The sequence below is a fragment of the Zea mays genome, chromosome 4 (assembly GCF_902167145.1).
Source record: "Zea mays cultivar B73 chromosome 4, Zm-B73-REFERENCE-NAM-5.0, whole genome shotgun sequence".
NCBI lineage: Eukaryota > Viridiplantae > Streptophyta > Magnoliopsida > Poales > Poaceae > Zea > Zea mays.
In genome coordinates, this window is record NC_050099.1 from 77,945,887 (window position 1) to 78,017,975 (window position 72,089).

Consider the following 72,089-nt stretch of genomic DNA (forward strand, 5'->3'; position numbering starts at 1 on the left):
CGTAGGGGAATCTTACTAAACTTCTTGCGCTCATGGCGCTTAGAAGTTACGGACGGCGTGTCGGAGCCGGAGGTGGATGGCGACGAAGAGTCGGTCTCGTAGTAGACCACCTTCCTCATCTTCTTCTTCTTGTCACCGCTCCAACCCGACTTGTTGTGTGAAGGGGATCCCTTCAACTTATTGGCGGACTCCTCGGATGGTGCCTTTCCATGGCTTGTAGCGGACTTCTCGCCGGTCCCGAACTCCCTCTTGGCGGATGCTCCCGACATCACTTCGAGCGGTTAGGCTCTAATGAAGCACCGGGCTCTGATACCAATTGAAAGTCGCCTAGAGGGGGTGAATAGGGCGAATCTGATGTTTATAAACTTAAGCACAACTAAAAGCCGGGTTAGCGTTAGAAATACAAACGAGTCCGAGAGAGAGGGCGTAAAACAAATCGCGGGCAAATAAAGAGCGAGACACGATGATTTGTTTTTACCGAGGTTCGGTTCTTGCAAACCTACTCCCCGTTGAGGTGGTCACAAAGACCGGGTCTCTTTCAACCCTTTCCCTCTCTCAAACGGTCACTTAGACCGAGTGAGCTTCTCTTCTCAACCAAACGGAACACAAAGTTCCCGCAAGGACCACCACACAATTGGTGTCTCTTGCCTTGGTTACAATTGAGTTTGATCACAAGAAGAATGAGAAAGAAAAGAAGCAATCCAAGCGCAAGAGCTCAAATGAACACAAATGTCGCTCTCTCTAGTCACTATTTGATTTGGAGTGATTCCGGACTTGGGAGAGGATTTGATCTCTTTGGTTGTGTCTAGGATTGAATGCTATAGCTCTTGTAATGTGTTGAAGGTGGAAAACATGGATGCCATTGAATGTGGGGTGGTTGGGGTATTTATAGCCCCAACCACTAAAATATGGTCGTTGGAAGACTGCTGTCGCATGGCGCACCGGACAGTCCGGTGCGCCAGCCACGTCAGCCAGCCGTTGGGGTTCGACCGTTGGAGCTCTGACTTGTGGGGCCTCTGGGCTGTCCGGTGCGCCAACTGCGCGTGCTCTGTCCTCTGCGCGCGCAGGCGCGCATTAAATGCGTTGTAGTCGACCGTTGCGCGCGAAGTAGTCGTTGCTCCGCTGGCACACCGAACAGTCCGGTGTGACATCGGACATTGTCCGGTGCTTCACCGGACAGTCCGGTGAATTATAGCGGAGCGGCCTCCCATTTTCCCGAAGGTGCCGAGTTCAGCATCGAGTGCCTTGGTGCACCGAACACTGTCCGTGGTGCAACGGACAGTCTGGTCCGCCAGACCAGGGTGCGTTTGGGTTGTCTTTTGCTCTCTTTGTTTGAACCCTTTCTTGGTCTTTTTATTGGCTTATTGTGAACCTTTGGCACCTGTAAAACTTATAGACTAGAGCAAACTAGTTAGTCCAAATATTTGTGTTGGGCAATTCAACCACCAAAATCAATCTAGGAAAAGGTGTAAGCCTATTTCCCTTTTAGGTTTGATCCTAAGTAAAGCTTTGAGAGCCCAAAAAGAACAAAAGATGAGAGCTGCCAAATAGCTCTTGGGAATCTTCGGGCAGAGGTCATTTCCCTAAGAAACGAAGCCCTTGAAAAGGATAAGATATTGCTTTCCTTAGTGGATAGGCTGAAGGCCAGTGAAGCTAGGCTCGATGCACAAACCGAAGCTCACAAGGTCGAAGTTGAAAACTTAAAGAAGCAACTCACATAAACAAGTGAGAAATTTGAAGTCGCAATGGTAAAACATGAAATAAGAAAAATTGAGAAATCTAGAGCGCAAAAGAAAGCCGAAGAGCTCCGGAATTCTAAAGAGAAATGCTACGAAATATCCTTAGGGTGCGTCAAGACTCTAAAGGACAGTTTTGCAAAAGTAGAAGTGTACTCTTCAGAGCAGAAATTCATCCGCGGTGACCCTTATGGTGTCATGCAATGGATCAGTGGAGAAGTCAAAGCCTTTGAGGGTATCTTAAGCGATCAAGGAGGCTTCTGCGCGTTTGCTGGCGCCCGAGGGATCGCTGCGATCATGGAGAAGGCCGATTGTGAGCACGTTCAGGCTGCAGCTAAGCCAGGATTTGTTTTCTCGGTGGAAGATATTAAGAACCCTTCGGCTGAGGCCTCTAGCTTGGGTGGTAAGTTCTACTCCGATGTGTGGATGAAGGGTGGTCGTGAGATGACTGATGAAGCTATTAGAAAAAACGAGAAAGAATCTCATGACGCCCGAGAAGAAGTTAAGCGAGCTGAAGAGGCTGCTGAGCGCGCAAGGCTTATAAGTACTTTTACTGAAATTTAGCTTCGGTGTTTGTTTTTAGCTTCGGATTAACAATTTGTTCTTTACTATAGCTGAACTTTCACCGCCGCCTGAGTCGTATAATCCCGAGGCCGATTCGGCCATGAAGGAAGCATTAGAAACGATAAGGATCGCCAACAAAGCTGTTGACGAAGCTGTTAACAGACTCCTAAATGAAGCTACCGAGAAGATATTGAAAGAAGACTGAATTCTTGTGTACTAAGAAATGTAATATTTGTATATGAGTCGAACATCGAACATTTGTATGTATATTAATGTAATATATTTCTTTGCGATGCATGAAATTTGTGTACATACCTTTTTTGAGCCTTCGGCGAAAAAACACCTTCCCTTCTTTTCATGTTTCGCGAAGAAAAATTGCTGCCTCTATTGATTGAATACTTCATACTTTGCCACAACTGTTGTATAATAGCATTGCTGATGAAGGTTTTGTTGCCGATGCGATATGATGTATGATGTAATGCTATGTGAAATGATGTGATGATATGACGTAGCATGATTCCTATGCCGAAGACACACACCCACACGAGAACACACCCAGACTCTGCATCCCCTTAGGAACGACTTTGGAGTCTCTTCACCTTTTACTTAGGTGGCATTTCAGCTCTGCGTCCCCTTAGGAACGACTTTGGAGCTAAGCTCTACATACCCTTAGGAACGACTTTTGAGCTTCTTCACCTCTAACTTAGGTGGCATTTAAGCTCTGCATCCCCTTAGGAACGACTTTGGAGCCTCTTCACCTTTTATTTTGGTGGTATCTTAGCTCTACATTCCCTTAGGAACGACTTTGGAGCTTCGGAACTTACTCTGCGCTCCCTTAGGAACGACATTGGAGCTTAGTAACTTACTCTGCGCTCCCTTAGGAACGACTTTGGAGCTTCGGAACTTACTCCGCTCCCTCAGGAATGACTTTGTAGCTTCGGAAGCATTATTAAGGGGATGCACTGCACAGTTGATGGTGTAACCACAGTATTATTGCATCAAATTAGAGATTAACTGTTCGTGAATTATTTTTCGTGCAAGAAAATAAAAAGTGAAAAAATTAAGATACACCAATTCAGGATAAATAGATGTGCTTCGACTTAGGCACAATGTTGTTGAGCATGGTGGTGCCCTTCTGGCTGTTGACTGTGGATCAAGGCAGGTGCTAGCGGTGGTGGTGGTGGCAATTGAGCCCAGGAGGCTTGGGAATGGCTTGCCGAAGCGACAGAGGCCGTAGGCTGTTGGTTGCCTACATACTTCGGGACGTAGGGAGAGTAGCACGAAGCGGTATGCAGGACCTTCTTCGGCTGATTCTGCCGTGCTTCAGCTTCGGCAATTTCTCTGCTTCTAGATCGTGACTTGGCATGTCCTTGTGGTATGACCCTTATCTTCTCCGCAGAATAAACAAAATAGGTTCCTGGGCTGATTTCCAAATATTCATCCGAAGCTTCTTCCCCCTCTGCCTCATGGAGCTGGTGACCTGAAAGAACTTTGTTGCACCCCTGATGACTGAGAGCTGTGTTGTTGCGCTTGGGTATGATTCCCCCTGTCGTCGCTTGCACTGGGATTATGGATCGATCTGACATGCCTAGGGTGGAATCTTCCTTCGAAGCCCCAAGCCATCTCAGAATATTTATAAGCTTCTTCCCTTCTTTGCCGAAAATCATTATCGGCTCGGATATATTCATCCATCTTCTGGAGGTGCTTCTCCAAGGTGGTAACTAGCATATCCTTTAGCTTCTACCATGATGTAATTGTCCCTAGCCGAAGAGAGGAATACCAAGTTTGAGCCACGCTTCTGACTGCCATGACGAAGGACTTCGCCATGACCGCAGTATTGCCCCCATATGAGGATATGGTTGCTTCATAACTCATCAGAAATTGCTTCGGGTCTGAGTGCCCATCATACATGGGGAGTTGAGGTGGCTTATATGACAGTGGCCATGGGGTGGCCTGCAATTCTGCTGCCAAGGGAGAAGCATCATCAAAAGCAAAATTGCCATGATGAAAGTCACCATACCATTCATCATCATTGATTGGGCTTTCTTGACTAAGCTCCCTATGTTGGGGCCTTCGGTCTTGGTCATCCTGAGTAAGATGACGCATTTCTTCAGCAGCTTCGTCAATCTTTTTCTGAAGGTCGGCGAGCCGAAGCATCTTTTCCCTTTTTCTTTGCACCTGTTGGTGGATAGCCTTCAAATCCCTGATCTCTTGGTCCAGCTCCTCCTCCCGAGGTGTTGGGCTAGTAGCTTTTCTCTTCTGGCTCCTAGCTTCTCACAGGGAGAGTGTCTCCTGATTTCTCCAGTGGTTGTAGGGAGCCCCTGGCACTGTTGTCTTCTTCGGTGGCATGACGACGGTCGATGCTTGCCGAAGGTGGTCGTTTGAATTCACCAGAGGTGCGCGCCAATGTTGGTCAATTGTTCTCAAACGCTATAAATCAAGAACAAGACAACATGATTGTTAATAGTTAAAGACCTTCGTCCTTCGAAGCATTATATCCTCTCGGATATAATGATCCTCAAACGAAGGTCATGAAGGACACACCTTCATCATTTTATCATATAAATGTAAATACAAATAGAAAAGTAAAGGAACATAGAAAAATGGAAATAACAATTATTATATATCAGTAGTTTATTTATTATTATTTTCATTAAACACGAGTAAGCATTAACAATATTCATATTATGCTGGTACCTTCGGCTTGCCAGAAGGTAGAAGAGCAGAGTGACGCGAAAGCGATTACAATCCAGCGTGAACAGTACGGTGCTACTGTTCATCTATTTATAGGCATGGGACACAGCTCGAATAAGATTACATCCATGCCCCTGACAATTACTCTTAATCATAATGCGAGTTATCAAGGACGAATTAGTCTTTTCCCCCTTAGGTCGGTTTCGTCCTTCATACTTGCTATCATACAAAGTCAAAGCTCCTTTAGCCATAGCTTCGGCGTTCATCCATGTCACCTTCAGGTTGTATCTTCATATTACACACGCCTTTATCATGAGAGAACTTTCATCCCAAAGCCGAAGCCTCCTGTAATAGTCTATGTCATACTAAAAATATATGGTTAGTCATGTTTTTAAGGACCTTCGGAAGAGAAGGCCCCCAACACCGCTTTTAGTGCTTCACGAACCTGTGCTCTCGTAGGAGCGCGTAGAATATTCTTACGTTGTTTGTTCTCATGTTTGGTGTACTATTATTTTTATGTACTTCTTGTCTATTTGTATGTATTGCTATAGGTAGCAGCGAGGTTACGAGTCACCCGAAGACCAATTTGGTGAAGTACCTGGGATCTCAAGTCTAAGGAGGCAAGTTGTACCTGTCACACCCGCTTTTGGAAGGCAAACCGAATGCGAACCATGTACGTGTCAGGATCAGAAACTCATGTACACAGCGATTAGGACATCATCACACATTGCTCAAAGTAAATAACGGAAAGGTACTTTTATTTTGGGTTAGTAAGATACTCCAATCCAAGGTGTGGCTAATAACTTATACTAAATAGCGGAAATAAACATCTTTTATGGATTTCTGATATTCTTTCCTTTTGGAAGGAGTACCTTTGGGTTAATAACTTGCGTTTAATGCTAAAACCTAGCTCTCTACTAGTAATAATTATTGGACCAACTAAAAGCAACTGCTCTGAGCTTCACCCTGTAGGACCCGTAAGGCGACCAGAGGGGGGTGAATGGGAGCCAATCGGATTTTGCTTCCAAACACTGAAAATGAACACTTCACTTCAATTGAGATGAAGCTAGTGTTCAAACCATGAACACATCAGCGAACGAGTGATCTCATGATTACAAAACATTCCTAATACTCACATGAGACCAGCAAAGTAAACAGATCACGAATCGGACACCAAAAGGTCCAAAACGGTCCAATACAGTATCGTCAACAAGTGTTGTTTTCAGCAGTACGAAATTCTGTTCTTGAATTCAAAAAATGAACCAAACGAACTCCAATTGAAATGAAATTTTACACACACCTGAGCAAATACCTTTCCAAGATCTCTCCAAATTTTGAGCTCCATCCGACTTGTGAATCACCCGCAGATTTAAAAATACAGCAGAAATTGGGGTTTTGTTGGGGTTTTCTAGAAACGAGTTCAAACTGATTTTTTATCAAATCGCGACCAAAATCTGCAACAAATAGGTGTATGCAGTGGTCCGAATAGTGCAACTCACCACCAATCAATCCCCAAACCAAATTCTTTCAAAGGAATCAAAGTTTTTCACCAACAACACAAGATCGGGAAAAGGAGAAACCAAGACTAAAACTTCAAAAATTTCAGCAAGGGTACAAACTGAGATTTGAAGCCAAAGAGCCCTGTGGGCCGGACCAGCGACCCTTCCTCTAATTAAACTTAAAAATCAAGAACACAGTCGAAGTACAAAATCATTGCAGAACCCTCGGCTCAACTGGTCTCTACCTAGAGAGAAAACTAGGAGCTCTAGAATGAGTGCTTAAAACAAATGGCAGCCAAGGGATGCTGAACCAACCAGCCCTCCCCTCTATTTATAGAGGATTATTCTCACTTCCTAAACTTCCCCTATTTATATAGAGCCTATCCACTCCACCAGGGGCGAAATGGACCAACTCCTAGGTTTTCGATCCGACGGCCACATCCTTCACACGGAGTTGCTTCGCCTTTACGCACCCTCCGCGATCACGTCGCGTGCCGCCATCGGTTCCCTCCGGAACCGCCACCGCCAAGTTTTGAGGCCCAAACTCAGCAAAACTAGGCATCCGTAGCGCTGGGTGGTTTTGAGGCCCAAACCACCAAACCTGTCATGAGCACCGCACCTCGTGCACGTCCTCCACGATCCGACGCGTGTCCCGCCAGTCCTCAACCACGCCGGCAACACGATCCACTCCACCATGTCCTCGCACAAGTGCGTGTCCCAGGTGTTAACCACCATGGTTGGTCACCTAGCTGCTCTGATTCGTCAGTCAAGACCCAGCACTCGCCCTTCACCGCTCCTGGTCCATCAGCACGAGCCCGCATGACCTTCACCTCAGCCATCGACCACCGTTCCTGTGCTCCACACCTACACACCACAAGTCAACCAACATGGTTGCACAAGCATAATCTCACACTCTGGTGAGTCCACTGACTACCCCAGAGTGCTACCCGTTTACAATCACTCATCATCAACTCGAGCCACAAGGGACAAGTCAACCTTGTGTTAGCAATCTCCCCCTTGATGAGTGCATTGTCAACACCACTATTTGAGCATATGTAAATAGAAAGGGGAAGAAGAAGAGAAACTCACTCAAATGACCATAAGCCAGACAAGTCATTTAGAGTAAGCAAAACTTGGTCCCCAAAGAAATGGGTAGCGGCTCAACACGACCAAGCAAGAAAAGGCTAGCCCTCAATAAGAGGCAAAAGTAGGGTTCAACACCACTAGCTAGAAGCCAAAATCTCATCGGAGCACAAAAGGCTTTATCAGAGCATAAAAAACCAATTTAGAGCATAAGATCAGCACAAAAGCTAAAATCAAAGCTAGTTCCTCCAGAAGGAGGCAAACGGCTCAACACAACTAGCAATAGCTTCAAATAACATATCTCGCCCTCTTGAATGAGAGGAAGCCCGAAGACAAAATACTCCCCCTAGATAGAGAAAACAGGAAATCTCAAAATCTCTCCCCCATGTTGCCAAGTGAACTCATCAAGCACTGTCAGGGGTAGAAAGAAAAACTCCCCCTTGACAAGAGAACCTCCCCTGAGAAAAAAAAGAAATGCAACAAAGAGTATGAAATAGAGAAAATGCATGAGCTTCAGGAGTATACCAGCCAGAGTGTAAAAAAAGCTCTAAGTGGTGATGTGCTAAGTGTGCAGCAATAAATGCACGTGCTAGCAGATGCTCAAACTAAGCATATGCACAAGATATGTGAAGTGTAAGTATTTTGATTCAATTTTAAACATTTCAAAGAGATGTTCACCACAAAGACAACACTAAGCATATAGTAAGTAGGAAATCAACTAAGTGTCAGTCACAAGTGAACAAGGTGAACTACCCCAAACAGTGAGCACTCATCATGCTAGAAACATATTTGAAATAGATACCATTTGAAATTTTCAAGATTTATCGGATTTTGCAGCGGATTCCAAATTTCATTGAATAGCATGTGAGTGCAAGAGGTTGTAAGCATTGTCTTTGTCTGACTTTTCAACTGGGTGTAGCCTATGCAGACAAGCAATCAGAAGCTAAAAACATCGGTTTCGATCATCCAATACACTGCTCAAGTTCATCCAAAAGTGCAAATGGAAGCAGTCTTGGTACAGTGATGTGGTGACAAATACAAACCCATCTCGATCTTTCTGATTATCACTTATCTTGATTTTGAATCTTTAGCATGATATGAATAAATCAAGACAAGTGAATGACTCAACGCATGAGACATAGCCACCTAGCATACTAGTAATAGAAAAAAGGATTTCAACACATCCTACACATGCTAGGTGCCAATCTTAATGGTGAAGAATTTTAGATTGAGCAAGTAATAGTCAAGTTCACAATTATGAAAACAACTTAGCTCAACAATATTGTATCAATATGAGCAAAAAGAGCCTAAGCATGCCATAGCATTATCATGTACACAAAGAACATACTACTAGGACTAGAATCACATTCTAGCAGTTATACAAGTGAAGCTCAATATGACATGCAGATATAATACATAAGAAAGTGAAAGCAGAAAATAAGAAGAAAAGGCCAAAAAGGGAACCCTCTAATCAAAAAGGGAAACAAACACCCAATTCCCCTCGCAAATGAACAAAAGTTTTTTGATCAAGGGGTTTGGTCAAAATGTCAGCAAACTGGCGAGTGGTATTAATATAATGCAATTCGATGTCTCCTTTCTCATAATGATCACGAAGAAAGTGAAAGCGAACATCAATGTGCTTAGTCCTCGAATGTAGCACAAGATTCTTGGCAACACTTATGGCACTCGTGCTATCACAAAACAGAGGCACATGATGAAAATCCAAGCCAAAATCCCGTAAGGTAGCCATCATCAAAAGTAACTGCGAACAACAACTAGCGGTAGCAACATACTCGGCCTCTGTAATAGACAGGGCAACACTAGACTGTTTTCGAGAAGACCATGAAACCAACAAAGTACCCAAAAACTGACAAGTCCCAGAAGTAGACTTGCGCTCCAAAAGGCAACCTGAAACGTAGGTACCTCATAATCCGTTTCACAACCTTTCTGTGAGATGTGCGTGGGGAAGCCTGGAAACGAGCGCACAAACACACTGCGAAGTGTATGTTCGGCCTCGTCGCAGTCAACTACAGGAGAGAGCCAATCATGCTTTTGTACTCCTTCTGGTCCACGGGTTCGCCATCCTCATAAGCGTCAAGTGTCATCGAGGTGGACATGGGTGTCGAAAGAAGCTTGCCCTCGCCCATGTCGAACTTCTTCAGGACCTCTTTTGTATACTTGCCTTGATGTACAAAGGTCTCGTCTTGAGTCTGCTTGATTTGCAACCCAAGAAAGAAATTCAGCTCGCCCATCATGCTCATCTCAAATTCCCTGCTCATAAGATCTGAAAATCTAGACACAAGAGCATTAGAAGAACCACCAAAGATGATATCATCCATGTAAATCTAGACTTAAAGGGTGTCATTATTATGCTTGAGGAGAAAAAGAGTTTTGTCCACAGAGCCCATTTTAAAACCCTTAGAAAGCAGAAAAGTTTCAAACGCTCATACCATGCTCTAGGGGCTTGTTTCAAACCATACAAAGCTTTTTGGAGTTTAAAAATGTGGTTTGGAAACTTGGAACTCTCAAAACCAGGGGCTGCCTAACATATACCTCTTTCTCTGTATACCCATTCAAAAAGGCACTTTTGACATCCATTTGAAAAAGCTTAAAACCCTTTGAAGCAGCAAAGGCTAAAAGGATCCTAATGGCCTCTAAACAGGCAACAGGGGCAAAGGTCACCTCATAATCAATTCCCTCTTTTTGGCAATACCCTTGGGCAACCAACCTTGCCTTGTTCCTCACTACCAAACCACCCTCACTCTGTTTATTTTTGAAAACCCATTTTGTACCGATGGGATGGCAGTTAGAAGGTGGTGGCACCAAAACCCAAACCTGATTTCTTTCAAAAATTTTCAAGCTCCTCATGCACAGAATTAACCCAGTTAGGATCAGATAAAGCATGTCCAACATCTCGGGGCTCAAAAGTAGTAACAAAAGTTGAGTGAGCAAAATGAGAAATGTGATGTGACCTAGAGCGAGTGACTCGCTCGTGAAGCTCCCCGATCATCTGCTGAGGTGGGTGACGGCGCTGAATATGCTATGGAGCCTCCCTTGAGGAAGTGGCCTCCTCCTCAACAACAGCTTCAACTCCTCCAGTCTCAGCAGGAGCTGGCTCGAGTGGACACCAAGTGGTGGAAGGAGTGGGGTCGGGTCCGTCAGCCATAGTAGTGGAACCAGGCTCGACTGGGGCGGCCGGTGGAGTTGGCTCGAGAGCAACCCAATCGGCGTCGTCGAGCTCCTCCTCCACAAAGAGGGTTTGTCCCATCTGATCTGGACCTGCAGGCTCAAGATAGGGGATGGACAAGGTGCAGTCTCATCGAATGTAACCTCACAAGTCTCCATAATGTGGCTAGTCTCTAGGTTAAGAACACGATAAGCATGAGAATGTAATGCATAACCCAGAAAAACCCCATCATAAGACTGGGACTCAAACTTGTCCAGATTACCCTGTTTTAGCACAAAGCATCTGCAGCCAAATACCCTGAAATGACTGACCTTGGGTGGTCGTCCAAATTGCAGCTCATAAGAAGTTTTGTTTAGAAAATCCCAAAGAAAGATGCGATTGGACACATGGCAAGCAGTGTTGATCGCTTCGTCCCAAAAACGCCTAGGAGTCCTATGCTCATCAAGCATCGTCCTGGCCATCTCAACAAGGGTCCAATTTTTGCGTTCAACAATACCATTTTGCTGGGGCACATACAGAGAGGAAAACTGATGCTAGAGTCCCAAAAAGCACAAAAGGTTGCAAATTGAGTATTTTTGAATTCTGTGTCATTGTCACTGCGTATAGCTCTCATGGCATTTTTAGGAAACTCATTTTGCAACCGAAGAATCAAATCTCGAGCATGAGTAAAAGCCTCATCCTTCGATGTCATAAATAACACCCAAGAGTAGCGAGAGAAGTCGTCGACAACCACAAGCACATACCACTTCCCTCCAAAAGAGCAAACCCTGGCTGGACCAATAGTGTCCATATGAAGCAATTCGCTAGGATGTGAGGTCATCACCTTGGTGACCAGGGAATGGGAAGTGGCAATCATTTTGCCATGACAACAAGGGTGATAGACAAGATCTTTCTCAAATTTTAATTTAGTCAATCCTTGGATGAGGTCAAGTGAGCTCAAACGACACAAAAGATCAAAGCTCAAGTGACCTAGCCTCCTGTGCCACTTCCAAAGAGAAGAGGAAGATCCTGCCAACAAACATCGAGAAGAGCCAGAAGAATGTGAAAAATCAGCACTGAAAACTCGACCAAAAGGGGAAATCTGGCAAATAAGATCCCCATGGGCATCCAAAGCTCAAGACAAGCCCTTTTTAAAGTGCACTTCATAGTCATCCTCAAGGAGTTGCGAAACTGAAAGCAGATTGAAATGCAGATTCGAGACCAAAGCAACATCCTTGAGAATAAAGCTCTCGTTCACCCGAATGGTGCCACGAGAAACAACCTTACCTCTCGACTTATCCCTGAATGTGATGTATTCCTTACCAATCACGGGGTCAAGGATGGAGAACCATTTTGAGCTTCCGGTCATGTGGCGCGAACAACCGGAATCCATGAGCCACATGTTCTCGAGGCCGCCATCCTGCATCAATAGTAAGACCCAGGGTGAGCAAATGGCACAACACTGGGGTAAGTAAACTGTGAAGAATACCAGTGCTACGACATTTGCCCCTGAAAAGTGTTAGGAAAAACACCAAACATCCCCGGTCCCGAAGGGAAGCGATCACCACAAGAAGGAAATTGTGGTCCGCTAGGGAAGTATGAACCAAAGCCTCTATCACATGGTCCTTGGCCATATGGCACACGACCAGCATCCCGTCGGGCACGGCCACCACGTGGTCTCACTACCTGAGGCCTAGCGACAAGAGGCAAAACACCTCTAGGCCTCTCAGGACGTCTCTGAATAGGCTGAGCATGAACACTATGAGAGGGGTGGTTCATGTCCTTTCTGCTCGACTCAGAAACCCGTCGCTCGTCTCTCTTCCTCCTAAAGCAAAATGAAGCTAGATGCCCATCCCTCTCACAATATTCACAATGGTACCTCACCTCTCTCTTAGGTGGATTTTGTTTGTGGGAGGGGGCTTTCTTTTTAGATGGCTAAGGGGCTCTAGGAAGGGGATTGCTAGAGATGTCGGGAAAGGTGTCAAGTGTGTTCCTAAGATGATTAGGTTTTGGAAGCCACACTTGTTTCTGAGGAGGAGCTCTCATAGGTTCATCAATCACACCATCTCTCACAGGGGTGACTGGATTAGCAGAGATGGTTTTGATAAGCTTTAGAGTGGGTGAAGGTTTCTCTGAAGGTGCCAAACCACTGCACTCGCCAACCTTCCTAAAGCGAGCGACACTCCCATCCTTAGTAGCAAAGCCTAACCCCGGTCCGCCAGTTCCCCTCTTGAACTGACTGACCATCATGCCCAACTGTGGCTCACTGCACGACACTCAACTCAAGATAGATCGAAGGTATGTGTTTTCTTCCTTGATTCTTGTCTTGTCGTGTCTGTAGGACTCAAGGGCAGATTGCAAACACTCACAAAGTGCACATTGCGCAGGTGCAGGGGCACTTACTGAGCTAGCCTTCTCAAGCAAAGCTATCCTAGCATCTCTCTCTGCTAGCTCAGACTACAAGCTAGGACAAATGGTACAAGCACCCAACATGATAGACCTAGATCTCAACTTGTCGCGTTCATCTAGGAAGGTGGAGTACTAGGTCTGCAAAGTGGTGATGTTCGACATGTGTAGAGCGCACTCATCACATTCAGTCTCGTCGGACACCTCAACTGAAGCTCTAGCAGACTCAAGTTCCCTAAGCGTGCTCTTGTACTTGGATCTAATCTCTCTCCTCTCACGAGCAGCCTGCCTAAGCAACTTATCCTGACTAGCCAAAGCAGCGTTCAGCTCTTCTATCTCAACGGCGAGATCATCGGTGGAAGGTAGTACCTTAGAAGTAGTGTCGTCGCCGATGTCTTTGTCGTCGCTGGTGCCGACCGTGTCCTCACCAAGTGCCATGGTGCAGAAGCCTCCTGCGGTGTCGGCGATGAAGAACAACCCATTCAGCTTGTCCTCGACCCACCTCTCAGTCTCCTCGTCGCTCGAGGAAGATACAACATCATCGGAGTCATGGTCGAGGTCGCTGAGGGAGGCGAGAAAGGCACACTCCTTGATCTTTGCCTTCTAAAGGTACTTCTTCTTGAGCGCCTCCTTGTTGAATCCTCCCTTGGACTTGGACTTGTACTTGCTGGAGGAGTACTTGCCCTTATGGCGACCAGAGTGATGGTCGCGCGGGCCAAACTCTGATTTGCCCTTCTTGGGGGCAGCTGGCAACGAAGTGGTCGGGATCGCCAAAGTTGTAGCATCTGTCCTTGGACCCGCCACGCCGCCGGCTCATATGGTTGTTGTGGAACCGCGTGAACCGGGTGACCACAAGTGCAAGCTCCTCATCCCCAAGGCTCTCGACCTGCTCCTCTGTAATAGACAATAAAGAAGATAGAGCAAACATAGCAGGTGAGGAGTTAGAAGTAGAACCACCTCTAGAGACCAGGGCCATGGTGGGTGCACTGGGTTCTCAATCTTGGCCCGAGTCTGGTGGTCAATCTCTATGGACTTGAGCTTGCTGAAGAGCTCGTCCACGGTGAGAGTCTCATAGTTGGGCGACTCGATGATCACCGAGACCTTCACCTCCCAAACCCTCCGATCTAGAGCATGTAGTAATTTCGGTGCTCTCTCACGATCACTATAGGGTAGCTGTGCCTTGTTGGCATGCATCTTGTTCATAATTGACTGGAACCTGGAGAACATGGAATCAATGGTCTCTCCAGCCAACTGTGTGAAGTTCTCGTACTTTCACCTGTACGTCTCAAACAGTCTAGTCTTCACATGATCATTGCCCTCATGGAATCTCTCGAGGGTAGACCAAATTTGATGAGCCGTAGTCAGATGTCCAACTAGCTCAAACTCACCAAGCGAGAGACACGAGAACAAAGCGTTTCAAGCTTTGTTGTTCGAATCATGGAACTCCATTTGAATTGGAGTGATCCGGTCACTTGTAGCATCAAAAATCGCATCAAGGCAAGTTTCCCAAACCCGGTAACTGATGCTTTCAAGATACACAGACATGCAAATCTTCCAGTATGGGTAATTGGTCCGATCGAAGAACGGAGGTTTGCCAACACCTCATTCCATGTTGCCTACGTGGATTTCAAACCGATTAGGGAAGGGAAATCCTTAACCGGCTCTGATACCAATTGTAGGACCGGTAAGGCGACCAGAGGGGGGTGAATGGGAGCCAATCGTATTTTGCTTCCAAACACTGAAAATGAACACTTCACTTCAATTGAGATGAAGCAAGTGTTCAAACCACGAACACATCAGCGAACGAGTAATATCACGATTACAAAACATTCCTAATACTCACAAGAGACCAGCAAAACAAACGGATCACAAATCGGACACCAAAAGGTCCTAAACTGTCCAATACAGTATCGTCAACAAGTGTTGTTTTCAGCAGTACGAAATTCTGTTCTTAAATTTAAAAACTGAACCAAACAAACTCCGATTGAGATGAAACTTTACACACACCTTAGCAAATACTTTTCCAAGACCTCCCCAAATTTTGAGCTCAATCCGACTTGTGAATCACCCGCGGATTTAAAAATACAACAGAAATTGGGGTTTTGTTGGGGTTTTCTAGAAACGAGTTCAAACTGAGTTTTTCTCAAATCGTGACCAAAATCTGCAACAAATAGGTGTATGCAGTGGTCCAAAGAGTGCAACTCACCACCAATCAATCCCCAAACCAAATCCTCTCAAACGAATGAAAGTTTTTCACCAACAACACAAGATCGGGAAAAGGAGAAACCAAGACTAAGACTTCAGAAATTTCAGCAAGGGTACAAACTGAGATTTGAAGCCAAAGAGCCCTATGGGCCGGACCGGCAACCCTTCCTCTGATTAAACTTGAAAATCAAGAACACATTTGAAGTACAAAATCACTACGGAACCCTCGGCTCAACTGGTGTCTATCTAGAGAGAAAACTAGGAGCTCTAGAATGAGTGCTCAAAACAAATGGCAGCCAAGGGATGCTGAACCAACCAGCCCTCCCCTCTATTTATAGAGGGTTATTCTCACTTCCTAAACTACCCCTATTTACATAGAGCTATCCACTCCACCGGGTGCGAAATGGACCAACTCCTAGGTTTTCGATCTGATGGCCACGTCCTTCACACGGAGTTGCTTCGCCTTTACGCACCCTCCGTAATCACGCCGCATGCCGCCACCGGTTCCCTCTAGAACCGCCACCGCCGAGTTTTGAGGACCAAACTCAGCAAAACCAGGCATCTGTAGCGCTGGGTGGTTTTGAGGCCCAAACCACCAAATTGTCGTGAGCACCGCACCTCGTGCACGTCCTCCACGATGAGACGAGTGTCCCGCAAGTCCTCGACCATGTCGGCAACACGGTCCACTCCACCACGTCCTCGCACAAGTGCGTGTCCCAGGTGTCAGCCACCGTGGTTGGTCACCTGGCTGCTCTGATTTGTCAGTCAAGACCCAGCACTCGCCCTTCACCGCTCCCAGTCCATCAGCACGAGCCCGCATGACCTTCACCTCAACCATCGACCACCATTCCTGTGCTCCACACCTACACACCACAAGTCGACCAACATGGTTGCACAAGCATAATCTCACACTTTGGTCAGTCCACTGACTACCCTAGAGTGCTACCCGTTGACAATCACTCATCATCAACCCGAGCCACAAGGGGCAAGTCAACCTTGTGTTCGCACACCCCACATATAGCTAGTCCACTTTAGCCAAACGGGACATTTGCTGAGTACGTTGATGTGTAGTCACCCTTGCTTAAAAACACCAAAACACCAGGTTGTCCACATTGCAACCCTTGCTCAGGAGAAGATGAGGTCGGGGCGGAGGATTTCCAGGAGTTTCAAGACTATGATGAGTTCTAGGCGTGTGTTAGCGGCAAACCCCCAGTCGGCTGCCTGTGAAGGCCGTGTATTGCTATGTTTTGTTTTCGCACTTTGATCTATGTTTAAGACTCTATGGATGTCTCAGACATCATGATGTAATCAAATTAATACCTTCTTTATGTTATTATTTGAGCATTGTGTGATGATGTCTAGTTATGTAATCGTTGTGTACGTGAATTTCTAATCCTGGCACGTACATGGTTCGCATTCGGTATGCCTTCTAAAATTGGGTGTGACAATAACTTTGTCGTGGCATTCATCGACGACATTCTGATTTATTCCAAGAATTATGGTGATCATGAGGAGCATCTTCGGTTGGAATTGCAGAAGTTGAGGGATAATCAACTCTATGCCAAGTTTAGTAAATGTGAGTTCTGGCTTGATGAAGTACCATTTCTTAGGCATATCTGTGGTGGAACCGCCTAGATTCCAGCTTAAGTGCCCATGTCACGCCTTAGAGGCAGCAACACACTTAAATCGGAATAACCCGTCAGTCCCTCAGATCTAGTCTGATAAAGCTACTTTTCAAGGATCGAATACCACTAGCTCACAAGAAGGTGAGGCACAGAGAGAATGCAATAAAACATGAATCCACAAATTAAGGTACTGGAGTTATTACATAAATCAGAGTTTTGAAATAAAAGGGAACAAGTTCATAATTAAAGTGCAGCGGATAATCGATATCGACGATAAGGAGGACTAGGGCAAGGCCCAATCCACTACTCCTCTGGGTCCTCTCCTACCGAAGCAGCATCCCACTCAACCGTCCAACCCGGTGGCAGGGTGGATGGCCATGTCACACCATCAACCATGTCATGTAGCGTACCTACAAAAATTATGCCACAAACAAGGCTGAGTATACTAATACTCAGCTAGACTTACCCGGTGTGAGGAGTCTACTCCTCTACAATAGACCATGCAACTGTTTGGATGAGGGGTTTGGTTTGCCAAAAGCACTAGCTGAGTCTAAAATCAATTTTAGCCTTTTCGATTCTACCATAATTAGTTTAGCTAGGTTTGCTCCTTTCTTAAGCATACATGGTAACAATCATTTAGTACAATCAACATGTTATCTCAAGTAAAACCTCATTTCACTTTATACTCAATGTAGTACAAGGGGGTCAAGCAGTCTCATTAGTTACGAGAAGCAGATGATTCGAATTGAGTTTTAAACCTTGCAAGGTAAACCTAAACACACGACATGCAGGGGCACTCCGTCCCCACACACGTCAACCATCCCCATCAATCCCCTGGCAATAGAACAGGGCTCACGGCCTTGGCGTACAATGCTCCAATTGTCCCTGACTGTCGCCGTGCAACGGCCAAACTTGTACCCACCATAGCTAGCATGGGATAACCCATCTCAGGTCTAGTGAGGGGTAAAGTCTGCGGGCAAGTTCAACCAGGTACTAGGTTTACCGGTTACCATATTTCCCGACATGTGTTTAGTACATTCAAACGCTTGACTCAGGTATCCACACATTAATCCTTAATTCCATTTTCGTCTCATAGACAAGGCATCCACCCTGGATCCAAGTCCATAGACCATCATAGATCCCGTTATTAATATGAATACAATCAATGCCTGACCTCGCGCGAGTGCTAGAAAAATCACTCGACTTCTACCGAGATCCTGATTAGCAAAGCAGCTACTCGACCTAGCGTACTAGTATCCATCTCAAAAAGGAATCCTGAGTTCATGCAACTAAGGGTTTCAAGCAACTCCTACACTTAAGTGCACATTACAAGCCTACAAACATTAAGTGTAGTAAAGTAGCATAAATAAACGGTTATGCATAAAACCGGGGCTTGCCTTCAAAAGCTGGGGCTGTGGGAGATTCTCGGTGGCAGGCTCGGGAGCTGGCTCCTAGACTTCCTCTTGGACAGCTCCTTGCTCAGGAATGAGCACGTACTCTTTGTCAGCAAGGTTGCAATCTAATGAATGCAATGAGTGAGATACATGTATGCCATGATATGCAATGTAGTAGTAATAAAAAATGATCAAGGTTATAAGGTAAGGCTAAATCTTAAATTTGGGAGTTCTACTGGTATACTTAGCCATTTTAGGGTCAAGTATGGTCAAGTTTAAGTGGTCAGATTATTTTAGTGTCCCATTGATTTTCTTTTAGTGTCTTAGTGAAAAGTTTATCATGATCCTTACTGAAATCATCATGGGTGAGATTTATTATTCTTACCAATTCTCTCTTTTCCCTTTTTCTATTATGCTTTTTAAAGTGGGTTTGAACTACAACATAGCTTTATAAATTTCCAAAAATTCTATAAAAATTACAGTAGTGTCTCACTGGTGTATAATTTTTCTATCTTCTTCTTTGCGCAAGAGCAATCATTCTAGAGTTTGGCTAATTTTTCTCAAAGGGAAGGGGGGTAGCATTTCATGGAATATATGGTCTTTTTCATGGAATAAGAAGTGAGGTGTATTACATCATGTTCTTACCTTAGTTTCATATTTTTCCCTGGTGGTTTACATCATAAGTAATTGGGTAAAAATTGGTTTGCCCACTGTTGAACATTTTTAGGCTTTCTTTGGATTTATTTGAAGCATAGGCCAATTTCAAATTTTAATTGTTCAACTCACTTACTGTGATGGTTTGGGGTGTTTACCATTTTTGTAGTGGTATACTAGGGGTGAGAGGCTTCTTGATTTTTTCTTGCCATTAATGTATTTCTCCTTATATTTTTAATCATGGCTTTTCTTTATTTCTTAATGCCAATTAAAATTATAACCTTGGGTTAGCACTAAACTATGGTTCCATATATTTTTCCTAGGTTTTGTTAAACTTAGGCATACTAGGAAAAATATGGTCATTCTCTGGTTTTCATTTTCTATTGCCTTTTTCATTTTTCTAAAGTTTGGGCAGAAATAACCTTTAATGGACATTCCTGGTTTATTTTTGTATACTGGGGTGCTTAGTATTTTTAAACAGTGTATATGTCGGGTAAGTATCTCTACAAATTTTCTCCAGCCTAGTATAGAAGTATTCATGTTTTTCTCTGTATTAATAAGGTTTGGGTAGTTTCCTAATTTAAATCCAAACTCTAAAATTTAGTACAGAAAACATGGGGTTCAATATTTTTGTCTGATAGTTCATAATGTTTGGAATCTAGCAAAATTAGTTTGACTAATTTTGGATGAGTATTTCTCAAGTTATGCATTTAACTGATTTACTGCTGATTTAAAGAATTGAAATTCGAAATGAAAAGGAAAATCTACTTTGCTCTAGGGTCCCTGGTATTTTCTTCTTGGATTCCTTACAAACAGGTCCTCAGTTTCCTATTGCACTGAGTCTCTGACAGTGCAGAAAACCCCCTGGGGGAACCCTAAATCTAACCCCGCGATCCTTCCCCCATTGGAACAGTACCCGCTGCGGAGAAAAGGGCGGCGGGGCTTACCGGCGGCGAGATAGCTCTAGCAAGGTGGTCAATGGCGTAGGGGAGGTCGCGGCGGTCACATCGATGTGCGGATCGTCGTCGGAGGTGACCAGAGTTGGAGGGTCCACGTACGCTGGCGGGGGAGTTCGTTGGTGGCGAGGACTCCGGCCTAACCAGGGCGACATAGCACAATCCAATGAGTCGGGGAGCTTCACGGGAGGTCAGGGAGGTCGTGGGTGCAAGGAATTGAAGAATGGTTCACCTGGTGGCCCGGTCTACGAGCGGTGGCGGGCGACCGAAGTCCGGCGATGGTGATCCCGCTGCTCCAGTGAGGCAGTGTCTCGATCCTTGCTTGGAGACGCTTCACGACTCCACGGGGAAATTGTCCAGAGGCTCGGGTGAGGCTAGGGGACTCTGGAAATGGCTGGCCACGATGGCCGGCGTTCGGGTGGCTCGGGCGGGCGGCGCAGAGCTCGCCGGAGCTAAGGACTCGGCCAGGACTGTGAGGGCAAGCATGGAGTGAAGCGTTGCGTGTCCAGGGATGGTTTTTAAAGGCGCGAGCGAGCATGGCCGAGGGCTGCTCTGACATGCGCTCGGGGCGTGCGCGGAGGAGCACCAGTGCGCGCTCTGCCGCCTGGGCATGGCATTGAGCATGAGGCAGTGCTGAGAGTGGTCACTTTCAGGCGCCCATTGGCTCCAAATCTTCGTGATTATGGCCATGATCCCTTTGAGAGATCTCTTCACCAGACCTTCCTTTGTCGTTTGTGTGTGGCGACCTATGGATTTTGTTGACTGGAGCCGAAGATATGGGGTGCTCTAGTAGGGTTTGTCTCACTGCGTGAATCCGAGATAAAATCCTTGACTTGACATGTCTAGGGCACGAATCTCGATGCCATCTTCACACACGTTGCAGAGGGGTTAATTTAGCACAACTTTGTCAATGGGAGCTTAGGGTTTTGAGTTAGAGATCAAGGTGAACCTGCTCGAGTTCTAGGTGAGGGCTGAAATTCAGAAATCTGAATTTTCATATTTCTATAGAGAGCACCCACTTGCATGGCCTTTTTGGGGATTTCGAACAATTATTTTGGTCAAACTTTTCTAGTAGTTTTTGTAGCTTACCAAGTATATTTCAAGTTTTATAATTGGTTCTGGCCATGATTTCACATTTTTCATTCTCCTTTTTCAAATTTTCCTTTTGCACTAAAATGGCTTAATTAGGGGTATTTTAGGGTTTGGGCATGTTCTCACTTTGAGGTGCATGATATGGTTAAGGTATGATCCTTAAGATAAAAAGACTCAGTTAAATCTTTGCTCCTAAATTTTTTGTGTCTTTTGCTCAATTGGATTCACATGTGATAATGATCTTGAGGTTAGCATTGAGAAGAACCCTAGGTAACACTGGGGTGTTACAGCCTTCCCCCTTAAAGGAATCTCGTCCCGAGATTCGAGTCGGAGTCCTCCGGGGTGAAGAGAAGGTCATCGTTTGCTTGTATGGTGTGGGTTTGTTTATTAAGGTTCTTTAGTAAACTGCTCTTTGAATGTCATCCTCTTTGCAACTTCAGAAGGAAGTCCTTCTTGATTTTGTTTTAAAGCTTACTCAGTTTATGTTAAGACCATCTTTCTTATATTTGGATTTGAAGGGCAGAGGGAGGGTTGGGGCATGGTTACGTACTGATTCCCTTAGGTAGACAATCGGGGTAGTTTGAACGCAGAAATTCCTCAGTCTCCCAGGTAGCTTCTTCCTCTGAATGGTTGCTCCATTGAATCTTATACATTTTGATCGTCTTCGCACGAGTTGATCTTCCCTTGCAATCCAGAACCTTGGAAGGGTACTCTAGATATGAGAGATCTGGCTCTATCTCCACTTCTGGTTCTGCTACGACCTCGGTTGGCAAACGAACACACTTCTTCAATTGGGATACATGCAACACATTGTGGATGGTAGACATTTTTGAAGGTAGCTTCAATTTGTATGCCACGGGTCCACATGCTTCCATGATTTCATAAGGTCCAATGTAGTGAGGGGCTAACTTGCCTTTGATCCCAAACCATTGCACTCCTTTTGTGGGTGATACCTTCAGATATACGAAATCTCCCACTTCAAACTAGAGGGGTTTTCTTCTCTTGTCATGGTAGCTCTTCTGCCTGGCCTGAGCAGCTTCTAGATTCTTTCTGATCAGTTTGACTTTCTTTTCGGCTTCTGTCACTAGGTTAGGTCCAAAGATTTCTCGTTCTCTAGGTTGAGACCAGTTGAGGGGTGTTCGACACCTCCTTCCATATAGGGCTTCAAATGGTGCCATCTTTAGGCTGGATTGATAATTGTTGTTATAAGCAAACTCTGCCAAAAGAGGCACTTATCCCAGTTCTTGTCATAATCGATCGCACAAGCCCTTAACATATCTTCAAGAATTTGATTTACCCTCTCGGTCTAACCATCAGTCTGAGGGTGGTAAGCTGAACTTCTTATTAGCTTAGTTCCCAAAGACTCTTGCAATTGATCCCAAAATCTGGCAACGAATTGGGCTCCTCGATCAGAGATAATTGTCCAGGGTAATCCGTGCAAACACACAATTCGGTCAGTGTACAATTCTGCATACTTCTGAGCCTTATTGTTGGTGTGCACTGGAAGGAAATGTGCCACTTTTGTCAGTTGGTCCACAATGACCCAAATTGAATCATGATGCCGAGAAGTGTTAGGAAGACCCACAATGCAATCCATGTTGATGTCATCCCATTTCCATGAAGGTATTGATAGGGGTTACAAGGCACCAGCTGATTTTAAGTGGCTTGCCTTTATCCTCTAACATGTGTCACATTCTGATACATGGGCTATTTCCCTCTTCATTCTGGTCCACCAATATAGGGGCTTCAGATCATGGTACATCTTGGTGCTTCCTAGGTGCATGGAGAATTTGGAGAGATGAGCCTCATCCAAGATTTTCTTCTTGAGGTATTTATTTTTAGGAACCACCAATTTGTCTTCAAACCATAGTATCCCTTTGTTGTCTTGGCGAAAACACATATACTTCTCCGCTTTCTGATGAAGATTCTCCTTAATGATTTGCATTCCCTTGTCACTAAGTTGGGCCATAACAATCTGGTCCTGCAAGGTTGGCTCGACGGAGATGTAAGACAAGGTACTAGAAGGAATTACCTCGATTCCCATCTTACTCAACTCATCACACAGGGTATTGATGCGAGAATCCATCATCATACAATTGCATTGTGACTTTCGACTTAAGGCATCTGCTACCACATTGGCTTTCCCTCGGGTGGTAGTGTACTTCCAAGTCGTAGTCCTTGATCAATTCTAGCCATCTTCTCTGCCTCATGTTGAGATCAGCTTGAGTGAAGATGTACTTGAGGCTCTTGTGATCTGTATAGATGTTGCAGTGGGTTCCCATTAAGTAGTGCCTCCACATTTTTAGTGCATGAACCACGGCTGCCAATTCTAAGTCATGAGTGGGGTAATTTTGCTCATGAGGTCTGAGTGCTCTTGACGCGTAGGCAATGACTCGGTTGTCTTGCATCAAAACACAACCCAGTCTAGTGCCAGAGGCATCACAATACACATCAAATGGCTTGTTGCTATCGGGTTGCGCTAACACAGGTGTTATGGTCAGATGTTGCCTCAAGGCGTGGAAAGCATCTTCGCATTTCTGACCCCATTCGAATTTTGCTCCCTTCTTCAATAATTCTGTCACGGGCTTCGGAATTTGTGAGAAATCTAGAATGAATCGTCGATAATACCCGGCCAATCCTAGGAAACTCCGAATTTGACGAACAGTTGTTGGCGGATTCCAATTCATCATCTCTTGCACTTTATCTGGATCAACAGCTATTCCTCCCTCAGAGATAGTGTGACCCAAGAATTTGATTTCCTTCAGCCAAAAATCACACTTGGACAATTTGGCATAAAGGCGATGCTCTCTCAGACGTTGGAGTAGCATGTGCAAGTGTTTGGCGTGCTCTGCTTCATTCTTCGAGTACACCAGAATATCATCGATGAAGACCACCATGAATTTGTCCAGTTCATGCAAGAAGATTGAATTCATCAGATACATGAAGTATGTGGGTGCATTGGTTAAGCCAAACGACATCACCAAATACTCATACAGCCTATATCTGGTTGAGAAGGCAGTCTTTGGTATATCACTTGCTCATATCTTGCTCTGATGATAGCTGGAGCGAAGGTCTATTTTGGAAAACACTTTAGCTCTGACCAATTGGTCAAAAAGAACATCAATACGGGGCAAAGGATACTTGTTCTTGATAGTCACCGCATTGAGTGGGTGGTAATCTATACATAATCTCAAGCTTTCATCCTTCTTCTTTACGAACAAGGCTGGACATCCCCAAGGTGAAGTACTTGGGCGGATGAAGCCCTTGTCCAACAACTCTTGTAGTTGTTTCTTCAATTCTGCCAATTCAGCGGGTGGCATCCGATAGGGCTTCTTGGAAATAGGTGTCGTTCCCGGTTGCAACTCGATAGCAAATTCAATATCCCGATCTGGCGGCATTCCTGGCAACTCATCAGGAAAAACATCTGCATACTCACATACCACTGGAATTTTCTTCAAGGGTAACTCTATCATAGAAAAAGCACATGACCTAGTGGTTCCTTGGCTGGGCAAAAAATATGGTGAATTTTCCATAGATTGGGGAACAGATTTCAACGATGTGGTTGGCGACATCTAGCACCACTTGGTGTCGGGTCATCCAGTTGGCTCCCAAAATAATATCCACATTATCCATCCCCAGAATGAGGAGGGTGGTTTTGACAATGTTGCTTCCCAGCTGAATAGGCACACTTCGATTTAATTGGTTGGTTGCAATTTTGCCCCCAGGCGTTGCTATCATGAAAGACCCTTGGGTATGATAGAAAAGCAGTTGGCATTTAACGCTGATTTTCTAGCTAATGAAGCTATGCGATGCACCAGAGTCAAACATAATTAATGCAGGTTGATTAAAAACTAAAAAGGTACCAGTCATGACGAGTGCTCCTTCAGGTAGCTCCTCCAGAGTAGTGAAACTGAGCTTCCCTTGTCTGACTTGCACCTTCTGCTTTCTTCCTCTGTCTTGGTTTGGTGCTGGCATCTGCCTCGGCTGATTCCTCGAGCAATTCTTGGCATAATGGCCCACATTGCCACATGTGAAGCATTTGTTTCCATTCCCTTGGTAGAACTACTGCTGCTGATGCGAAGGTTGATTGTTCCTTAGGGTGGGAGCTGGAAAACGGTTGGGCGCTTGCGGCTGCTGAGGTGGCCTGATAACCCATCTTCCTGCCTGCTACTGAAATCCTCTGCTCTGACTGTTGGAGACAATCCGGAATCTCTGGGTGGAGCTGAGGGTCCTGATATTGGTGCCTTCCTCTTCTTTTCTGCCCGGTGAGCTATAATACAGTCTTCCTGTGATATGGCCAGGTTGACCAATTCATTGAAGTTGTTAGCCCAAACAATGTTGAGGCGCTCACACAGCTTGGTGTTGAGACCTCTGCGGAAACTATCCCTCTTCTTCTCATTAGAATCTACATGATAGCTCGTGTACTAGCACAGGTCGTTGAAGGCCTGGGCATACTGCAACACAGTGTGGGTTCCCTAGGTTAATGCCAGAAACTCATTCAGCTTGCGATCCAGAATCCCTGCTAGAATATGGTGTCCCCTGAAAGCACTCTTGAATTCCTCCCATGTCACTTCATGATCAGTAGGTAACATGGCGCGGAAATGGTCCTACCATGTCCAAGTAGGTCCGCGAAGCTGCTGTGCGGTGAAACAGGTCTTCACGTCGTCAGGGCAAGCTCCCGTGAGGAGGGGGAACTTGGACTCCACAAACCTTAGCCACACATCGGCGTCTAGCGGATCCTCTGCCTTGGTGAATAGGGGCGGCTGCGTGCTCAGGAACTCTTGATAGGTTGTCGCGGTCAAAGGACGCTGCGGCTGGCCTCCACCATACTGCTAAGGGTGGGGCTGGCGCTGCAATAGCTGCCACAGAATCTCATTCTGCTGAGCCATTGGATCCTACACCATGGGAGCTGGAGGAGGTGGCAGGGGAACATGATCGTTCTGCCCGCGACGCTACCTAGCTTCCATCTGAAAACATAAATTTCGGCCATCGTTATCTTGACTCATGGTTCCAACAGAATCTCCTTATATTATGAGAAGAAAAGATCATAACATAGTACTGAAACCAATGAGAGTAACATGACTGCATTCATTTCTTTGTTCAATAAAAGTTTCCCTGGTTACAACAATTTAGGGGAAAGTACCCATAAGCCTAGTCCAAAATCCGATACCAAACTAAGCTCATGTGGGTTTCTATTCTCCTAATGTTTCAAACTAACCCATCAACCCTGAGTGCTTGAGGCAACGCTTGAGGCGGGTGAAGGGGGCATCCCAGATGGAGTTGCATTGGGACAAGGGCTGGCTCTAACTCCTCGGGAGCCTCCTCTCCCTCACTTTCGGCCTCGTTTGCCTCCATATCCTGTTGGTGCATCTCCAGGTGGTCATTGGCTTCCTCAAGCTCCTCTTGCACATCGTGGAGCTAGATTTCCAGGATATCGATAGTGTTATCCCGGATCTCCACCTGCTACTCTAAGGTCGCGATGCACTGGCTTAGCTGTTCCACCTGTAGGTATTTCTCCACCAATTCTAAAGACAAGTCGACCACGAAGTCCTCTCGACTGTCGAGGGTGAGCTTAGTGGTCTGAGCAAGGTTAGTGAGGTGTGCCATGGCGTCGCTTTGCAGTGTCTGAAGGCGGTACAGTGCGCTCATACACTGAACAGTGATCCTCCCAACTTGGTCGGGATGCATGGCCCATACATCCTTCACGTGGCTCACTCGGTTGCACCACATGGGGCCATCCCTCTTCTCAGCGGGGAAGAGTCCCAGTGGGCGCATTACCATTTCCAAGGGATGGTATCCGTAGAAACTCGTCAGGGTCTTCATAGCTGCAGCCTCGGTGGTGTCGTCTGCCCTGAATCCAATAGTCTCGGAGTCAAGGGGACGCCAACCTGGCTACAAAGGGTGAGCCTCCAGAGTCAGCCAGACTCGGCAACGGGGCACCCGATGCTCCTCGTACAACTGCATCGTGTACAGAGGGGGTGTAGGGTAACCGGCGGAGCTGAGCATCTCCCACAAGATGGAAGGGAAACCCTCATGGGAAAGGTAGTCGGAACTGAAATGAGTGTCTCCTCCACTGATGGGGGTGGGTGAAGTCATCTGTGAAAGAGGGTTAGATGTAAACGTTATGGTAGTGGAAATGAGTACATGTGCCCGAGTTGTTAAAAGGAGGTGGGTTAGATTATATTCTACTTCTTATGCTATTTATTTTTATCCCTATTTGCTACATCACATTTAGATGCATTTTCCCTTTAATTTCTAATCCTTTAATGTTTTATAATGCATGCATGCTGGATAGAACGTCTCCTCACTTGTCAGAAGGGTGCTTTTAAGGCATCCTTACTATTCTAAGACTGGCCTATATGGCCTACTTCATTATCCACCTGTTTTCCCCACTATTCCTAAGGCCTTTCGTCCTAGGTCTAGCGTTCTAGTCCTGACGATCCCAACACTGGTTTCTAAGCAATTTTTATTTTTGAAAAGTTGGTATTCACGACTTATTGATTTCTCTGTGGTGGTATTCGCTCCGATACCAGCTGTGGCGGAACCGCCCAGATTATTCCAGCTTATGTGCCCATGTCATGCCTTAGAGGCAGCAACACACTTAAATCGAAATAACCCGTCAGTCCCTCAGATCTAATCTGATAAAGCCACTTCCCAAGGATCGAATACCACTAGCTCACACGAAGGTGAGGCACAGAGAGAATGCAATAAAACATGAATCCACAAATTAAGGTACTGAAGTTATTACATAAATTGGAGTTTTGAAATAAAAGGGAACAAGTTCATAATTAAAGTGCAGCGGATAATCGATATTGACGATAAGGAGGACTAGGGCAAGGCCCATCCCACTACTCCTCCGGGTCCTCTCCTGCCAAAGCAACATCCCACTCAACCGTCCAACCCGGTGGCAGGGTGGAAGGCCAAGTCGCACCATCAACCATGTCCTGTAGCGTACCTGCAAAAATTATGCCACAAGCAAGGCTGAGTATACTAATACTCAGCTAGACTTACCCGGTGTGAGGAGTCTACTCCTCTACCTCTAGACCATACAGCTGTTTGGCTGAGGGGTTTGGTTTGCCAAAAGCACTAGCTGAGTCTAAAATCAATTTTACCCTTTTTGATTCTAGCATAATTAGTTTAGCTAGGTTTGCTCCTTTCTTAAGCATACATGGTAACAATCATTTAGTACAATCAACATGTTATCTAAAGTAAAACCTCATTTCGCTTTTTACTCAATGTAGTACAAGGGGTCAAGCAGTCTCATTAGCTGCGAGAAGTAGACGATTTGAATCGATTTTAAACCTTGCAAGGTAAAACTAAACACACGACATGCAGGGGCACTCCGTCCCCACACACGTCAACCGTCCTCATCGATCCCCTGGCAACAGAACAGGGCTCACGGCCTTGGTATACAATGCTCCAATTGTCCCCGGTTGCCACCGTGCAACGGCCGCACTTGTACCCACCATAGCTAGCATGGGAGAACCCGTCTTAGGTCCAGTGAGGGGTAAAGTTTGCGAGCAGGTTCAATTAGGTACTAGGTTTACCGGTTACCATATTTCCCGACATGTGTTTAGTACATTCAAACGCTTGACTCTGGTATCCACACATTAATCCTTAATTCCATTTCCATCTCATAGACAAGGCATCCACCCAGGATCTAAGTCCATAGACCATCATAGATCCCATTATTAATATGAATACAATCAATGCCTGACCTCTCGCGAGTGCTAGAAAAATCACTTGACTTCTACCGAGATCCTGATTAGCAAAGCAGCTACTCGACCTAGCATTCTAGTATCCATCTCAAAAAGGAATCCTGAGTTCATGCAACTAAGGGTTTCAAGCAACTCCTACACTTAAGTGCACATTACAAGCCTATAAACATTAAGTGTAGTAAAGTAGCATATATAAACGGTTATGCATAAAACCAGGGCTTGCCTTCAAAAGCTGGGGTTGCAGGGAGATTCTCGATGGCAGGCTCGGGAGCTGGCTCCTGGACTTCCTCTTGGACAGCTCTTTACTCGGGAATGAGCACATACTCTCCGTCAGCGAGGTTGCAATCTAATGAACGCAATGATGAGATACATGTATGCCATGATATGCAATGTAGTAGTAATAAAAATGATCAAGTTGATAAGGTAAGGCTAAATTTTAAATTTAGGAGTTCTAGTGGTATACTTAGCCATTTTAGGGTCAAGTATGGTCAAGTTTAAGTGGTCAGATTATTTTAGTGTCCCACTGATTTTCTTTTAGTGTCTTAGTGAAAAGTTTATAATGATCCTTGCTGAAATCATCATGGGTGAGATTTATTATTCTTACCAATTCTCTCTTTTCCCTTTTTCTATTATGTTTTTTAAAGTGGGTTTGAACTACAACATAGCTTTATAAATTTCCAAAAATTCTGTAAACATTACAGTAGTTCTCACTGGTGTATAATTCTAAGTCTCAAAAGTTGGGGTTTAAAATGTTAAGAGTTCACTCTGTACAAAAATATTAAGTTTTAGGACAGAGGGGGTGCTTTGAACTACAACTCTCTTTTAACAGTGGATTATTTCTTAAGGCTTATTTTTGCTGCCATTTAGGTGCAATAGTATGACTTTGTACCAAGTTTTAGCCAATGATACATAATGGTCATTTTATTGTGATTTTCTAAAGTTTTAGGGCCCAATGGTGCTTTCTACTGTTACTATATTTGAAAAATGTCAAACAACAGATTCTCTAATTTTTCTATCTTCTTCTTTGCGCAAGAGCAATCATTCTAGAGTTTGGCTAATTTTTCTCAAAGGGAAGGGGGGTAGCATTTCATGGAATATATGGTCTTTTTCATGGAATAAGAAGTGAGGTTTATTACATCATGTTCTTACCTTAGTTTCATATTTTTCCCTGGTGGTTTACATCATAAGTAATTGGGTAAAAATTGGTTTGCCCACTGTTGCACATTTTTAGGCTTTCTTTTGATTTATTTGAAGCATGTGACAATTTCAAATTTTAATTGTTCAAGTCACTTACTGTGATGGTTTGGGGTGTTTACCATTTTTGTAGTGGTATACAAGGGGTGAGAGGCTTCCTAAATTTATATTGCCATTATTGTATTTGTCCTTATATTTTTAATCATGGCTTTTCTTGATTTCTTAATGCCAATTAAAATTATAACCTTGGATTAGCACTAAACTATGGTTCCATATATTTTTTCTAGGATTTGTGTAACATAGGCATACTAGGAAAAATATGGTCATTCTCTGGTTTTCATTTTCTATTGCCTTTTTCATTTTTCGAAAGTTTGGGCAGAAATAACCTTCAATGGGCATTCCTGGTTTATTTTTGTATACTGGGGTGCTCAGTATTTTTAAATAGTGTATATGCGAGGTAAGTATCTCTACAAATTTTCTCCAGCCTAGTATAGAAGTATTCCTATTTTTCTCTGTATTAATAAGGTTTGGGTAGTTTCCTAATTTAAATCCAAACTCTAAACTTTAGTACAGAAAACATGGGGTTCAATATTTTTGTCTCACAGTTCATAATGTTTGGAATCCATCAAAATTGGTTTGACTAATTTTGGATGAGTATTTCTCAAGTTATGCATTTAACTGAGTTACTGCTGATTTAAAGAATTGAAATTTGAAATGAAAAGGAAAATCTACTTTGCTCTGGGGTCCCTGGTATTTTCTTCCTGGGTTCCTTACAAACAGGTCCTCGGTTTCCTATTGCACTGAGTCTCTAACAGTGCAGAAAACCCCCTGGGGGAACCCTAAATCTAACCTACGGACCTTCCCCCATTGGAACAGTACCCACGCCGGAGAAAAGGACGGCAGCTTACCAGCGGTGAGATAGCTCCGGCAAGGTGGTCGATGGCGTAGGGGAGGTCGCGGCGGTCACGTCGATGTGCGGATCGTCGTCGGAGGTGACCGAAGTTGGCGGGTCCACGTGCGCAGGCAGGGTAGTTCGTCGGCGGCGAGGACTCCGGCCTAACCAGGGCGGCATAGCACAATCTAGTGAGTCAGGGAGCTTCACGAGAGGTCATGGAGGTCGTGGGTGCAAGGAATCGAAGAATGGTTCACCTGGTGGCCCGGTCTACGAGCGGTGGCGGGCGACCGAAGTCTGGCGATGGTGATCCCGCTCCTCCGATGAGGCAGTGTCTCGATCCTTGCTTGGAGAAGCTTCACGGCTCCCCGGGGAAACTATCCAGAGGCTTGTGTGAGGCTAGGGGTCTCTAGGAATGGCTGGCCATGATGGCCGACGTTCGGGTGGCTCGGGCGGGCGGCGCAGAGCTCGCCGAAGCTAAGGACTGGGCCGGGACAGTGAGAGCAAGCGTGGAGTGAAGTGTTGCGCGTCCGAGGATGGTTTTTAAAGGCGCAAGCGAGCACGGCCGAGGGCTGCTCTGACATGCGCTCGGGGCGTGTGCGGAGGAGCGCTAGTGCTCGCTCTGCCGCCTGGGCACGACATCGAGCACGAGGTAGCGCTGAGAGTGGTCACTTTTAGGCGCCCATTGGCTCTAAATCTTCGCGATTATGGACATGATCCCTTTGAGAGATCTCTTCATCGGACCTTCCTTTGTCGTTTGTGTGTGGCTACCTATGGATTTTGTTGACTGGAGCCAAAGATATGGGGTGCTCTAGTAGGGTTTGTCTCACTGCGTGAATCTGAGATAAAATTCTTGACTTGACGTGTCTAGGGCACGAATCTCGATGCCATCTTCACACACGTTGTAGAGGTGTTAATTTAGCAAAACTTTGTCAAAGGGAGCTTAGGGTTTTGAGTTAGGGATCAAGGTGAACGCACCCGAGTTCTAGGTGAGGGCTGAAATTCAGAAATCTGAATTGTCAGATTTCTGTAGAGAGCTCCCACTTGCACGGCCTTTTGGGGATTTTGAACAATTATTTTGGTCAAACTTTTCTAGTAGTTTTTGTAGCTTACCAAGTACATTTCAAGTTTTATAATTGGTTCTGGCCATGATTTCACATTTTTCATTCTCCTTTTTTAAATTTCACTTTTGCACTAAAATGGCTTAATTAGGGGTATTTTAGGGTTTGGGCATGTTTCTCACTTTGACGTGCATGATATGGTTAAGGTATGATCCGATAAAAAGGCTTAGTTAAATCTTTGCTCCTAATTTTTTGGTGTCTTTTGCTCAATTGGATTCACATGTGATAATGATCTTGAGGTTAGCACTGAGAAGAACCCTAGGCAACACTAGGGTGTTACAATATCATCGCCAATGGTGGAATATCAGTGGACCTGGCTAAAGTGAGGAAGATAGTAGGATGGAAGATACCGAGTTCAGTCAAAGAAATTCGGAGTTTCCAGGGACTTGTGGTTACTACCGATGTTTTATTGAGGGATTCTCCAAGATAGCCAAACCTATGACCTCACTATTGGAGAAGGGAAAAGAGTTTAAGTGGACGCGCGCTTGCTAAGAGCATTTGAATCAGCCGAAGTTTAAGTTGATGTCACCTCCAGTGTTGGTAATGCCAGATCTGCATAAGGGATTTGACATATATTGTGTTGTGTACCGCAAAGGCTTGAGATGTGTTATTATGCAAGAAGGACATTTCATTGCCTATGTGTCTCGCCAGTTGCGGAAATATGAGCTGAACTGCACTTATGACTTTGAACTGGCGGCCGTAGCTCATGCTCTCAAGATTTGGAGGCATTATATAATGGGGACCAAGTGCCAAGTCTATACTGATCATAAGAGCTTGAAGTATATCTTTACCCAGAAAGATCTTAACCTTAGGCAACGCCATTGGTTAGAGCTCATCAAGGATTATAACTTGGAGATCCACTATCATCTAGGCAAGGCAAATTTGGTTGCAGATGCCTTGAGTCGGAAGGAACATGTTCATGCAATTATAGCTACCCAGTTACCTGCTAAGTTAGCAGAAGACTTTGAAAGGCTCAACTTGGGAATAGTTGCTCATGCAAAGGGAACTACTATAGAAGTGGAGCCTACCTTGGAGCAAGAGATACTAAAGGGTCAGGTCGACGATGCTAAAATTTAGGAGAGCAAAGACCTAATGGCAGAAGGTAGAGGGCCAGACTTCACAGAGGATGAACAAGGCACAAAATGGTTCAAAAACAGGATATGTGTTCATGAGATTGACAGTCTCCATGAAACCATACTGAAGGAAGCCCATGACTCTGACTATTCCATTCATCCCGGTAGCACCAAGATGTATTAGGATCTGAAACAGAAGTACTGGTGGTATGGTCTGAAAAGAGATGTAGCCTCACATGTAGCAGTATGTGATGTTTGCCCAAGGGTAAAAGTTGAACACCAGAGGCCAGCCAGATTACTCCACCCGCTAAAGATACCTGAGTGGAAGTGGGAAGAAATCGATATGGACTTCATCGTTGGTCTACCCCACACATCTGCAGGGTACGACTCTATTTGGGTAATTGTAGACGGACTAACCAAAGTGGCTCACTTTATCCGAGTAAGGACCACTTATACGGGAGCCAAGCTAGCTAAATTGTATATCTCTCGAATAGTCTGCCTACACGGAGTACCTAAGAAGACCGTGTCTGATCGGGGATCACAGTTTACTTCACAGTTTTGGCAGAAGTTACATGAGGGACTTAATACAAAACTGAATTTCAGCTCAGCCTACCATCTACAAACTGATGGCCAGACCGAGAGAACCAACCAAGTGCTAGAGGATATGTTGAGAGCTTGTGCTCTTAAGCATGGTGATAGTTGGGACAAGAGTTTACCCTATGTAGAGTTCTCTTACAATAACAATTATCAAGTCAGTCTGATGATGTCCCCATTTGAAGCTTTATATGGCAGAAAGTGTAGAACCCCTCTGTATTGGGATCAGACTGGTGAGAGGCAATTCTTTGGACTAGAAATTATTCAAGAGGCAGAACAACAAGTTCGGATGATAAGGGATAACTTGAGAACAGCAAGTCAAGGCAGAAAAGCTATGCGGATACCCGAAGAAGACAACTTGAGTTTGAGGAAGGTGATCACGTATATCCCCTCGCTTTATAGGACCTTTCAAAATCCTAAAGCGAGTTGGGGAGATGGCCTACCAGCTTGAGTTACCAGATCATCTGTCAGATGTACATGATGTGTTCCACATATCTCAGCTTAAGAAGTGTCTTCGGGTCCTAGAGGAACAATTGCCTATGAAAAAACTTAGTGTGCAGAGTGATCTGACCTACACTGAGCATCCCATCAAGATCATCGACACCTTGACTCGGGCTACGAGGAACAAAGTGATTAAAATGTGCAAGGTACAATGGAATCATCATGTAGAGGACGAATCTACCTAGGAGAGAGAAGAAAAATTGCGAGTAGAGTTCCCCAATCTCTTCCCTAGTTCATCTTAATCTCGAGGTCAAGATTTCCTTTTAGGGGGGTAGGATTTGTAATACCCAACTTGTAGATAATAAAAGAGAAGAGTTACTCTTCTATTTGTATTGCTCCTTATTCATAGGAAACACATGAATAATCATATTTAACATGAACTAGTAGAACATAAATAATCGATGCATCATGTTGGGGTTTATTTGAGTGTGCACTTAATAGAAAATTTTAAGTTTCAAGTTGAACTCAAGTTGAAATTGAATGTGGAATTTAAGAATTCAAATAGAAAGAAAAGAAACAAAAAAGAGAAAGACTACCTGCACTTGGGCCGGACTCCTACCTGGCTGGGCCAACTGCCCTGCTCCCTGATCAGCTCATCCTGCAATCTAGCGCATCAGGTTTTTGTGCCCCTGGCTCGGGGGGGGGGGGGTCCAGCGCACTAGCCTCTGCGCCCGTGCGGTGACCTGCTTCCTCGCTAGAGTCGCTGAAATGTGGGACCCACAGCCCAGAGCTTTCTCCTGCCCATGAACTCTGCGGACCCTAATAGACTTGTAACCGAAATCCCACGTCGTGGGCACTTCTTAGGAGATAAAAGGGGATGGGCAGGGTCTCCTCCCCTTGCTCCCTCAAACTCGGCACAAACATCGTCACCATCACCATAGACATTGTGTGTGGAGAGAAAACATAAGTCAGTGTCGTGACTCTAGTGGTGGGTCTAGGATTGACTGATCGTGTGCTGGGATCTCAGAGTAACCAGGGGTCGTCGCCGGTGTTCGTCCCGACGGCCAGGTCGCATGTCATCTGAGACGGGCAAACCCTACCGACGCGTTAATCTACAATGAGTTTGGTTTTCCCCTCTGAAAGTCGCCTAGAGGGGGGGTGAATAGGGCGAAACTGTAATTCTCAAAAATAATCACAACTACAAGCCGGGTTAGCGTTAGAAATATAAACGAGTCCGCGAGAGAGGGAGCAAAACAAATCGCAAGCAAATGAAGAGTGTGACACGCGGATTTGTTTTGCCGAGGTTCGGTTCTTGCAAACCTACTCCCCGTTGAGGAGGCCACAAAGGCCGGGTCTCTTTCAACCCTTCCCTCTCTCAATCGGTCCCTCGGACCGAGTGAGCTTCTCTTCTCAAATCACTTGGGAATCAAACTTCCTGCAAGGGCCACCACACAATTGGTGCCTCTTGCCTCAATTACAAGTGAGTGTTTGATCACAAGAAAGAATCAAGAAAGAAGAAAGCAATCCAAGCGCAAGAGCTCGAAAGAACACAAGCAAATCTCTCTCTCTAGTCACTAGGGCGTTGTGTGGAATATGGAGAGGATTTGATCTCTTTGGTGTGTCTAGAATTGAATGCTAGAGCTCTTGTAGTAGTTGGGAAGTAGAGAACTTGGATGCAATGAATGGTGGGGTGGTTGGGGTATTTATAGCCCCAACCACCAAACTTGACCGTTGGCAGAGCTGTCTGTTCGATGGCGCACCGGACAGTCCGGTGCACACCGGACAGTCCGGTACCCCTTGCCACGTCATCACTGCCGTTGGATTCTGACCGTTTGAGCTTCTGACTTGTGGGCCCGCCTGGGTGTCCGGTGCACACCGGACAGGTACTGTTTGCTGTCCGGTGTGCCAGTATGGGCGCGCCTGACTTCTGCGCGCGCTGCGCGCGCAATTAATGCGCCGCAGGTAGCCGTTGGCGCGGAGATAGTCGTTGCTCCGGAGTCGCACCGGACAGTCCGGTGCACACCGGACAGTCCGGTGAATTATAGCGGACTATTCGTTGGAGTTTCCCGAAGCTGGCGAGTTCCTGAGGCCGCTCCTCCTTGGCGCACCGGACACTGTCCGGTGTACACCGGACAGTCCGGTGAATTATAGCGCGAGTGCCTCTGGAAATTCCCGAAGGTGGCGAGTTGGTGTTGGAGTCCTCTGGTGCACCGGACATGTCCGGTGGTGCACCGGACACTGTCCGGTGGCACACCGGACAGTCCGGTGCGCCAAACCAGAGGTGCCTTCGGTTGGCCCTTTGCTCCTTTGTTGAATCCAAAATTTGATCTTTTTATTGGCTGATTGTGAACCTTTAACACCTGTATAATCTATACACTTGGGCAAACTGGTTAGTCCAATAGATTTGTGTTGGGCAATTCAACCACCAAAATTAATTAGGGACTAGGTGTAAGCCTAATTCCCTTTCAATCTCCCCCTTTTTGGTGATTGATGCCAACACAAACCAAAGCAAATATAGAAGTGCATAATTGAACTAGTTTGCATAATGTAAGTGTAAAGGTTGCTTGGAATTGAGCCAATATTAATACTTACAAGATATGCATGGATTGTTTCTTTCTTATTTAACATTTTGGACCACGCTTGCACCACATGTTTTGTTTTTGCAAACTCTTTTGTAAATCCTTTTCAAAGTTCTTTTGCAAATGGTCAAAGGTAAATGAATAGGATTTTGCAAAGCATTTTCAAGATTTGAAATTTTCTCCCCCTGTTTCAAATGCTTTTCCTTTGACTAAACAAAACTCCCCTAAAGGAGATCCTCCTCTTAGTATTCAAGAGGGTTTTGATAGATCATTTTTAAAATACTACTTTCTCCCTCTTTTGAACACAATAGGATACCAATTGATAAATACTTTTGGAAAACACTAAGTTTTTGAAATTGGTGGTGGTGCGGTCCTTTTGCTTTGGGCTCATACTCTCTCCCCCTTTGGCATGAATCGCCAAAAACGGAATTATTAGAGCCCTCGAAGTGCTATCTTCCCCTTTGGTCATAAATAAATGAGTTAAGATTATACCAAAGGCGAAGTCCGATCCTTTAGCTTTGGGCTCTTACTCTCTCCCAAAGACGAAGTCCTTTTCTTTGATGCTCATTTCTCCCCAAAGAATAGAGAGTTGCTTGGAGTGATGGCGAAGTATGAGTTACGGAGTGGAAGCCTTTGTCTTCGCCGAAAACTCCAATTCCCTTTCAATATACCTATGACTTGGTTTGAAATACTCTTGAAAACACATTAGTCATAGCATATACAAAAGAGATATGATCAAAGGTATACTTGTGTGCTATGTGTGCAAACTAGCAAAAGAAATTTCTAGAATCAAGAATATTGAGCTCATGCCTAAGTTTGGTAAAAGTTTGTTCATCAAGTGGCTTGGTAAAGATATCGGCTAATTGATCTTTAGTGTTAATGTATGAAATCTCGATATCCCCCTTTTGTTGGTGATCCCTAAGAAAATGATACCGAATGGCTATGTGTTTATTGCAGCTATGCTCGACAGGATTGTCGGCCATTTTGATTGCACTCTCATTATCACATAGCAAAGGAACTTTGGTTAATTTGTAACCGTAGTCCCGCAGGGTTTGCCTCATCCAAAGTAATTGCGCGCAACAATGACCTGCGGCAATATACTCGGCTTCGGTGGTTGAAAGAGCGACCGAATTTTGCTTCTTTGAAGCCCAAGACACCAAGGATCTCCCCAAGAACTGGCAAGTCCCGGATGTGCTCTTCCTGTTAATCTTACACCCCGCCCAATCGGCATCCGAATAACCAATCAAATCAAATGTGGATCCCCGAGGGTACCAAAGCCCAAACTTAGGAGTATAAGCCAAATATCTCAAGATTCGTTTTACGGCCGTAAGGTGTGATTCCTTAGGGTCGGCTTGGAATCTTGCACACATGCAAACGGAAAGCATAATGTCTGGTCGAGATGCACATAAGTAAAGCAATGAACCAATCATCGACTGGTATACCTTTTGATCCACGGACTTACCTCCCGTGTCGAGGTCGAGATGCCCATTGGTTCCCATGGGTGTCTTGATGGGCTTGGCATCCTTCATCCCAAACTTGTTTAGAATGTCTTGAGTGTACTTCGTTTGGCTAATGAAGGTGCCCTCTTGGAGTTGCTTTACTTGGAATCCTAAGAAATACTTCAACTCCCCCATCATAGACATCTCGAATTTCTGTGTCATGATCCTACTAAATTCCTCACAAGTAGATTCGTTAGTAGACCCAAATATGATATCATCAACATAAATTTGGCATACAAACAAATCATTGTCAAGAGTTTTAGTGAAGAGTGTAGGATCGGCTTTGCCGACTTTGAAGCCATTAGCAATAAGGAAATCTCTAAGGCATTCATACCATGCTCTTGGGGCTTGCTTGAGCCCATAAAGCACCTTAGAGAGCTTATAGACATGGTTGGGATACTCACTGTCTTCAAAGCCGGGAGGTTGCTCAACATAGACCTCTTCCTTGATTGGCCCATTGAGGAAAGCACTTTTCACGTCCATTTGATAAAGCTTAAAGCCATGGTAAGTAGCATAGGCTAATAATATGCGAATTGACTCAAGCCTAGCTACGGGTGCATAGGTTTCACCGAAATCCAAACCTTCGACTTGGGAGTATCCTTTGGCCACAAGTCGAGCTTTGTTCCTTGTCACCACACCATGCTCATCTTGCTTGTTGCGGAAGACCCATTTGGTTCCTACAACATTTTGGTTAGGACGTGGAACTAAGTGCCATACCTCGTTCCTTGTGAAATTGTTGAGCTCCTCTTGCATCGCCACCACCCAATCCGAATCTTGTAGTGCTTCCTCTACCCTGTGTGGCTCAATAGAGGAAACAAACGAGTAATGCTCACAAAAATGTGCAACACGAGATCTAGTAGTTACCCCCTTATGAATGTCGCCGAGGATAGTGTCGACGGGGTGATCTCGTTGTATTGCTTGGTGGACTCTTGGGTGTGGCGGCCTTTGCTCTTCATCCTCCTTGTCTTGATCATTTGCATCTCCCCCTTGATTATTGCCGTCATCTTGAGGTGGCTCATTTGCTTGATCTTCTACTTCATCAACTTGAGCTTCATCCTCATTTTGAGTTGGTGGAGATGCTAGCGTGGAGGAGGATGGTTGATCTTGTGCATGTGGAGGCTCTTCGGATTCCTTAGGACATACATCCCCAATGGACATGTTCCTTAGCGCTATGCATGGAGCCTGTTCTTCACCTATCTCATCAAGATCAACTTGCTCTACTTGAGAGCCGTTAGTTTCATCAAACACAACGTCACATGAGACTTCAACTAGTCCAGTGGACTTGTTAAAGACCCTATATGCCCTTGTGTTTGAGTCATAACCAAGTAAAAAGCCTTCTACAGTCTTAGGAGCAAATTTAGATTTTCTACCTCTTTTAACAAGAATAAAGCATTTGCTACCAAAGACTCTAAAATATGAAATGTTGGGCTTTTTACCGGTTAGGAGTTCATATGATGTCTTCTTGAGGATTCGGTGTAGATATAACCGGTTGATGGCGTAGCAAGCGGTGTTGACTGCCTCCGCCCAAAACCGATCCGAAGTCTTGTACTCATCAAGCATGGTTCTTGCCATATCCAATAGAGTTCGATTCTTCCTCTCCACTACACCATTTTGTTGTGGAGTGTAGGGAGAAGAGAACTCATGCTTGATGACCTCTTCCTCAAGAAAGCTTTCAATTTGAGAGTTCTTGAACTCCGTCCCGTTGTCGCTTCTTATTTTCTTGATCCTTAAGCCGAACTCATTTTGAGCCCGTCTCAAGAATCCCTTTAAGGTCTCTTGGGTTTGAGATTTTTCCTGTAAAAAGAACACCCAAGTGAAGCGAGAATAATCATCCACAATAACTAGACAGTACTTACTCCCGCCGATGCTTATGTAAGCAATCGGGCCGAATAGATCCATGTGTAGGAGCTCCAGTGCCCTGTCGGTCGTCATTATGTTCTTATGTGGATGATGGGTGCCAACTTGCTTTCCTGCTTGGCATGCGCTACAAATCCTGTCTTTCTCAAAATGAACATTTGTTAGTCCTAAAATGTGTTCTCCCTTTAGAAGCTTGTGAAGATTCTTCATCCCAACATGTGCTAGTCGGCGATGCCAGAGCCAGCCCATGTTAGTCTTAGCAATTAAGCAAGTGTCAAGTTCAGCTCTATCAAAGTCTACCAAGTATAGCTGACCCTCTAACACTCCCTTAAATGCTATTGAATCATCACTTCTTCTAAAGACAGTGACACCTATATCAGTGAAAAGACAGTTGTAACCCATTTGACATAATTGAGATACAGAAAGCAAATTGTAATCTAAAGAATCAACAAGAAAAACATTGGAAATGGAATGGTCAGGAGATATAGCAATTTTACCCAAACCTTTGACCAAACCTTGATTTCCATCCCCGAATGTGATCGCTCTTTGGGGATCTTGGTTTTTCTCATATGAGGAGAACATCTTTTTCTCCCCTGTCATGTGGTTTGTGCACCCGCTGTCGAGTATCCAACTTGAGCCCCCGGATGCATAAACCTACAAAACAATTTTAGTTCTTGACTTTAGGTACCCAAACGGTTTTGGGTCCTTTGGCATTAGACACAAGAACTTTGGGTACCCAAACACAAGTCTTGGAGCCCTTGTGTTTGCCCCCAACAAACTTGGCAACTACCTTGCCGGATTTGTTAGTAAGCACATAAGAAGCATCAAAAGTTTTAAATGAAATGGCATGATCATTTGATGCATTAGGAATTTTCTTCTTAGGCAACTTAGCATGGGTTGGTTGCCTAGAACTAGATGTCTCACTCTTATACATAAAAGCATGATTAGGGCCAGAGTGAGACTTCCTAGAGTGAATTCTCCTAATTTTGCTCTCAGGATAGCCGGCAGGGTACAAAATGTAGCCCTCGTTATCCTGAGGCATGGGAGCCTTGCCCTTAACAAAGTTAGACAAGTTTTTAGGAGGGGCATTAAGTTTGTCATTGTTTCCCTTTTGGAAGCCAATGCCATCCTTAATGCCAGGGCGTCTCCCATTATGAAGCATGCTACGAGCAAATTTAAATTTCTCATTTTCTAAGTTGTGCTCGGCAATTTTAGCATCTAGTTTTGCTATATGATCATTTTGTTGTCTAATTAAAGCCATATGATCATGAATAGCATTAACATCAACATCTCTACATCTAGTACAAATAGATACATGCTCAACAGTAGATGTAGAGGGTTTGCAAGAATTAAGTTCAACAATCTTAGCATGAAGAATATCATTTTTATCTCTAAGATCGGAAACTGTAACTTTGCAAACATCATAATCTTTAGCCTTAGCAATCAAATTATCATTTTCTACTCTAAGGCTAGCAAGAGAAATATTCAATTCTTCAATCCTAGCAAGCAAATCATCATTATTATTTTTAGGATTGAAAGTTGAAACAATGCAAACATGAGAATCAACCTTAGCATTTAAACTAGCATTTTCATTCCTAAGGTTGTCAATCATCTCACGGCAAGTGCTTAGCTCACTAGATAATTTTTCACATTTTTCTACTTCTAGAGCATAAGCCTTTTTAACCTTAACATGTTTCTTGTTTTCTTTAATTAGACAATCCTCTTGGGAGTCCAAGAGATCATCCTTTTCATGGATGGCACTAATTAGCTCATTTAATTTTTCTTTTTGTTCCATGTTAAGGTTGGCAAAAAGGATACGCAAATTGTCTTCCTCACCACTAGCATTATCATCACTAGACGATTCATATTTAGTGGAGGAGTTGGATTTAACCTTCTTCCTTTTGCCGTCCTTTGCCATGAGGCACTTGTGGCCGACGTTGGGGAAGAGGAGTCCCTTGGTGACGGCGATGTTGGCGGCGTCCTCGTCGTCGGAGGAGTCGCTAGAGCTTTCGTCGGAGTCCCACTCCCGACAAACATGGGCATCGCCGCCCTTCTTCTTGTAGTACCTCTTCTTCTCCTTTCTTCTCCCCTTCTTGTCGTCGCCTCGGTCACTGTCACTTGATATAGGACATTTAGCAATAAAATGACCGGGCTTACCACATTTGTAGCAAACCTTCTTGGAGCGGGACTTGTAGTCTTTCCCTCTCCTTTGCTTGAGGATTTGGCGGAAGCTCTTGATGACGAGCGCCATTTCCTCATTGTCGAGCTTGGAGGCGTCTATAGGTTGTCGACTTGGTGTAGCCTCCTCCTTCTTCTCCTCCGTCGCCTTGAATGCGACGGGTTGAGCTTCGGATGTGGATGGATCATCAAGCTCGTTGATCTTCTTTGAGCCTTCGATCATGCACTCAAAACTTACAAAATTCCCGATAACTTCCTCGGGGGTCATTTTAGTATATCTAGGATTACCACGAATTAATTGAACTTGAGTGGGGTTAAGGAAAATGAGAGATCTTAGAATAACCTTAACCATTTCGTGGTCGTCCCACTTGACGCTCCCGAGGTTGCGCACTTGGTTCACCAAAGTCTTGAGCCGGTTGTACATGTGTTGTGGCTCTTCCCCTTTGCGAAGCCGGAACCGACCGAGCTCCCCCTCGATCGTTTCCCGCTTGGTGATCTTGGTGAGCTCATCTCCTTCGTGCGCGGTTTTGAGCACATCCCAAACCTCCTTGGCGCTCTTCAACCCTTGAACTTTGTTATACTCCTCTCTACTTAAAGAGGCGAGGAGTATTGTTGTCGCTTGAGAGTTGAAGTGCTCGATTTGGGCCACCTCATCCTCATCATAGTCTTTATCCCCCACGGATGGTACCTGTGCACCAAACTCAACAACATCCCATATACTTTTGTGGAGTGAGGTTAGATGAAATCGCATTAAATCACTCCACCTAGCATAATCTTCACCATCGAAAGTTGGTGGTTTGCCTAATGGGACGGAAAGTAAAGGTGCATTTTTAGAAATGCGAGGGTAATGTAGGGGGATCTTACTAAACTTCTTACGCTCTTGGCGTTTAGAAGTTACGGAGGGCGCATCGGAGTCGGAGGTCGATGTTGATGAAGTGTCGGTCTCGTAGTAGACCACTTTCCTCATCCTTTTGTGCTTGTCCCCTCTCCGATGTGGCTTGTGGGAGGAAGATCTCTCCTTCTCTTTGTGGTGCGAAGAAGATTTCTTCTCCTTTCCTTTGTTGGAGGAGCTCTTCTTCTTCTCCTTCCTCTTGGTGCGGGACTCTTCCGATGAAGTGCTCCCGTGGCTTGTAGTGGGCTTTTCGCCGGTCTCCATCTCCTTCTTGGCGTGATCTCCCGACATCACTTCGAGCGGTTAGGCTCTAATGAAGAACCTGGCTTTGATACCAATTGAAAGTCGCCTAGAGGGGGGGTGAATAGGGCGAAACTGTAATTCTCAAAAATAATCACAACTACAAGCCGGGTTAGCGTTAGAAATATAAACGAGTCCGCGAGAGAGGGAGCAAAACAAATCGCAAGCAAATGAAGAGTGTGACACGCGGATTTGTTTTGCCAAGGTTCGGTTCTTGCAAACCTACTCCCCGTTGAGGAGGCCACAAAGGCCGGGTCTCTTTCAACCCTTCCCTCTCTCAATCGGTCCCTCGGACCGAGTGAGCTTCTCTTCTCAAATCACTTGGGAATCAAACTTCCCGCAAGGGCCACCACACAATTGGTGCCTCTTGCCTCAATTACAAGTGAGTGTTTGATCACAAGAAAGAATCAAGAAAGAAGAAAGCAATCCAAGCGCAAGAGCTCGAAAGAACACAAGCAAATCTCTCTCTCTAGTCACTAGGGCGTTGTGTGGAATATGGAGAGGATTTGATCTCTTTGGTGTGTCTAGAATTGAATGCTAGAGCTCGTGTAGTAGTTGGGAAGTAGAGAACTTGGATGCAATAAATGGTGGGGTGGTTGGGGTATTTATAGCCCCAACCACCAAACTTGACCGTTGGCAGAGCTGTCTGTTCGATGGCGCACCGGACAGTCCGGTGCACACCGGACAGTCCGGTGCACACCGGACAGTCCGGTGCTCCTTGCCACGTCATCACTACCGTTGGATTCTGACCGTTTGAGCTTCTGACTTGTGGGCCCGCCTGGGTGTCCGGTGCACACCGGACAGGTACTGTTTGCTGTCCGGTGTGCCAGTATGGGCGCGCCTGACTTCTGCGCGCGCTGCGCGCGCAATTAATGCGCCGCAGGTAGCCGTTGGCGCGGAGATAGCCGTTGCTCCGGAGTCGCACCGGACAGTCTGGTGCACACCGGACAGTCCGGTGAATTATAGCGGACTATCCGTTGGAGTTTCCCGAAGCTGGCGAGTTCCTGAGGCCGCTCCTCCTTGGCGCACCGGACACTGTCCGGTGTACACCGGACAGTCCGGTGAATTATAGCGCGAGTGTCTCTGGAAATTCCCGAAGGTGGCGAGTTGGTGTTGGAGTCCTCTGGTGCACCGGACATGTCCGGTGGTGCACCGGACACTGTCCGGTGGCACACCGGACAGTCCGGTGCGCCAAACCAGAGGTGCCTTCGGTTGGCCCTTTGCTCCTTTGTTGAATCCAAAATTTGATCTTTTTATTGGCTGAGTGTGAACCTTTAACACCTGTATAATCTATACACTTGGGCAAACTGGTTAGTCCAATAGATTTGTGTTGGGCAATTCAACCACCAAAATTAATTAGGGACTAGGTGTAAGCCTAATTCCCTTTCACCCTCTACGGTGTTATAGGGATCATCATTTCACCATTGTCGATTAGTAGGGGCGAGGTAGAGCGTGGGAGGAGGCCTAGGTGCCACCGGTGAAGTTTTGCGGTGAACAGAGGCGAGGGTTGGCGCGGCCGCCTGCGAGGCGCGCGGTCGACTCAGTGCCCTAGCGTCGAGACGAAGAAGACAACGATGCAACCATAGATATAGAAACCGGCGACTAAGTTTGGACGCACATACCATTTGGGTGAAATTCAACTGAGGTGGTTGGATCACGATCGAGTGGTTTGGGTGCATCACGTTTGCATGAGATCTCCCATCTAATCTGGAACGTGCATTAGTAATCCTTCGACCGATATAGCTTACCGCTTCATAAGGGCAAGACCTGGTTTGATCCGTGGAATTTGGATCCGATGGCCAGCGATGAGCCCCTTCACAGTTTAATCTGTACCATAGGTTTTTATTCGAATGGCTCATATCCATAGTTACCCCTTCGGTCGGGCATATTTGCAAAGGAGCTCTTGGGGTTTTTAAAAATGAACCCGCCATCCTGGTGCGCGTAAAAGTATTTATGCCTGGGTCCTGAAATTCACATATTAGACCTTGTACTTTTATATAATGATGTCGTCGATCGAATAAAGGGTATAAATAATTCCAGAAATAGTGGATAATCATTTATATGGGTAAATAAATGTTGAAACCTTAGAATATTTATACCTTAATCATTTTAGCTCTGAATTAATCCGTTCCAGTTGCGTTGGGCTCGTATTAAAATAGTGGCTACAACTTAGTAACCTTATTTTATTATGTGACATGTGGTTAAAATCATGCACTTAATTTGTTTTATGTTTAACACCTAAACAATCAAAAAATCATAACTCTTAAACCGTAACTCCAAAATTAGTGGTTCTCAAACCTAGGATCTCATTACGATGCGTATATTATTATCATGCATTCTATTCTTATGTTTGGTGTGATGTTAATTTCTCCCATGCAAATTTTGTTTGTATTGTTACGAGTAGACGAGCAAGTAGCTAAGGAACCAGGAGCTCAGCAGGTTGAAGAGGCTAAGCAGGAGCTCGTTGAAGGCAAGTTGTGCCCTTGACCACTTTTCTTTACCCAATAATGTTCTCTATAATCACTGTGGCATGTTTAGGTTTAATTTGATGGGACCTAATAGGTCACCCTAGTTTGATCTACTTTATACCTTGTTCACCATTGAACTTTTGGGTAGTCCTGCTATTGCACTATGTGGTTTTGGGTGTTAAGATAAATTTGACACAGGATCATTCTTTATTATTACCGTTGATTATTTATTATTCATGATAAGATTATTGTGTTAACTGGAACATGGAGAACCACCCGGGAAAACAGTGCTACCACAAGGGTGGAATGGGACACCCTTGGCCAAGTAATTAGGAAATCTAGGGAGAGACTACCTTACCTGAATGGGGCAAGCGGGGAGGCGTCGCTGTAGAGTATAGGGAGGTTCTCAGGTCGGACTGTTTGTTTAGCTTTCTGGACGAGGGATTCCTATGCTTCCTTCTTCCTGAATCCGTAGCGGGTTTTCTCGAACTAGTGGAACTTTGGAAAGGCCTCGTAGTGCTACCCTGCCTTGTCTACTCGATAGAGATGAATGGGACTTCTAAACCCCTTGGCAAATGGATAGCATGGCTTGTGGGTAAAGATGTGCAACCTCTGCAGAGTGTAAAACTGTTATATCAGCCGTGCTCACGGTCATAAGCGACTCGGACAGTCACATGATTAACTTATGGAAGTAAACTTAATTTGTCATATGCATCGCATTGTGGTTTTATTATCAGTTTTGATCTCTTATTACTTTGAGATGGTATATACTTACACTTAGTAATTGCTAATAAAATTTGACCAACTTATTTAAAGCAATGCTCAACTTTAACCATTATTTGTTTATCAGCCTTATACTTCATATGAGCCCCCCACGGTGAGCTCATGCACATTATTCCCCACACTTGTTGAGCGATGAACTTTTGTGAGCTCACTCTTACGATATATAACCCTTACCCCCACAGGTGAAGAGCAAGTGGCCCAAAAGGAGGACTACTATAAGGAGTTTGACGAGGTCTAGGTGGCGTCTCATAGTCAGCTTAAGGGAGCCAAGGAAATAATATTAGTTCGCTTTATTTGTTATCATTTTTTTTGTAAGACACTTCCGCTATGTAATAAAGTTTGTGACATTCATCTCTATACACTTAGTCATTATATGTGCTGTTCTTCTTTAGCACACATATGAGATGCATCTGAGTTTGCCCCTAAAATCCGGGTGTGACAGCACCAATGCCGTCAAGGTCAAGCTATATCGTATACCGATGACGCTTTTCTCGCATCGAGTTCCCGGCCGATGAAGCGGGGAGGCGCAACTCCATAGTTAGGGTTAGGGATTCAGGAGAACAGAGCTAGGTGTAGAAAGGGGACTAGAAGGACACAACGAGAGAAGAGCCATGAAGGGGCACTTTAGTAAACTCGTGGCGACACCGACAATGGACTCGCAGAAAAGAGATACGTAGTACTCCCTCCGTTTATAAATATTTGACACCGTTGACTTTTTTTAATTTTTTTTTACACTCTGTCTTATTCAAAAAAAATGAGTTGTCATAGTTTGTGCTTGATTTAAAATTTTACATTTTTGAATAACTATTTTGAATAAGACGAGTGATTAAAGTTTTCTATAAAAATTAATGGTGTCGTATATTTGTGAACGGAGTCAGTACTAGGAGTGAGTGTCTCGTTAGGTTTGAAAAACTGCAGCGATGGGAACAAATGTGGAAAACGCGAGGTTGGTGGTCCAATTTTCGTAATAAGCTCACTTATGGGTACAGCACTACAGCAGTACAGTATTAGACCAACTCCAGCAGTACTCCGCATGCGGCTCCGTATCCCTATTTTGCGGAGTCTAGCACACTATTCATCAGTCCAGCAGGCTCCGCATCCGGCTCCGTAAAACGCACGACCTGTACCCTGACTCCCCATTTCCACGCTTTCTCTCTCCTCTCCGCAGCTCTCTGCGTGCGCGCGCGCCTGCTGGCGGGCCCCGGGTGTCATAGACTGCATGCGGAGTGGGATGCGGAGTGTTGCTGGAAACGGAGACGGATACGGAGAGGAGAGAGAATCTGTTGGCCGCGCGTTTTAGGGATACGGAGAGGGAGTCTGCTGGAGTTGGTCTTAGAGGTTGGTGGTCCAATTTTCCCGCAAGACCAACTATGGGCACAGCAGTACAGTATTAGAGGTAGCTCGCAAATGTCTCGCCTTCTCCCATGCCGCCGTCACCTCTCCTCCACCTCTACTGCCTCCCTCAGTGAACTCGCCTCCCTCCTCGACGCCGGCCGCTTCCACCGCGCGGTCGACCTTGCCAAATCCCTCCTCTCCTCCCATCCCCCCGCTACCAACGTCCCCGACCTCTACCAAGCTCTTGCCGCCACAGCCGACACCAAGGACGGCCCGCGGGCGCGCCCCCATTCCTTCCTCTGCGACGCGGCCTCCGCCCTCGTTGTCGCCTCCGCGCGTCTCTGCCAACCTGACGGCGCGCTCCGCCTGCTCTCCCTCCTCGCCAGCGCGGGCGACGGCGCCTGCGCCGGCGAGGTGTGCTCGCCGCTGCCGTCCCTATCGTCCTGCAATCTCCTTCTCGAGTCTCTCCTATTCGTAGGTCGCCACGCTGATGTGCGCGCCGCGTTCGGCCTCCTCGTGGCGGCCGGGGCGCGCCCGGACACCTTCGCGTGGAACAAGGTTGTCCAGGCCTGCGTTGCCGCGGGCGACCTCGATGTGGCACTCGCCATGCTGCGGCGGATGGGCCGTAGCGAAGGCGCCCCACCTCCCGACGCGTTCTCGTACAACGTGGTCATCGCAGGGCTTTGGAGGTCCGGGAAGGGCAGCGACGCCCTCAAGGTGTTCGATGAAATGGTGGACATGGGAGTCGCGCCTAACCGGATCACCTACAACACGATGATTGATGGGCATGTCAAGGGTGGGGACCTGGAGGCTGGTTTCAGACTGCGGGATCAAATGCTACATGATGGCCCTAAGCCAAATGTTGTCACTTACAATGTGCTGCTATCAGGGCTGTGCCGCACTGGCAGGATGGATGAGACGAGAGCCTTGATGGATGAGATGGCATCACATAGCATGTTGCCAGATGGTTTCACATATAGCATATTGTTTGATGGTCTCACAAGAACAGGAGAGTCACAGACCATGCTTTCTTTGTTTGCGGAGTCTTTGAAGAAGGGTGTCATGCTTGGAGCATACACTTGCAGTATCTTGCTGAATGGTCTATGCAAGGATGGGAAGGTCGCAAAGGCAAAACAGGTGTTCGAGATGTTGGTGCACACAGGACTGGTCCCAACAACAGTGATCTACAACACACTAATAAATGGCTATTGTCAGGTTCGTGACCTTCGAGGAGCCTTCTGCATCTTTGAGCAAATGAAATCACGCCATATTAGGCCAGATCACATCACCTACAATGCACTCATAAATGGTTTGTGTAAGTTGGAAATGGTCACCAAAGCAGAGGATTTGGTGATGGAGATGGAGAAGAGCGGAGTGGATCCGAGTGTGGAAACTTTCAATACACTGATTGATGCTTATGGGACAGCAGGGCAACTCGAAAAGTGTTTCACTGTTCTGTCTGATATGCAACAGAAGGGGATAAAGTCAGATGTTATCTCCTTTGGTTCGGTTGTCAAGGCTTTTTGCAAGAACGGAAAAATCCCAGAAGCTGTAGCTATCTTGGATGATATGATATACAAAGACGTTGCACCAAATGCACAGGTGTACAACTCAATCATTGATGCTTATATAGAGTCAGGTGACACTGAGCAGGCTCTCCTTCTGGTGGAGAAGATGAAAAATAGTGGAGTATCCGCAAGTATAGTTACCTATAATTTGCTGCTAAAAGGTCTTTGCAGAAGTTCACAAATAGATGAAGCGGAAGAGTTGATTTACACCTTAAGAAATCAAGGGCTGAGACCTGACGTTGTCAGCTACAATACTATAATATCAGCATGCTGCAACAAGGGCGATACTGATAAAGCATTGGAGCTTCTCCAAGAAATGAACAAGTATGGCATCAGACCTACACTGAGAACGTGCCATACACTTGTTAGTGCATTGGCTAGTGCAGGGAGAGTTCATGATATGGAATGCCTATATCAGCAAATGTTGCACAAGAATGTTGAACCGAGCAGTAGCATATATGGCATCATGGTTGATGCCTATGTGAGATGTGAAAATGATTCAAAGGTAGCATCTCTGAAAAAAGAAATGTCAGAGAAAGGAATAGCCTTTGATGACACGAAGAGAAGTAACCATGAGCTAGATAGGATAATAGCAAGTCCAATTTGATTGGATTGCCTTGAAATGAAAAGGCTGGAAGGTTGCCAGTTATGTTAATATCAAAAACAAAATTTCAGATTTAGAGTTCAATTGTACAGACATGAAACATAAATGGGGGTATGCGGGTATAAAGATGGTAGCGGCTAAATGTTTGGTATAATTCGTATTGAACCTTTTGCCACTGCCAAGAACCATGTCATCAGTTTCTTCTTTAATCTGCCCTAGGGTAGTGGGGATGGGTCCAATTTTTTTATTACTGTATTTTCAAAAACTTGGGTGCCAGTGCCATGCTCCTTCAACCTTCATTACCTCCCAGGTTGCAAGGACGATAGAGGGCATTGTTTTGAAATGTTTATTGTTGCACATGAAGGGCATAATAGTATAGTTGATCAATTTTTTTCTTAACTCAGTGTGGTTCTCCAATTTGCTGTATCATATGGAATTCACCGTGCTTCATGATTTTGTCTATTTATCAGCACTATCTTTGTTTGCTAATTTCTATAATTCAACAAAATAGTATTTTCCCTTACTGATGAAGTGTGGAACACTTATCAGATTGACTACTAGTTGGTATCATGTTTGAACTGAGTATAGATATAAAACTGAACAGAGTGCAACGAAAAGGCAACTTGCTAAAAGCTTGTCACTATTGTCAATGTCTGACTTCCCACTGTAATTTAGTTTATTGTTGATGAAAGCACTGCTACTATTTTAGTTGAAACTGAATAGACGAAAAGTGTCAGGTGTTAAAACTGATGCTACTTTAAGTTTACTGGTTTTCCTTTCGCCAGGAAAACACTTTTGTACTAGTTCCAATTTAATTTCATATGTCTCTAAGGATGTATGTCTGTATCTTTATTTTACTGGTACTTGAAGGTTCTCCTGGTGCAGCAAGGGCTACGTTTCTGACTTGGGCCATTGTTAATAGGTCCTCCCAATAAAAGAGTAACACTTCCCCCCATTGTGAAACAACCCATCCTCAAGCTAAAATGAAGGGAAAGCGTCCTTGAACTCATTGAGTTGCTCCATGTAGAGTCAACAACAGATTGGCCCATCCAACCACAGGTTTAAGGCATTGGCCCATCCAACCACAGTTTTAAGGTCGTAAAACGAGATAAGATGATTGATCCTTTTTTACCTTTTAAACGATAAAGCGTAAGCGAGGCGACGCCTTAATTATATTTAATAAAAGAAAAAATATTGATATTTAATAAAGTATTTAGGACATAAATATTAATAAAGAAATTAATTATATTTAATAAAAGGAAAAATATTGATATTTGATAAAGTATTTAGGACATAAATATTAATAAAGAAGAGAAAAAAAGATAAAGAAAAGAGAAAGATTACTCCAGTTTGCCAATTAAAATTAGATTAAACCCACTCCCTGTCTTCTAGCACTGTCCCTCTCCCTAGTCACATCCCTCTCTTACAGCTGACTCCCTCCCTCCGAACGCCCCCTCTCTCTCAGCTCTCTCCCTCTCTCCCCACTTCTCCCTCTCCTGTGCCGTCGTGCCACTGCCAGCTGCCGTGCTACAACCTCTCTCTCTATCTCTCTCTCTCTCTCGCTCTCGTTTTAAGTACCAAAGCAAGACGACAAGGACGCCTTATCTCGCCGAAGCGCCTTACCTCCTAAGTGACGCCTTGAAAACTATGCATCCAACTGACCAATACCTCCCAGACTCATGGTTGAGGCGGGAATGTAGTATCTTTCTCAGCTGAGGCAATACTTGCCCGTGTTTAATGGGGAGGTAGAGGTGCTCTCGCTGTTGGCGGTTGTCCCTAAAATTTCTTGAGGAACACCATATGGAAGACATTATTGATACGAGCACATGGTGGCAGAGCAAGTAGACGACAGGGCTAATGTGCTCAAGCACTTGGAAGGGCCCATAGTACTTGAGAACCAACTTTCCTTAAGCTTTATAAATCAGTGATGTTGCAAGTTGGTGATGAAGGCACAACTAGACCCATTTGTGTGCCTAGAACTCCGTTACACAATGATGGGTGTCATAATTGTCTTTCATGATCTTTTGAGCACACAACAATCTGTCACAAATTTGGAGCAAAAAATCATCATGGTCGGTCAACAACGGCCACCTTGAACTACCCTTAGTTGTAGGAGAGCAGTGCTAGTGGATTGCAATCATATACCATCTTGAATGGTGTGGAATGAAGAGCGGTTTGGAAAGAGGTGCTGTAGCAGTATTCTACCAATGGTAGCCAGCATAGCCAACTTGTAGGCTGATCATTGACCAAGCAGCGCAAGTAGACTTCCAATATCCTATTGGTCACCTTTGACTGACTATTTGTTTTGGGGTGGAAAGCCATACTGAGGCATAGTTGCACGCCGGAGAGTCTACACAATTTCGTCCAGAATGTACTAGTGAAGATGTGATATCAATCGTCGATGATGGAACATGAGAAACCATGAAGCCTAACAATTTTGTCCAAGAATTCTTTGGTAACAGAGACGATAGTGTATAGATGCACTAGGGGTAGAAAGTGGATGTACTTGGAAAAGCGATTGACCACCATGAGGACCACTAACTTGCCGTCGATATGAGGGAACCCTTCCACTCGAACCGAAATTGGTAACTCAAGGGGCTGCAACAGTCCTGCTGGGTGGAGGCGCTCCAACATGTTGTGTTGGCAAACTTTGCAGCTTTTCATGTAGTCTATGACTATCTTGGTTGCTTTTGGCATTGTAGGAGGCACAAATTTAGTATAGCATCTTATGTGTGCTTTCATGGCTCGCCCCGTGAACTGTGGCCAGGATGGGTGGCCATAGGGAGGGCAGAAGGGCAATGAACAAGCGGACGGTGTAGATGGCGATACTGTTGGTTGCTAACCATTTAGTCGTAGCTTCTCCTTTGCGAATATGGTCTAGCAGGTGTTCCCCTCATCGAGCTTGAGCATTTCACTTCGGAGGTCATCAAAGAGTTCAAAGAAGGGGCTGGACAGGGCCAGCATTGATGTTGCATCCTTGTCACGACGAGATATCGCGTCGATGACCATATTGGAGTTTTTTGGTAGCTATTCAATAGACAAGTCATGGTCAAGAAATTTGCTCACCTAGGTGTGTTGCAGTATGATAGAGAGTGCTCATCTAGTAGGAATTTCAACATGTAGTGGTTTATTCGCACGACGAGTGGTCATGTCCATAAATACGTTCGCTAATGGTGCACGACCTTGACTAGCCGAATGAACTCGCGCTCATAGGCAACCAATTTGGTGAGCTACGATATGATTGGATGGCTGTAGAAAGCAACAGGGGCTTGTCCTAATGGAGCACTACACTGAAATCTTTATCTAAGCATCACAGTTGATGAATGCGGCGTTGAAGTCGGATAACTATAGAGTTGAGCCAGCAATAAGGGATTGTTTGAGGACATCAAAAGCTTGGTTGGCGGTTGCATCCCATGTGAAGGCTGTTTTCAGCAACTGTGTGTGTGATCAGTCTATTAGACAAAAGTTCAAAATAAAATTTTGGTAATAGCCAATGAGGCCAAGAAACCCGCGAGACCTTTCACTGTTGTAGGTCATGGTCAAGCTTGGACTAACTCCATCTTGTAGGAGTCCATTGTGACACTGTTGTTTGGAGATGATGTGGCCTAGATAGGATATCAATTGTTCCCAGAAGGAGCACTTGCTTTGCTTCATCGGCAGCTTATGGTGTTGTAGAACTTGAAGGACTAGCCGAACATGTAGCAAATGCTCGGCCCATGTGCTGTTGTAAATTAGAATGTCATCAAAAAATATAAGGACAAACCAACAGAGGTAGTCACACAGAATTTATCAATGCCTAAAAGTTGGATGGGTGCCTTAGCAAGATCGAATGCCATAACCAAGAACTTTGAAATGGCCATGGTGTGCCGGAATGTCGTTTTAGACACATTCATCGGGTGTATCGACACATGGTGGTAACCACTACAGAGGTCTAGCTTCATGAAGATGCACATCCCCTAAGTTCGTCTAGCAGAGCCTGGACTATCGGGATGGGAAATTTGTCCTTTACTATCTTGGCGTTGTGGGTGCAATAGTTGACAAAGAATCATTTGGACCTATTTTTGTTCTGGACAAGCAGCACTAGGGTAGAGAAAGGTGACGGGTTGGATTGAATGATGCCTTGGCGCAACATTTCGTCACACTGTTTCTTGATTTCATCTATCAACAGTCAAGAGTAGTGGTACGATCGACGGGGTGGATGGTAGGAGGTGGATGTGGTGGTCAAACGGTTGTAGGTAGGCACACCTTCTGGCTCGATAAACACATCTACAAAAATGGCCAGGAGCAGTAGCAATACATTGTTGGTGGAGGGAAGGCCTATGGTCGTGTGGCACCTATCTCAGTCCATTTGATATGATGGTCAATCTTCCAAAATGTCAAGGAGAGGCAAGAGAAGTCACGGATGATGGGCCCAAGCGAGCGTAGCTAGTTTTACCCGACGACCACTTCGTATCCCTCCAAAACAATGCAGAGCAGACCCCTAGCATGGGAGTTGCTGAGGTGCAAGTTCAGATGGCAAGCCATGCAAGCTGCTGGGAAGCAGTGTGTAATACCCCAAATCATATATTGGGTGAATTAAGAAAGATTACTCCAAGATTTGAATGAGTATGTATTTAAAAAATTAAAATAAAAAGATCCACATATGAACGAAATTACACTTAGATAAATTATATTTTTATATTCGCTAAAGGAATTAGTTAAGTCACATCTTATTATGGTTAGTCAATAGAAAATGTTTTTCTATCAAAGCAAATGGAGGTGAACTTTTGAATATACTACACATTCAAAATATTTTTGTCGGCGTTTCGAACCCGGGGGGTCCCTGGACCGACGAGTAAATTGTCGCCGCGTGCCCCAGCCCAGATGGGTCGGCGCGAGACGGAGCGCGAAGGGGGGAAGAAGCCAGAGGGAGACAGGCGTAAAAGGGGAAACCCGCGACCTTCGTGTTTGTCCCGCGCCCAGGTCGGGTGCGCTTGCAGTAGGGGGTTACAAGCGTCCACGCGGGAGGGAGCGAGAGGCTTACGCGAGCGCCGTCCCGTCCTTCCCCGCGCGGCCAACCCTCTATAAGAGGGCCCTGGACCTTCCTTTTATAGGCGTAAGGAGAGGGTCCAGTGTACAATGGGAGGTGTAGCAGTGTGCTAACGTGTCTAGCGGAGAAGAGCTAGTGCCCTAAGTACATGCCGTCGTGGCAGCCGGAGAGGTTTTGGCACCCTGTTCGTGTGATGTCGTGGCCGTCGGAGGAGCGCTGGTGCCTAGTGGAAGGACAGCTGTCGGGGCTGTCGAGTCCTTGCTGACGTCTCCTTGCTTCCGTAAGGGGGCTGAGAGCCGCCGTCGTCATGGAGCATGCGGGGCGCCATCATTACTTGTTTACCGGGGCGAGCCAGATGGGACGCCGGTCTTGTTCCCCGTAGCTAGAGCTAGCTAGGGGTAGGGTAATGATGGCCCCTCCTGTGACGTGGTCGGTCTGAGCCCTAGGTTGGGCGAGGCGGAGGCTCCTCCGAGGTCGAGGTCGAGTCTGTCTTCCGAGGCCGAGGTCGAGTCCGAGCCCCTGGGTCGGGCGAGGCGGAGACCGTCGGCTCAGGCCAGGGCTGAGTCCGAGCCCTGGGGTCGGGCGAGGCGGAGTTCGTCGTCTTCCAGGGCTGAGCTCGAGTCCGATCCCTGGGGTCGGGCGTGGCGGAGTTTGTCGTCTTCCGGGGCTGAGCCCGAGTCCGAGCCCTGGGGTCGGGCAAGGCGGAGTTCGTCGTCTTCCGGGGCTGAGCCCGAGTCCGAGCCCTGGGGTCGAGCGAGGCGGAGTTCGTCGTCTTCTGGGGCTGAGCCCGAGTCTGAGCCCTGGGGTCGGGCGAGGTGGAGTTCGTCGTTTTCCGGGGCTGAGCCCAAGTCCGAGCCCTGGGTCGGGCGAGGTGGAGTCCGTCGTCTTCCGGGGCTGAGCCCGAGTCCGAGCCCTGGGTCGGGCGAGGCGGAGCTTCCTATGGCGCTCGAGGCCGGACTTGGCTGCTGTCAGCCTCACTCTGTCGAGTGGCGCAGCAGTCGGAGCGGCACGGGCGGCGCTGTCCTTTTGTCAGGCCGGTCAGTGGAGCGGCGAAGTGACTGCGGTCACTTCGGCTCTGTTGACTGAAGGGCGCGCGTCAGGATAAAGGTGTCAGGCCACCTTTGCATTAAATGCTCCTGCGATACGGTCGGTCGGCGTGGCGATCAGGCCAAGGTTGCTTCTTGGCGAAGACTGGGCCTCGGGCGAGCCGAAGGTGTGTCCGTTGCTTGAGGGGGCCCTCGGGCGAGACGTGAATCCTCCGGGGTCGGCTGCCCTTGCCCGAGGCTGGGCTCGGGCGAGGCGAGATCGTGTCCCTTGAGTGGACCGAACCTTGGCTTAATCGCACCCCATCAGGCCTTTGCAGCTTTGTGCTGACGGGGGTTACCAGCTGAGATTAGGAGTCTTGGGGGTACCCCTAATTATGGTCCCCGACAGTAGCCCCCGAGCCTCGAAGGGAGTGTTAATACTTGCTTGGAGGCTTTTGTTGCACTTTTTGCAAGGGGATTGGCCTTTCTCGGTTGCGTTTTGTTCCGGTGGGTGCGCGCGAGCGCACCCGCCGGGTGTAGCCCCCGAGGCCTCGGAGGAGTGGTTTGACTCCTTCGAGGTCTTAATGCATTTCGCGATGCTTCGGCCGGTCTAGTTGTTCCCTCATGCGAGCTGGTCGTAGCCCGGGTGCACGGTCGGGTCCCACGTTCTCGGGCTGGTATGTTGACGCTGTCAACGGTTTGGCCGGAGTCGGATTTGCGAGAGCAGCCCCCGAGCCCCTGCACAGAGCGAGAGGACGGTCAAGGACAGACTCGACTTTTTTACATACGCCCCTGCGTCGCCTTTCCACAAGGAGGAGGGGGGAGAAGCGCCATGTTGCCCTTGGAGGGCGCCGAACATGGTGTCTCCAGTGAGCTGCTGACGGGTAATCCGAGTGGACGCCCGTGCCCCATTTGTTAGCGGTCGGCTAGAGGCCCGGAGGCGCGCTCCAAAAGTACCTGCGGGTGATCTGCCGGACCCGGTCCCCTTTTGACGGGGTCCGAGGGCTCAATGCCTCCCTCTGATGGGATTCCGTTACAAGATCGTTCCCGCTGGTCTCGGAAATATCCTAGGGTACCTCGGGAGCATAGCCTGAGCCTTGGTTATGTATCGAACGTACCCAGGGTCATCCCTCGCTCTGCGTCTGAGGCGGCTGTGAACCCTTCGAGGGCCAGCCTACGAACCCCTGATCAGTAGTGGGCGCGGAGCCCGAGTGGCCTGAGGCGGCCGTTGAACCCTTCTGAGGGGCCGGCCTTCGAACCTCTGACCAGTAGTGGGCGCGGAGCCCGAGCGCTTTGAGGCAGCTGTTGAACCCCTCAGAGTGGCCAGCCTTCGAACCTCTGATCAGTAGGGGGGCTCGGGGCCCGTTTCCTTCGCGGAGAAGGATCCCTTTCGGGGTATCCCCCTTTCTCGGTCCCTGTTGTAAGAGAGAGAAAGAGGAAAAGGAAAAGGATACGAAATCGAATGACGTGGCGCACCTTTTTTGACGCGGTCATTATGGCGAAGGCGAAGCGTCGCCCGCTTCTCCTGCCAAAGGTGCCGCCTGTCCTGCCGCAGAAATAATGCGACGAGACGAGTGGTTCACGGGGCAGCCGTTGCGCGCGTGCGAGCCGTTTGAGGAACGGAACACGGGCGCGCCGTCTTCACGCCACAAGAGAGGGTTCCCTTGCTGTCCCTGGATGGGACGTGAGCTTGGCTGACAACGTGACCGCTGCTTCCGCCCGCTTGCCACCGCCATTACTGCCGACCCATTTTTGGTCGTATTGACCGTCGCACCTTCTCCCGCAGCTGACTGACCAGTGACCGATGCGCCTGGCTGGCACTGTTGGGTCATACGCAGGGTTGCCTCGAGTCGCGGTACTGGTTCCGCAGTCGAGGAGGCGCGGTAGTGGCGCGAGTGGTGGTGCAGTTGCTCGCACGTAGCAACCGGCGCGCTGGTTGCATGTTGTGTGGGCCTGGGCCTCCATGTTGGTCGCGTTGGAGTCGAAGGGGTGCGCCCACTTGGCGCGGTCGCATGCCGCCTGCATGGCTGTCTGCCCTTTCACCCGCTGGTCTGGGCGAAAGTGGAGGAATGCTTGTAACCGCTGGGCAGTTGCGCGCACCGCGCGCGGCGGTTTGGCTTTTTATGCCCTGGGCTAGCTTGCATGACGCGTGGGACCCAGCCCCCGGGTCGTAGGGGGAGGACCTTGGAGCGTGTTGGAGAAGACTTAGCCCGCGATGGCTGAGGACGCAAGTGGGGAGAGTTGCCTTTAAAAGGAGGGTGACCCCCTTGAAAGGCAACCATGTCTTCGCGCTTCCTTATGCATCGCGTCTTTCCACCTTCCGAGCCCCCGGATGGGGAACACCCGCGATCCTTCCGCCTTGTCGTTGGAGGAACGCAACTTCGCGGAAGTTGGTACCTTTCAGCCATCGTTCGGCTTCAAGGATTTTCATCAGGCAGCCCGGCCGCATCCCCTCGCCGGTGGTCACCCAAGACGGTGACCACCAGCTCCTGGGTGGGGAGAAGCAAGCCGGGCTACGATCTTGGTCCCGCCCTCAGCTTCAAGGATCTTCATCATCCTTGCTGGGGTGGAGGCCGGGCTGAGCCGGAGCTCTACCTCCCGCGTGGGTCGGCTGGCCACCTCCTCTTCCAGCTTCTGGTGGTGGAAACCATCCTCCAGCTCTGCGGAGGAGGCGTCCTCCAGCCATGCCGGGGAAGGCGAGCTGTTGCTGTCCAGCTAGGATGCAACATTCCATCCTCCTCCTCGCTTTCGTGGCGAGGACGGGAGCGAGGACCTGCTGGTGCGCTTTGGAGCGGCCCGCGTTCGCCGGTGCGGCGTTGGTGGAGAGGCGGACGCCGCCGTCGGTGCTGACGTGGTGGCAGCTGGGGGAAGCTTCCCCACTGTCGAGGCCGTCAGCGCCGCCTACGGACCGGCCTCCGGCTCTTTGGCTTTAATTTCTGGTTCGCGTCCCTTGAGCGGGGACGCGAACGAGAGCCTTCCGGTGGCCGCGTCCGTCCTGGGACCATAGCTGCTGCTGCAGAGGTCACTGGCGAGTCGCCCGGAGCTTGTCGCCCCGCAGGCTCCCCGGTGTGGAGGTTGTTCATACCCGCGGGGACGGAACCGGAGTTCCGTTTGTAATGGCACCTTGAGTGCCGGTGTCTGTTCATTATGGCTGTCGAGGCCTGAACGTGTATGTATTTTTGGCACGGAGCCGTGTTTTTTCCTCATTTCGAGCACTAAGACTCGCCTGTCGGCTATCTGAACCGCTTCACCAAGTGTGAGTTGCCTCGTGCGAAGGTGACGAGTGAGGTATCCGTATCCCGGAGGCGTAGGAGTCCCTCGGCTCGGTCAGCCTTGCCGCCCGAGGCTTCACTTGCTTAGTTAAAGGAACCCCTCAGCCGCCCTTCGATGAGCCGAAGCCGGAGGCAGCGGTGTCAGCATGGACAGAGGCAGAGTTGGCTCAAAAAGAAGATTTGGTTGGCCGGAGCCTGGCCGGGTCGTTCGCTGGTGGGACCGACGCCGGAGTTGAGTTGCCGAGGCCACGAGCCGGGCTGATGTCCTCGGGGGACAGCTGGCTGAGGCTTCGGGGTGGCCGGCCGAGCCGTTTGCTCGAGCCGGACTCCTGGAGAAGACCCTGGCAGTGATGGCCCGGGTGTGGTGCTGATGTCGTCCTTCGGAGTGGGGATCCTCCAACCGCGTCACCGTCCGAGGCTAGGTCGGACCTCGCCGAAGGTGTAGATGACGCTGAGGGTGCTGCTGCTCCCTTCAACTGTCAAGGTCCGAGCCTGCAGGATCGGGTTATCTTGTAGTGTGCGTATGTTTTCTGTGGCCGCCGAGGCCCAAACATACTGTCATCGTGTTGTAAAGCTGTGTTTCTTTTCCTCTTGTTTCGAGTATCTAGACTTATTTGTCGGTAACAGAATTGTTTGTCCGACCGAGAGTTACTTTTCACGGAAGGTGATGAGTGAGGTATCCGTATCCCGGAGGCGTAGGAATCCCTCGGCTCGGTCGGCCTTGCCGCTTACGTGTACTCTTACTCGTCCGTAGAATTCTGCTATCGATGTAGTCGAGAAGGCCCGAAAAATTGTTTCGGCAGAAGAATTTCCGAGCGTGAAGACTTGTTTGGTCCGCGGAATCACTTATCCGAGCGTGAGTTACATATCGCAGAAGGTGATGAGTGAGGTATCCGTATCCCGGAGGCGTAGGAGTCCCTCGGCTCGGTCAGCCTTGGATGCTTACGTGTACTTCGTCGTTTTCAGGATCCACTTTCGAAGTAGTCGAAAAGAACGAAAGACATTCTGGCAGAAAAGATCCTTTTCTGAGGAAAATTTTGACGCAGAGGGGGTTCCCCCCTTTTAGCCCCCGAGGGAGGGTCAGGCTTTGCCGAGGCAAGGCTGACCCTTCCTTGATGACTAGACTTCGTGTGTGAACGAGGTGTACGAACAACTTGAAAGCATCTTAAGGGTAGAAGCGACGTAGCTGTCGGATGTTCCAAGCGTTGCTGTAGACCTCGCCTTGACTGTTGGCCAGCTTGTACGTCCCGGGCTTCAGAACCTTGGCGATGACGAACGGCCCTTCCCAGGGAGGCGTGAGCTTGTGCCACCCTCGGGCGTCTTGTCGCAGCCGAAGCACCAGGTCGCCCACCTTGATGTCTCGGGACCGAACCCCTCGGGCGTGGTAGCGTCGCAGGGACTGCTGGTACCACGCCGAGTGTAGTAAGGCCATGTCCCGAGCCTCTTCCAGCTGGTCCAGTGAGTCTTCTCGATTAGCTCGATTGCTTTGGTCGGCGTAGGCCCTCGTCCTCGGGGAACCGTATTCTAAGTCTGTGGGCAAGATGGCCTCGGCCCCATAGACTAGAAAGAACAGTGTGAAGCTTGTGGCTCGGCTCGGCGTCGTCCTCAGACTCCAGACTACCGAGGGGAGTTCCTTCATCCATCGCTTGCCGAACTTGTTGAGGTCGTTGTAGATCCGCGCTTGAGTCCTTGTAGAATCATGCCGTTGGCACGCTCTACTTGCCCATTTGTCATAGGGTGAGCCACGGCGGCCCAGTCCACCCGGATGTGGTGATCCTCACAGAAGTCCAGGAACTTTCTACCGGTGAACTGGGTGCCGTTGTTGGTGATGATGGAGTTCGATACCCCAAAGCGATGGATGATGTTGGTGAAGAACGCCACCGCCTGTTCGGACCTGATGCCGTTTAGGGGTCTGACCTCGATCCACTTGGAGAATTTGTCGATGGCGACCAGCAGGTGCGTGTAGCCCCCGGGTGCCTTCTGCAAGGGACCGACGAGGTCCAGACCCCACACAGCAAACGACCAGGTGATGGGTATCGTCTGCAGAGCCTGAGCGGGCAGGTGTGTCTGCTTCGCATAGAACTGACACCCTTCGCAGGTGCGGACAATTATAGTGGCGTCGGCCACCGTGGTCGGCCAGTAGAAACCTTGTCGGAAGGCATTTCCAACAAGGGCTCGAGGCGCTGCGTGATGACCGCAAACCCCCGAGTGTATCTCTTGTAAGAGCTCCTGGCCTTCAGCGATGGATATGCACCGTTGGAGGATGCCTGAGGGGCTGCGGTGGTAGAGCTCCTTCCCGTCCCCCAGCAAGACGAACGACTTGGCGCGCCGCGCCAACCGCCGAGCTTCGGCTCGGTCGAGGGGTAGCTCTCCTCGGTGGAGATATTGCAGGTACGGGGTCTGCCAGTTTCGATTAGGCGTGACCCCGCTCCGCTCCTCCTCGACGTGCAGTGCCTCACCCTCGGGGGCCGAGGGTTCCTCGGGCTGAGCCGAGGGTGCCTCGGGCTGAGCTGAGGATGCCTCAGGCCGAGCCGAGGGTGCCTCGGGCTGGGCTGAGGGTGCCTCGGGCTCGGGCGCGTCGTCGGTCTTGACAGAGGGTTGATGCAGGCCTCGGGAGAAGACGTCCGGGGGAACCGTTGTTCGCCCCGAAGCTATCTTAGCTAGCTCGTCCGCAGTCTCGTTGTAGCGTCGGGCGATGTGGTTGAGCTCGAGCCCGTAGAACTTGTCTTCCAGGCGCCGAACCTCATCGCAGTAGGCTTCCATCTTCGGGTCGTGGCAGTGAGAGTTCTTCATGACTTGGTCGATGACGAGCTGCGAGTCACCACGAGCGTCGAGGCGTCGGACCCCTAGCTCGATGGCGATGCGCAACCCGTTGACCAGAGCCTCGTACTCAGCCACATTGTTGGACGCCGGGAAGTGGAGGAGTAGCACGTAGCGTAGGTGCTTCCCGAGGGGCGAGATGAAGAGCAGGCCTGCGCCTGCCCCTGTCTTCATCAGCGACCCGTCAAAAAACATGGTCCAGAGTTCCGGTTGGATCGGAGCTGTCGGGAGCTGGGTATCGACCCATTCAGCCACAAAATCCGCCAAGACCTGGGACTTGATGGCCTTCTGAGGGGCGAACGAGATCGTCTCTCCCATGATTTCCACCGCCCACTTTGCAATTCTACCCGAGGCCTCTCGGCACTGGATGATCTCCCCCAGAGGGAAGGATGACACCAAAGTTACCGGATGAGACTCAAAGTAGTGTCGCAACTTCCGCCGCGTCAGGATCACCGCGTACAACAGCTTCTGAATTTGTGGGTAGTGGATCTTGGTCTCGGACAGTACCTCACTGATGAAGTAGACTGGCCTCTGGACGGGCAATGCATGCCCCTCTTCTCGTCTCTCAACCACAATCGCGGCGCTAACCACCTGAGTGGTAGCGGCGACGTAGATCAAGAGGGCTTCTCCGGCGGCGGGAGGCACCACGATGGGCGCGTTCGTGAGGAGCGCCTTCAGGTTCCCGAGGGCTTCCTCGGCCTCAGGGGTCCAAGTGATGCACTCGGCCTTCCTTAAGAGGCGGTACAGAGGCAGGCCTCTTTCGCCGAGGCGCGAGATGAAACGGCTCAGAGCCGCAAGGCATCCCGTGACCCTCTGTACGCCTTTCAAGTCCTTGATGGGCCCCATGTTGGTGATGGCCGCGATTTTCTCCGGGTTGGCCTCGATGCCCCGCTCGGAGACGATGAACCCCAAGAGCAAGCCTCGGGGGACCCCGAAGACACACTTCTCGGGATTGAGTTTTACGCTTTTTGCCTTGAGACACCGGAATGTTGTTTCAAGGTCGGAAAGGAGGTCAGAGGCTTTCCTCGTCTTGACTACGATGTCATCGACGTAGGCCTCGACCGTTCGACCAATGTGTTCGCCGAACACGTGGTTCATGCACCTTTGGTATGTCGCACCCGCATTCCTCAAACCGAACGGCATGGTAACATAGCAGTACATGCCGAAGGGTGTGATGAAAGAAGTCGCGAGCTGGTCGGACTCCTTCATCCTGATTTGGTGATATCCTAAGTAGGCATCGAGGAAAGACAGGGTTTCGCACCCAGCAGTGGAATCCACGATTTGATCGATGCGAGGCAGAGGGTAGGGAACTTTCGGACATGCTTTGTTTAGACCAGTGTAGTCTACACACATCCGCCATTTCCCTCCTTTCTTTCTCACAAGCACAGGGTTGGCAAGCCATTCGGGATGGAATACCTCTTTGATGAACCCTGCCGCCATTAGCTTGTGGATCTCCTCGCCTATGGCTCTGCGCTTTTCCTCGTTGAATCGGCGCAGAGGCTGCTTCACGGGTCGGGCCCCAGCTCGGATATCCAGCGAGTGCTCGGCGACATCCCTCGGTATGTCGAGCATGTCCGAGGGACTCCACGCGAAGACGTCGGCGTTTACGCGGAGAAAGTCGACGAGCATTGCTTCCTATTTGGGGTCGAGCTTGGAGCCGATCCGGATCTGCTTGGAGGTGTCGCTGCTGGGGTCGAGGGGGACGGACTTAACCATCTCCGCTGGCTCGAAGTTGCCGGCATGGCGCTTCACGTCTGGCGCCTCCTTGGAGAGGCTCTCCAGGTCGGCGATGAGGGCCTCGGATTCAGCGAGGGCCTCGGCGTACTCCACGCACTCCACGTCGCATTCGTACGCGTGTCGGTACGTGGGGCCGACAGTGATGACCCCGTCGGGGCCCAGCATCTTGAGCTTGAGGTAGGTGTAGTTGGGGACGGCCATGAACTTGGCGTAGCATGGTCTCCCCAGCACTGCGTGGTAGGTTCCTCGAAACCCGACCACCTCGAATGTGAGGGTCTCCCTTCGGAAGTTGGAGGGCGTCCCAAAGCAGACGGGTAGATGGAGTTGTCCGAGGGGCTGGACGCGTTTCCCAGGGATGATCTCGTGAAAAGGCGCAGCGCCTGCTCGGACCGAGGACAGATCGATCCGCAGGAGCCCGAGGGTCTCAGCGTAGATGATGTTGAGGCTGCTGCCTCCGTCCATGAGGACCTTGGTGAGCCTGACGTTGCCGATGACGGGGTCGACCACGAGCGGGTATTTCCCCAGGCTCGGCACGTGGTCGGGATGGTCGCCCTGGTCGAAGGTGATGGGCTTGTCGGACCAGTCTAGGTAGACTGGTGTCACACCCGGTTTTAGAAGGCAAACCGAATGCGAACCATGTACGTGCCATGATCAGTTATTCACGTACACAGCAGTTACATAATATGGACATCATCACACAGTGCTCAAAATAGTATTAATAAGGGAAATAGTCGATTACATCATACGTCTGAGACGTCCATATAGTTCTTACAATAAATCAAAGTGCGGAAAAGAAACGTAGATAACGCGGCCTTCACAGGCAGCCGACTGGGGGGTTGCCGCTAACCCACACCTAGAACTCGTCGTAGTCTTGGAACTCCTGGAAGTCTCCTTCCACAGCTTCATCTTCGCCTGAGCAGTGGTTGCAATGCTGACAACCTGGGGGGGGGGTTTGGTGTGTAGAGCAAGGGTGAGTACACATCAACATACTCAGCAAGTATCCTGTTTGGCTGTAGTGGACTAGCTTTATGTGGGGATAAGTCAAGCAGTTGCTTTTAGTTGGTCATGTTATTACTTACTAGTAGAAAGCCAGGTTTTAACATTAACCCAAGTTATTAGCCCAATGTATCCTTTCCAAACGGAAAGAATACCACTTACCAACACCATAATCGTAATCAGAACCATCAATCTCATTGTCACCTGTACCAAAGTATCTCTGATCAAGTATCACTAATCTCTGGAGCTCCCTTGGCCGCTCATAACCGCGAGCACGGCTGATATATCAGTTTCATAACACTCTGCAGAGGTTGTGCACTTTACCCACAAGCCGTGATTCCCTCTCTGGCCCGGGCTTGCAAGACCCTTATTCACTCCCGAGGTGAATGGCCAGGGATTCACTACGAAGCCTTTACAAAGATTCCCCGGGGCTGTAGCCACCCGTTAGGTTTCCTAAATGTACCGCACTCCTCCCCAAGGGACAAATCAACCTTGGCAGAGCGAGCCGCATACACCGAGCCCCATTGACGGCACGACGGCGAAGCGAACTACACCCCGGATCCTCTAATTATTCAGCTAAGGGCACCCCATTCCACCCTCATGGTTGCACTGTTTTCCCGGGCGGTCATCCATTGAACAGGTCCTTACGGAGAGGCACTCGAGAAACCGCTCGAGTCCCCTTAAATGCCACAAGTATAATCATAAATAAGAACGGGAAAACAGCGTATCATAGATAACCACATCATGTTCATTGATTAAAGTTGAGCAATAGCATCAAACTAAGCAGTAATAATCCGACCCAAATAGGTAAACAAGGACATGGATAACAAAAAGCTAGTCAATCCTTAGGTATAAATGTGTGATGCGGGAGGTGAATTAAAGAATGATTAGGACAGAGATAGGTCAAAGGACACTTGCCTCCACCAACCGACTGCTGCTCAGGGGCTTCTCCTGCGAATTCCTCGGGCTCTTCGACCGGATCGTTCTCTATGCGATTGCAAACATACATACATCCATCCATATATTTAATACAAAAGAACAGTACACCATACAAGATGACAAATAAAGTGAATATGCATCAAGTATGACATTCGATATCGCATTTGTTATGGTTAGAAAGAAACGGGAAAGGGTCTCGCAGGGGGTTAAATCTTATGCACTAACGATCAATTACAATTGGTTCTTAACAAAAGACTTCTGTTACATATACACTAATGGAAACCTAATCATTTTAAGTTGATCAACATTGCACGAGATAAACAATTAACTACATGAATCAACTAGCATAATGGAATTTTAAATTAAACTTCCTATTTCAACGGCATGAACAATGATTAGCCTACCTAAAATAAAATAGCTATGAGCACAGAAAGTAAATAAAATAAAATAAAAAAAAATAAAAAAACAGAGGGGGGGGGGCGGTTGAACCGGCCCTAGGGGCGGTTGAACCGGCCGGGGGCAGGGCGCGCAGGGGCGGCCGAGCCGGGGCGGCTGAGCTGGCCGAGCGGCCAGGGGGCGCGGCCAGGGCGCGCGCGGCCAAAGGCCAGGGCGCGGCCAGGGGCCAGGCGGGCACGCGGCCAGGCGGCCAAGCGGGCGGCCGAGCCAGGCGGCCGGGCGGCGCGCGGCCAGGGGGCGCGGCTGGGGCGGTGGCCGAGGAGAGAGGAGGGGAGAGGGGAGAGGGAGGGAGGAGGGAGAGAGGGAGGAGGGGGGGGCTCACCGGCGTTGGGGAGCGACGGCGAGGGGCGGCCGGCAGGGGGCGGCGGCGGCTTAGGGCAGGGGTAGGGGCGGCGGCTTAGGGCAGGGGTAGGGGCGGCGGCGGCTTAGGGTGGGGGAGAGAAAATGAGAGAAAATGAGAGGGAGGGAGAGAGAATTGGGGAAAAAGGGAAGGTGGGGGGGCGGCTGGGCTTTTTGGGCCCAAAAGGGGCGCAAGGGGCGGCTGGGCCGGCCGGGGTCGGCCCACGGCGCGGGAGAGAGAAAAAGAGGAGAGAGAAAGAGAGAGAAAAAGAAAGAAAAGATCTTCTCCTCATTTTCGAAATCCGATCTTTCTACATGAATGCATTTGCACTTTCAAAGCAATCAAAAGAAATGCAAGGTTCGGCATGGTGCATCAAACAACATAAAGTATTTAGGGTTTTTCTTACACGGGAATTCCAAACCGAATCCCGCTAGAACTTTGGAAAAGGTCAAGGTTTAGCGAAGGGAAAAAGAAAAAGAAAAGGTAACGCCCGAATTTTGGCGAGTAAAGAAAAGAAAAAATTCAACTCCAAAATTCGGGGCGTTACAAACCTATCCCCCTTAAAAGAATCTCGCCCTCGAGATTCAGGGCTGGCTAGCAAAGAGCTCTGGGTACTTGGCCATCAGATCATCTTCACGCTCCCAGGTTGCTTCTTCCTCAGAGTGGTGATTCCATCTGACTTTGCACATTCTGATGGTCTTCCTCCGGGTGACTCTATCTGCAATCTCAAGGATCTGAGCTGGCTTCTCAACGTAGGTCAAGTCCTCCTGGACTTCCAGACCTTCCACTGGCAACTGCTCTTCTGGCACACGCAAGCACTTCTTCAACTGAGACACATGAAAGACATTATGCACAGCAGACAAATTCTCGGGCAAACTGAGCTGATAGGCCACTTCTCCTCGTCTTGCAAGAATCTGATACGGACCAATGTAGCGGGGTGCTAGCTTGCCTTTCACTCCGAATCTTCTGACTCCTCTGATCGGTGACACTTTCAGATAGACAAAGTCTCCGACTTCAAAACTCAGCTCTCTTCTTCTTGTGTCTGCATAGCTTCGCTGCCTCGATTGCGCTATCTTCAGATTCTCTCGAACCATCTTGATGTTCTCTTCGGCTTCAAGCAAAATGTCTGGCCCAAACACTTGCTTCTCTCCAGGCTGATCCCATTGCAACGGAGTTCTACAACTCCTTCCATAAAGCACCTGAAACGGTGACATCTTCAAACTGGCCTGGTAACTGTTGTTATAGGAAAACTCTGCATAAGGCAATCGCTTGTCCCATCCGGACTGATCTTGCAACGCACAGGCTCTCAACATATCTTCGAGAATTTGATTGGTCCTTTCAGTCTGGCCATCTGTCTGCGGGTGATAAGCTGAACTGAAATTCAGATGTGTGCCCAAGGCTTCATGCAACTGCTGCCAGAAATGAGAGGTGAACTGCGTTCCTCTGTCTGACACTATCTTCTTTGGCACACCATGAAGACAAACGATCCGAGACATATACAACTCTGCCAATACTGCACTGTTGTAGCTGGTCTTGACAGGTATGAAGTGGGCTGACTTGGTCAAACGGTCCACCACTACCCAAATAGAATCGTAGCCGGCTCGAGTGCGAGGCAATCCGACTATGAAATCCATACCAATTTCATCCCATTTCCACTGAGGGATCTGCAACGGTTGCAACAATCCAGCTGGTCTCTGGTGCTCTGCCTTAATTCTTCGACAACTATCGCACTTAGCCACATGCTCTGCGATTTCCCTCTTCATTCCGTACCACCAGAATTTCTTCTTCAGATCCTGATACATCTTCCCACTACCAGGGTGAATCGAATAGGCTGTCTCATGAGCTTCCTTGAGGATCAACTCTCGAATAGACTGGACATTGGGAACACACAAGCGGTCTTTGAACCATATCACGCCTTCAGCATCTTCTCGAAAATCTTTGCCTCTGCCATCTCGAATCAATCGCCGAATCTCACTGATCTTTTCATCATTCTTCTGCGCTTCTTTGATTTCTCGCTCCAAGGTAGGTTCCAATTCAACTGTGACTCCTCGCGAATTGTTCAGAAATCCGAGACTCAACCTGTCGAACTCCTTGGCCAACTCATAAGGCATCGGGCGAGCGACCATCAGATTGACTTGACTCTTTCTGCTCAAAGCATCTGCCACTACGTTTGCTTTGCCTGGATGGTAATGAATCTCCAACTCATAGTCTTTGATCAACTCTAACCATCTTCGTTGCCTCATGTTCAGCTCTGTCTGAGTGAATATGTACTTCAGACTCTTGTGATCTGTGTAAACATCGCATTTCTGTCCATACAGATAGTGCCTCCATGTCTTCAGTGCGTGAACCACTGCTGCCAACTCTAGATCATGGATTGGGTAGTTCTTCTCATGAACCTTCAACTGTCGGGACGAGTAAGCCACAACTCTTCCCTCTTGCATCAACACACATCCCAAACTTGTGTAACAAGCATCGCAATACACCGAGAAGGGCTTGTGCACATCATGCAAGACTAAGACAGGCGCTGTAGTCAACTTCTCTTTCAGCGCTTCAAAGGCCTCTTGACATTTCTGGGTCCATTTGAACTCAACCTTGTTGCCTAGCAACGCTGTCATTGGCTTCGCAATCTTCGAAAACCCTTCAATGAATCGCCGATAATATCCGGCCATTCCAATGAAGCTCTTGATTCCTCGAGCATCCGTTGGCGCTTTCCAGTTCAGAATGTCTGCCACTTTCTTCGGATCCACAGCCAATCCTTCCTTGTTGATTATGTGACCCAAGAACAGGACTTCGCTGATCCAGAACTCACACTTGCTCAATTTTGCATACAACTGGTGCTCTCGCAATCTCTGCAATACCATCCTCAAATGATCTGCATGCTCTTCTTTGCTTTGAGAATAAACCAGAATGTCATCAATGAATACCACCACAAACTTATCAAGGTAATCCATGAATACACTGTTCATCAAGTTCATGAAGAATGCTGGTGCATTGGTCAAACCAAAAGACATCACTGTGAACTCATACAAACCATACTTGGAAATGAATGCCGTCTTCGGAATGTCCGAAGGTCGGATCCTGAGCTGATGATAACCTGACCTCAGATCAATCTTGGAGAACACACTGGCTCCTCTCAACTGGTCGAACAGATCTTCTATTCTGGGCAAGGGATACTTGTTCTTGATCGTGACTTCATTCAAAGCTCGATAATCGATGCACATCCTCTTGGTGCCATCTTTCTTTTCCACAAATAAGACAGGGGCGGCCCAAGGCGAGGTGCTTGGCCGGGTGTAACCTTTCTCTGACAGCTCATCAATTTGCTTCTTAAGTTCATCCAACTCTGGTCCAGATATTCTGTAAGCTCTCTTAAAGATGGGGGCGGTTCCAGGAAGAAGCTCTATGGCAAACTCAACTTTCCGCTCTGGTGGCATACCCGGTAAATCCTTTGGAAACACATCTAGGAATTCAGACACAACCTTGATACTCTCAATTGGGTCTGCTTCACTGCTATCGACAGCCATCTGATAACAACTTCCTTTCTTCGGCTCAGGTGGGACTAACTCGGTCACCACTTCCTTTCCTAGTGGGGACACCAACTTGATTGTCCTTTTATCACAACTAATAACTGCCTGATACTTATCTAACCAATTCATCCCTAGGATGACATCTATTCCCTGAGTACCCATTACTATAAGGTTGGCGGGAAACGCTATCCCCCTTATTTACACACTTATATTCAAGCAAATGCTATCGGCACGAATTCTACCACCAGCTGAGTCAATTTGAATGGGGGTTGACATGGTAGTAGTTGGAAGATTATGTGCTTCTACCCATGATGCAGTAATGAAAGAATGCGTTGCTCCGGTATCAAATAACACTTCTGCAATATGGGAGTCGACTGGGAACATATCTACTATCATGCCGGAGGTCTCCTGAACTGCTTCAGCCTCCAAGTGGTTCAATCTTCCATGATTATAGCGCTGCTGGGAGCGATTGCCTGCTCCGGGCTGAGGCACATTCTGCTTTGCTGGGGCATTGGGGCCTGACTGCTGCTGGGCTGCCTTCTTCGGACATTGCATCACCCAATGGCCTTGCTCTCCACAGTGGAAACATGCCCTGTTTCCAACCTGAGCTGGTGCTGCCTGACTGTTCTGCTGGTTTGCTGGGGCAGGAAGACGGGGTGCTTGCTGATTCTGCCTTTGAAACTGACCTCCTGACTGATTGCTCTGACGGTTCTGGTACTGATGCTGAGGATACTGCCTTTGGAACTGCTGATGCTGCTGACGCTGCTGAGGTGGACGCTGGTTCTGCCTGAACTGCTGAGGTTGATTGCCTGAAAAACGAGGGCGGCTGCTGCTTCCAGGCTGGGGTCCACTGATCTTGCGCTTACGATCTTCCATCTCCTTACGCTTCCTTTCTGTCATGATCGCTCTATCAATCAGGTGCTGGAATGTCGGGAAGGTGTGATTCATCAGTTGATACTGCAGGGGGTCGACCAAGCCTCTCAGAAAACGGTACTGTCGCTTGGCGTCAGTGTTGACATCCTCAGGAGCATAGCGAGACAATTGCAGAAACCTGTCTCGATACTCACTGACAGATGATGACCCTTGCTTAAGGGCCAGGAACTCCTCCTTCTTCACTGTCATCAGACCTGCAGGCACGTGGTACTGACGAAAGCTACCTCTGAATTCTTCCCAGGTGATGGCGTCGGGGTTGGCATGGGTGGCGAGGTAAGACTCCCACCATGACTGGGCTGCTCCTCTCAACAGACGGGGACCATACAAGACTTTCTCCCTGTCATCACACTGAGCGATATGCAACTCCCGCTCCACAGTGTGCAGCCAATCTTCAGCATCCATAGGGTCAGAAGAATGAGCAAACGTTGGTGGATGACCTCTAATGAATTCAGCACGCTTGTCTCTGGGCATCTGAGGCATCTGAGGCTGAGGTGGGGCCTGCTGCTGTTGCTGCTGCTGAATGGCGGCCAGAGTCTGACCGATGGCCTGAACTGCCTGAGTCTGCATCAGAAACATCTGCTCGATCGACATCGGGGGCGGGGGTGGCAGCTGCTGCTGCTGGGGCGCCTCATCTTGTTGAGCGGCTCGCTCCTGCTGAGCACGCCTTCCTCCTCTGCGCCTGTTCTCTGACATCTGCAGAATGCAACCACACATCAGAACTGATCTGGCAAATCTTGCAGCATAAGGAAAGAGAATAGAATTCTTCAACAGCACTGGACAGATGAGCATCTTCACTGATCTCCAACACAGACCACACAGCTTCTCAGATAAAGAGGAAAGGAGAATAA

At 47.6% G+C, this 72,089-nt stretch overlaps 1 protein-coding gene across 1 annotated transcript; it reads left to right on the top strand.

Moving 5' to 3' along the window:
• Positions 1-48,040: 48,040 nt before the first annotated feature.
• LOC103653419 (pentatricopeptide repeat-containing protein At5g12100, mitochondrial) lies at positions 48,041-50,569 on the top strand. Its single transcript, XM_008680330.3, has one exon. The coding sequence runs from the start codon at positions 48,071-48,073 to the stop codon at positions 50,171-50,173; it is 2,103 nt and encodes a 700-aa protein (XP_008678552.1). The 5' UTR covers positions 48,041-48,070; the 3' UTR covers positions 50,174-50,569.
• The last annotated feature ends 21,520 nt before the right edge of the window (positions 50,570-72,089 follow it).

Coding starts and splice junctions, on each gene's coding strand:
- LOC103653419 (XM_008680330.3), top strand. CDS start 48,071: ATGTCTCGCCTTCTCCCATGCCGCCGTCACCTCTCCTCCACCTCTACT.